The sequence below is a fragment of the Schistocerca piceifrons genome, chromosome 2 (assembly GCF_021461385.2).
Source record: "Schistocerca piceifrons isolate TAMUIC-IGC-003096 chromosome 2, iqSchPice1.1, whole genome shotgun sequence".
NCBI lineage: Eukaryota > Metazoa > Arthropoda > Insecta > Orthoptera > Acrididae > Schistocerca > Schistocerca piceifrons.
Window position 1 is genome coordinate 378,520,620 of NC_060139.1, and position 72,089 is coordinate 378,592,708.

Below are 72,089 nucleotides of genomic sequence, written 5' to 3' on the forward strand. Positions count from 1 at the left end.
GGACAAGAAGAGAATAGAAGCTTTCGAAATGTGGTGCTACAGAAGAATGCTGAAGATAAGGTGGGTAGATCACGTAACTAATAAGGAGGTATTGAATAGGATTGGGGAGAAGAGAAGTTTGTGGCACAGTTTGACTAGAAGAAGGGATCGGTTGGTAGGACATGTTTTGAGGCATCAAGGTCTCACAAATTTAGCATTGGAGGGCAGCATGGAGGGTAAAAATCGTAGAGGGAGACCAAGAGATGAATACACTAAGCAGATTCAGAAGGATGTAGGTTGCAGTAGGTACTGGGAGATGAAGAAGCTTGCACAGGATAGAGTAGCATGGAGAGCTGCATCAAACCAGTCTCAGGACTGAAGACCACAACAACAACAACAACTCACAACTGGAACGTGAAAGGAAATTGCATTTGAAACGTTCTCGGGTATTCATATTAAACAGTGGGAAAACTTTGATCGAAAAAAGTGATTGCATAGTAGTGTCAATTGTCTCCTTATTTATATCCAGGTATGTTTTCTCTGGTACGGCGAAACAAAATTTGTTACTGGGCGCTATTCGTTCCTTTCTTCATTGTTCATTGTAAATTAAAAGAAAATGCGGCCATTTCTTCTCTTGCTCCTTGTCCTTTTTTATCAGCCAGAATTTTAAAAATAAAAATATTCCAAGGAAAATATACATTACGGTGGGTTTAATATGATCACAAACAGAAATCGTTCTAGCTGCCTAGGAGTGCCAACACTAAAATAAAAAATTTAATTCCCCTATAAAGGAAAGGATTATTTGTCAAATAAGTTCTGAAAATATTACGATGAAAACACAGCACTCAGCATCTTTGATAATATTTCAAATCCCACAACTGACACAATAACACACTTAATAACGGAAAATCTTCCTTCCTCTTCTCCATACCATTCTCCCTGAGACCAACGGTGGAATGCTTGCATGTTTCATACGCTCAAAAATGTGTCATTTGTCGCAGCAGCCATCATAAATGAAATATAGGCATATAAAATTTACAACCAGAAACTAAAACTTTGCCGCTAAATTGTAAAATCGAAGTGGAAACAACCAGAAAATGGATATTATTCCGTGTCATCAACGAAATAAGAACACACTTCCATATCAATGAATATCCTCGTCACATGTAAGAAAACAATGTAGGTGAAAGAGAACACCAAGTGGGAAGAGGAACAGAAGCATACATGTTTTCATTTGATGAAAACGTCTCTACCGCAGGAAAAGATGCAGACGTCAACAGGAGAACATATTTCTGTTAAGTAAAATGTAAGAACGTGATGTGGTCGGAGAAAATATTAAGCATCATAGGCAAACAATACAAAATTTATGGGATATAAGGGATAAGTCGTTCTGAATTTGCCGTCTGTCTAAACTAGCATAATCATAAAATAAAGTAAAAGAATGATGTGGAACACTTCCCGATAGCACACAGCATTTTGTCACAGAGAACAAGCACAATCAGTTCATCAGTGGTCTAAATGACGAGGATGGCGCACTTATGAGATGTGTGTGCCACACTTATCAACTAAAGATCGTCCAAAGTCATATGTTAACAATAAATACAAGGAAATTGGATGAACACCGTATGATAGCTGGACTCCTGACAACTCTCATACCACATAGCCACAGTTTTGCTTTCCTGCCCTCCTTCCACACTACTTGCAGAAACAAGAACTTCCCACCCATAACAACTTCCGTCATTTACAACTAACACCTATTCTTACTATTCAACTACCACTGTCGATCAGTCACACCGCTTATAGGGCAAAACATGGGTTAAACGGTACCCACAAACTGAAAAGACATTTTTTAGGAACATAAGCTGTATGAAACACAGAAATATGGATATAAAATCTGCAGTGAGCACGCACACTGAATACAAATGCTCGTAACGAACAGCAACAACGCTTAGACCTACGTAACACAGAAAATACCTTTTTAAACAGTAAATTTTTGACAGTTAGTTACAGTTAACTTTTTTTTAATTTTTAGTTTTTTCTTTCTAGCAGCTACAGCAGATACTACTACCTAAGCTTAAAGAAGGTCCACCGGGCAGTTGACGTAACAAACGCGGCCTTCAACAGCATAGGTTATGTAAGTGCATCAGCACCCTTCTTGCTGTGACGGATGAGCACCAACGTGTGAGAATATGAACGATAGAGACTCATCTTACGCGACGAAATATATGTATGAAAGCATACTTGAAAAGCTCGCAGAAGGAAACGTTTTTCATTAGTGGTAGTTACTGGGAAAAACCACTGATAAATGAACATTTAAACTGTGAATGAAACTTATTAATAACGTAAAAGAAGAGTAATTAAATAACTACGAATTAGACTCAATTGAAACGAGAAGGCAGAACTGAGTCGAAAGCAGCTGGCATGTTTCTTTGTCAACACTGTTCGTAAGTTAACATTAATTATGTACTGTCCCATGACGGTATAAATTCTTTAAGCATCTAAGCCACTTCATTCAAAAGGTACATTTTCATACTTTTACATGTACTCATCAAAAACTTGGCGTTGTAAATAATATAATCTTCTATGTCAATGAATTCAAAAGGTACGGCCAGACCTGCTCCATATTCTGATACTCTCACATTCACAGTACAAAACCCTTAGACGAACTATCGATGCACATATCGTGCCCAGTGGTCAAGTGCAATGATCGTCAAACTCATTCGGTAAAAGAGCCAAATTCAAGTAGTATAACCATTAAAAAAATTTCCTAGAGCCGCACTTATTTTCTAGAACTATGCTTTTAGGAGTCGGTTAATAGTACCAACAACAAATAAATATAGAAATCAAAATGATAACCTTATTTACTGACAAATAAAATACAATAAACAATATGTGACGATACATATTTATTGCCAACTGTGGCCTTGTATTTCTTTAGGAAATTTGACTACGTTCGCTTTCTACGTCGTTGTTTTTAACTCCAGGCAGGATACCAGGTTCTCACCAATAAGGCGATTTCTCAGTTTTACTTTTTATGCAGTTCGTGCGTGAAAAAGATTGTTCACGTATATATGTGGAGCCTAAAAGTGACTGAGCAGCAAATGCTAGGTTTTTAACTCATGGAATGAATCTGGAATACTTTTTCAGGTGTTAAAAATGACCATGTCTAGTCATTCAAAGCAGACAACTTGTGCCGTAAACTAAGATCACATTTTTTTCTTTCTGATTATTTCAAATCAGCATTAAGAAGCTCAGATTTTGAGCTCCATAATTCCTTGTTTTCTAGCTCTAACAACTGTATTTCAAAAATGCTAATTTCAGTATCAAAGGGAGGCAAATTTAGTCGATTTTTAACAATGGGGAACGAGTCTTTGCTTTCTCTGAACTCTTGATACTTCTGCAGTAAAGCTTCCCTGATGTTTAAAACTGTTCTCTTGAGAAAATAAATTTCAATTGTAACCTCCCCACAGAAATTTTAAAAGATATTATTTTAATAGAAATGGAGCCAAACGTAACCTCCCTGCAATAAAAATCTACTGACAATGACAATTAAATGTTTGAATCGCAATCTGACTCTGGTGTAAGCTCCCACAAAAAAATAATAAAAGTCAATTCAATGCTAATGAGACTTCAGTGACAATGAAAATTCAATTAAACCGAAATATCGGTCTTTGGCCCTGTGCAAAAAATCATAATTAATTTCTTACCTCATTGAAACTGCATGTCAAATTTCTGCTCTTATTGTTGGCCACGGCTTGGAGGAAATGCATTGCAAATAATATTTTTTTTTTGAAATTTAACTGAAACTTTACTTTAAAGGAAATGGAAGGAAATCGCTGGTTCAATTAAATGGTTCTTTTGTAAAAAAATTGCTTTGAAATCAAAATTATTATTGGCGCGATTATTGCACAAATTAGTTACAATTAATTTACATTATTAGGTAAGGGCATTGCTGATTCATTACCTTGTTTAAAAAATAATATACCTCGTCCTGAATCTTGACCAGAATGCCATGTCGACGCCCGCCGACTCCTCACACACAACTGCACTGGGCTGCTACTACCGACATACTCCACTGCTCACAGACTGCCCACAACTGTACTGCATGACTACTACTGACCGACTGCACTGCACGACGACTACAGACAGAGTACTGCTCGCAACACTCGCGCGGTCAAGCGCAGACTAACTACGATAAATGGCTCTCTGGTCAAAGATTTTATCATGCCTCGCCATCGCTGCTACGTTACATACGTGTTTCATAACCCTCCACTGGGGGGGCAAAAATTTGGAAGCGATGGTGAGTCATTTGGACTTGCCAAGCGCGGCAAAATTTTTCTTTAATTAGTCAACTTGTACAATTTACAGAATATTTAGATACATGAATTAAATGTTGGGGACATGCACCGAGTACAAAACATTTCAGACAAAGACAAGATATGAGTACAAAACATAGTAGCAAATCAGAAAACTGTATATACAAATTATTTGACAGATAACAAAGTGCACACGCACTGAAAAAATTCTTTAGCATTTTCAGAACAAATGAACAGAATGGCAGAAAATCATGTTGACAAGTGACATGAGTGTACTCGCACTGGAGTTGAGAACATATCAGCAAATGACGAAATGTATATACAATGAGTAACAAATGACATAAGTGCATACACACTGAAGTACTGAACATACAGAATGAGTACAAATCATATTGAAAAATGAGAAAAGTGCACAGGCACTGAAGTTCAGTAGAAAACATATTAACACATAACATAAGTGCACATGCACTGTGGTTCAGAACATATCATCAAAATAAAAATGTATATACAATATAAAAGACAAGAGTGCACATATACTGTGAAAGGTGGCTACACTGAGCCACTGCGCCAGAGATTATTAAGCCGCCTCCACAGTGCTTGGAGAGAGCTCGTAGAAGTCAGTGCTTGTTGAGAGCTCGTAGAAGTCAGTGCCTGTTAAGAACTCGTAGAAGTCAGTGCGTGGGCAGAGCTCGTAGAAGACAGTTCGTGTTGAGATGTGCTAGTGGGCAAGGCTTGTCGAGATGTTGTAGTAAGGAGTGCTTGTTCCATGTTTTATCCAGTTATTTGATGGGAGAGATAGCAGATGTTATTCTAATGAAAATACTGTAACGATCAGAGTGCTTTTCGTGAATAAATATGAAGGTAAAATATTGCGTGTTTTTCATTATTTCCATGTTTTAAATAATGCGTCATTACAGGTTCAGTCAACAAAGCATCTGGCTTGTGTTCTTGTATTAGAGTGTAATTCTGGTTTTCTTGAGTAATTATGGTATTTTTATTTCCTTTAGTTACTTCAGTATAAATGGTATTTAAAATTTCTTGTCTTGTTGAAGAAGAACCGTGCCAGATGTGTACGTTGAGTCACACTCCCACACACAGAACAGTTACACTTGTGCTTTGTTGGCTTCGTAGATTTTATAGTTGCTGGGGACTTAATTAATTAATTGTGTTAATGAAAATTTTCATTTCATTCTTTGTTGTTGTTCTATGCAGTCAGATTGCGTAATAATAATAGTCAGGGCCAACCGATTACGAGACATAGCGTAATCGGACATACAGCTACGAAAAATAAAAAGTATTTTCATTTTATTTAATTAAGCCCCCATGCACGGTTAGGGCCAACCGATTACGAGACATAGCGTAATCGGACATACAGCTACGAAAAATAAAAAGTATTTTCATTTTATTTAATTAAGCCCCCATGCACGTGGCGACCGCTGCTCCGGATCGTCCCTTGAAATTCTTCTGATTGTAAAAATAGAAGACTGTAGTATTGTTGTAGTAATTTGAGTTTAGTAATTGTAGTCTGTATTGAATGTGTAGATTTGGTAATTGGCATTCTTCTCATGGTATTTTTGAAAATTTATTTTGTTGTTGTTGTTGTCTTGTCTACGGGTTTGACAATTTAGTGCAAATATTTCAATTGTTCGATTAATCGTGTTTGAGGGAAACTTTTCATGTAAATGGTATTGTTGGAGATAAAGAGTCATTGTGTGTAATTTTCGAACAGTGACGAAATTTTTATGTTTTGTAAATGATTACGCGGTCAATGAAAAAGGCAAAAATGATGAATAGTGAGAATGACGAAATTGTTAACATGGCGAACTCGCCAACAGAGGAAAACAGTGTGATGAATAATGAAGTGGAAAACAATTTAATAAGTCGGGAAAATAGTCCGGAATCATTTCAAAATTTTTCTCAATCAGAAAATTCACAGAATCTGAGATTAACGACAGAAGATTCTGGAATAGTATCGAACACAGATAGCCTTATGGCTATGCAGAAGGAAGTTAGTTTTGCGGGAAATGTTAGGGGCGAAAAGAATTCTGAACAATTTAATATGGAGCAGTGGATGAGTGCTATATTAAATTTGGGAACACGGTTAGACTCACTGGGATCACAATTACGATCTGAATTAAAAACAGATAGGGGAACAATGGAGCAGTTTCGATCTGAATTTAAAACAGAGATAGGAACAATTAAAACTGAGATGGGAACAATGGAAACACGGTTAGGATCTGAATTTAAAACAGAGATGGGAACAATGGAAACACTGTTAGGATCTGAATTTAAAACAGAGATGGGAACTTTGGAAACACGGATAGATTCACGAATAGGGACATGTTTCAAAAATATGAAAGATGAATTAAAGAAAGAAATCAGAGAAGAAGTACAACCAATTTTGAATGCTCACAATAATAGATTAATTGCAGTAGAAATCAGACAAAGGGAACAGGATAGAGAACAGGAAGAAAGAGATCGCGTGATAGTACAGAAATTTTCAGAGTTAAATTTACAACGTGCACACGATAAGAAAGAAATATTTGAGAGAATCGAGGAATCCGTACCAAATGACAGAATAAATAATCTAACACAACGATATGAACAGTTAACTACCAAATGTGTCAATACTGAAATCCGAGTTGCGACACTTACGGAAGACGTAAATAAACAGAAAGAACAATTCTGTGACTTATCGGAAAGAGTTGAGGAAATTTCAGATAAACTGACAAATGTTAGTTTAAATGGGGACAGAGATTCAGATGATACAGCACTATTACCATTTGCAGAAACCGAAGAGTACCAGAACATAAATAAGCATGTTGAAAATCAGGGAAAATTTAATGAACGCGTGAAAAGGGAATTTGAGGCATTACGAAAGCAAGTCAAACAAATTGAAGGCGAAATAGTAGGAAAAGACAGTAGAAGAAACTTAGAATCACAGATATCAGAGGGGTTTGAAGAAAATAATTTGTTTCATTTACGGGATGCGACACGAGAGCGCCAGGCGTGTGAATTTAACAATAGTCATCATTGTGACTGGGGCAGACGCGGTAGGTCTTTGTCGCCACGAGGCGAAAACTTTGACTATAAACACTTTTTGACTGTTCGGAAATTTAAGATCTTCCGCAATTCTAAGAATGACATACATCCATGTGCATGGTTAGATCAATTTATGTACGCACTTCCGCCAAATTTGCCACTAAGACACAAACTGGAAATTATGTGCGGCTATTAATGTCCTCAGGGGATTCACTACTCTAAGTGAATATGTGCCGTAGCGAGCATAGGGCCCCGAGCTGTAGTGGTGCTATTTCTCTTTCAGTTTTCTGTACCGCTGCCTACTCTTTTACTATTCTTTGCATCTGTCAAAACAACTCTTCGACTATCAATCTATCTAGTGAGTAAGTTAACAATAACCTGATATGACTATTTTACCCAAAAGTGACTTCGAAAATTACCGTTTGGACTTACTGTATCTTCAGCAGCATTCATTCGTAGTTTAAATGAAATTTTACCTGTTTATCTTCGTGACAATATTACTTCATATGTTGACGATATTCTTATTGCGAAACGTTCTTGGAGTGAGCACAACAAAATTTTGGATTCATTATTACGTATCTTTGCAAGTGTTGGCATTACAGTGAACGTAGAAAAATCTGAATTTGGTCGTTCTCAGGTGAAATTTCTCGGTCACATTGTTTCTACAGAAGGTATTCTTCCTGATCCAGAGAAATTAGACGCTATTCGTAACTATGCTATTCCTACCACAATACGTGATGTTCGTAGTTTCCTTGGTGTCTGTAATTTTCTTAGACGCTTTGTTAGATTGGACGATTTGGCCACACCTCGTTTATGTGAACTATCTGGAAAGAAATCTAATTGGTGTTGGGATGAGGAAGCCCAATCAGAATTTGAACAACTTCGTGATGCTTTAGTTGCAGCTCCACTTCTTTCACATCCGGATTTATCTAAAGAGTTTTGTTTGGCGACGGACTCATCATACAAGGGCCTAGGTGCACATTTATTTCAAGAGATAGAAGAAAACGGCGTTGTAGTACAGAAAACTATTGCATTTGAAGTCGTGTTCTTTCTAAATCAGAAAAGAATTATTCGATTACGGAACTTGAAGCTTTGGCTGTTGTTTGGGCTTTTACAAAATTTCGGACAGTTTTGTTTGGTAGACATACGAAGGTTTACACCGATCATCGAGCTCTGGAATTTCTCATGTCGACAAAATTAACTCATGGCAGATTGTCACGATGGGCGTTGTACCTACAGGAATTTGATTTTAGTATCGTCTACATACAGGGTTCTTCAAATATTGTTGCTAATGCTTTATCACGTGCACCTATGGGTTTGAAACAAAGTGCTGAAGAGGATTGCATAGAAAACAATTATTGTTTGATGTATATTCAAGGTGTTGCGTCTGAGAACTTTATTTCGTCTTCGCTCCAGGACATCGCTAAGGAGCAAAATAAGGATCCAATCTGGAAGGACATTAAGGAGAAGTGGAGGAGAAAGGAAAAGCGTGGCGATTAGACAGCATTATTTAGTTCGCAATGACATTCTTTTTAAACGAAAATCGGTCGACAACTCTGTTTGGTTAGTTTGGTTAGTTTGTATTCCTGATGAGTGGGTTAATAAGCTGCTATGGTATACGCATTTCAGTTATGCACACTTTGGTCCCAGAAAATGTTTTCATAAATTACGAGAAAATTGCTACTTCAGTAATATGGAAAAACGTATTCGATCTGTTCTGGCCAAATGCAAATTATGTCAAAAGGCTAAGCAGCCAACAGTTTCTCACAGAGCACCGTTGTTTCCTATCATTCCAGCGAAATTAAAGGAGATGGCTGCAGTCGATTTGTTCGGCCCAGTGGTTCGTTCTACTAATGGTTTTGCGTACATTTTCGTAGCAGTGGAGTTGACGTCAAAATATGTGTGTTTTACACCTTTACGCAAAGCAACAGATCGTTCAGTATCTAATGCTTTCATCAAACATTTTCTTAAACAAGTTGGTCATGTTGATAAGGTTATATCAGATAATGGATCACAGTTTCGTTCTAAAATTTGGCTTCGTACTCTACAGCGTCGTAAAATTAAATCAATTTTCATTTCACTTTTTCACCCACAATCTAACGCCTCAGAGAGATGGATGAAGGAAATCAATAAATTGTGTCGTCTTTATTGTCATCAGAATCACAGAACGTGGGATCAGTATCTTCATATTTTTCAAAACATTCTGAATGAACTCCCTAATGATTCAACTTCTTTACCGCCTATAATGATGTTAAAAAACAAAGCACCGACAAATCGCATTTCTGAAATCGTTCCTTTTCCGCCTTCACGGAAACTGCGGCATTCTGAAGTTGTCAACCTGGCTCTGCAAAATATTGCATCTGCGGCTGTTAGAAGAAAGAAATCAGCTAAGCGTCCTGGTCGTTAAAAAATCTTGTCAGTTGGTCAAAAAGTATTAATTAAGTCTCACCGTTTGTCTCACAAAGGAAAAGGCTTGTGTCGCAAATTTTTTCTGCTTTATAACGGTCCATATAGAATTCGCAAAATTATACATGATAACACTGTCGAAGTAGAAACTCTTAAATCTCGACGCTGTAAAGGAATACATCATATATCAAACGTTAAAATTTTTGTAGAATGACATACTTGTGAGAAACCAACAGCTACATGTAAACACGCAAAGAGTACAAGGATACCGCACTGTGTTTTGGCGGCGGCACATACTCAAAGCAACAGTCAAGTCTGCGCGCCGCACAAGGCAGTCGTTGACCGCGAACAATTGCTTCCTACGTCACGCGCCTACAGCTGATCGAGCGCTCAGTGCGAATGCACTGACAGCCGTAAACAAATACACAGTTTAATTTCTCCGATTAAATTCAGTATAAAGCTATAGTGACTTGATGAATTACGTTATTAACATTCAGTATTTTTCAGGATACGGTTCTATAAAATATTTAAGAACTTCAGGTAAATTCTGTGTGTCTCCGACGTTAAGAGGACTTGCTATCGAGAAATTTTCAGGAAGAATGTAATTTCCAAGAAGAAACTAATAAACTAAAAAGGTAACTATTAATTGAGTTTATTTTTTCAGGTAACATATTTCCACTTAGGTACGTACTTTAGACGTAATTTGCTGCTCGCGATTACGTCATTCATACTTTGTGCTAATTTCATGTTCTATGAATTTACGTGTGAAGCAACGTGCTTGCGTACGTTAACTGATTTTGACAATGATTATTAATGAACTGGGTTGTAACTTGTGTATATTATGCATCGCTTGGCTGCTATGCTTTTTCACTGATGTCATATTTTTTAATTATGTGCCTGCTGTGCTTATTTATTTAAATTATAATTGTCACCTGATTAATTGTGCTGATGTGGTTAGGTATGTAAGTTATACTTTGTGATTTATCTGCTTGCGCCTTCATGTTTACTTATTAAGATTACATATGAACATTTATTTGCTTATGCTGATATGATGCTAATGACCTGTTTATTGCGTAAGATATATGTTTTCTGCTTTGCGTATGGATTGCATATTTATACATTTCTGTTTGTCGTCACAACTAAACTTTAATTTGGTATATAGCAATGCTGATGTACTGTGTATGAACATAGAGTTTGGGTCGCGCTATTGTATTAATTATGGATTGTTTGCTTGGCAGAGCCTCGTTGTAAGAATTGTGCTGCATACACTTGTTGACATTCTGTTCTCTACTGGTATATTTACTCGCTATTGCATGTTTTGCTTACGCTCAGTGCCTTATATTTTTAAGATAAGAAAATGAACTGCTATAATACGACGAACGACATTGGTACAAAGAACTTCGTTGAGGTCACATGAGCTGGAGGTCTTATGGAAGCTGTATAACTTTATGGTAATAGGAAGGAAGCTAACGACATGACATACCAAAACTAGGTTTAGACCATTGACAGTCATTACACTGCATTTTTCGTGAGCAATGGAAATAGGAGGTGACACTTGACACAAGAAATACTCCACATGTTTGCTTCTGTTTGCCATAATTCTTGAAGTGATGTACACACTGTGAAATATTATGATTATTCACATTCCGTAATCGTACTTAATTACTGAGAGTTATTCGAACTAAGTTGTTAGAGGTCATGTATGCATTTCTTTTGTTTATAATTCATAATGAGTAGAAGATTTGGGTCAGACGGATGACGGATTACACAGAGGTTGTGTGTTGACAATGTGTCTTCAGATTGTATGGGATGATGAACTGAAGTTTGCACTAGGATTTTATCTGTACTTGTTCGAGGAGACTGGCTAAAGGAAAGAGTTGTGTTAGAAGTGAGATGATATTGATAATAAGGTGTATATGTATCGACGCATTGAAGAGGTATTATTGAGGTATTATTGAGATTATGTGAAGTTTATGATTATTGGAGTTTTGGTGGATAAGAGGTAAAGTAAGTGAGGAGCATATATTGGCAATAAGGTTTATATGTATCGACGTATTGAAGAGGTATTATTGAGATTATGTGATGCTGATGATTATTGGAGTTTTCGTATATAAGAGGTAAAGTAAGTGAGGAGCATATTTTTTTTTGTTGGTCTTATGGAACAAGGAGGCTGAAGATAGCAGACTAGAACACTAAAGTAGAAGGAAGATAGTCTATACACACACTTTGTTAAATCACTAAGCAGTATATACTTTTTTTTTGAAGAGAGGAAGTATTTGCATATCTTGGCTCACTGACAGTTGTTCAACAACAGTACATTTGATCTGGGTTGGCAAACATTGGTCTTGACATGATGACTATGACGTTGACTTAACTATTATTGACTGTTATACATTGGTGCCACCACTACTTGATACACATGATGAACATCAGATTTTGACAGAATTGCATTTACACAGTTAACACTATTCAGTTACACAGTAGTACTTAATGTGGATGAAAGATGAGTGAGTGTGTTTTGTGTGTTTTCCTTTCCTAATCCTACCCACTTATCTTCTGAATATTATTTTATTTGTTTGTAGTGGCTTGCACTGACACCCATAAATATTATAGGTTTACTGATATTTGTGTATTTGTAATAGTTACTACGACAATTATCTGATATCATTTGTGTGTTTATTAGAATTTGTATGTTTAGTGTAAGAGCATTGTAAAAGCATTTGTATGTTTATTCAAACTATTGTTCATGCCTGAACTGTGTGATCAGTGATAGTGAATATTATGGACTGTTACTAGTACTTTTTCTTTGGTGTCACTAGGACATGTTTAATTTCTGCTGATGAACAGTGTGATTAGTATGTGCATTCAAACTATTGTTCATGCTTGAACTGAGTGATCGGTGATAATGAATATCATGGACTGCTGTCTGCATCTGCTCAACATTGCTGGGTGCAACTGATGGACTGCTTCTACTGAAATGATGTCACTTGTTTGTGTCTGCACCTGCTCAACATTGCTGGGTGCAACTGATGGACTGCTTCTACTGAACTAATGTGACTTGTTGCTGTGTGTACCTCTTCAACTTTACTGGGTGCCACAAATGGAACTGCTTCTACTGAAATAATGTCACTTGTTGGTGTCTGCACCTGATCAACATTGCTGGGTGCAACTGATGGACTGCTTCTACTGAAATGATGTCACTTGTTGGTGTCTGCACCTGCTCAACATTGCTGGGTGCAACTGATGGACTGCTTCTACTGAACTAATGTGACTTGTTGCTGTGTGTACCTCTTCAACTTTACTGGGTGCCACAAGTGGAACTGCTTCTACTGAAATGATGTCACTTGTTGGTGTCTGCACCTGCTCAACATTGCTGGGTGCAACTGATGGACTGCTTCTACTGAAATGATGTCACTTGATGGTGTCTGCACCTGCTCAACATTGCTGGGTACAACTGATGAACTGTTTCTACTGAAATGAAGTCACTTGTTGCTGTCTGTACCTACTCAACATTGCTGGGTGCCTCTGATGGATTGCTTCTACTGAACTAATGTGACTTGTTGCTGGGTGTACCTGCTAAACTTTACTGGGTGCCACTGATGGACTGCTTCTACTGAAAAGATGTCACCTGTTGGTGACTTTTTTTTGTATAAACTAATCATTGAAAGCATTTTATGTGAACATTTGTATAAACTGATTTTTTGTGTATTGTGTGAACTCTTATGTAAAGCCACATGTATGAAAGAATTTGTATTGCCTACTGTATTTTATATATTAGGTTATTGAGAGGTCAGTGCAAAGCCAAAATTTTAACTAATTATGTGATATTTAGGTATTAATATTATCTTTTGCTTTGTCTGTATTTTTGTGGAGGAATTTGGTGGTATTTTCACCACCAATGCTGGCAAAAATACCATCAAATTCTGGCCCGTGGAGGAGGGGCATATGAAAGGTGGCTACACTGAGCCACTGCGCTAGAGATTGCGCCAAAGAGTATTATTAAGCCGCCTCCACAGTGCTTGGAGAGAGCTCGTAGAAGTCAGTGCTTGTTGAGAGCTCGTAGAAGTCAGTGCCTGTTAAGAACTCGTAGAAGTCAGTGCGTGGGCAGAGCTCGTAGAAGACAGTTCGTGTTGAGATGTGCTAGTGGGCAAGGCTTGTCGAGATGTTGTAGTAAGGAGTGCTTGTTCCATGTTTTATCCAGTTATTTGATGGGAGAGATAGCAGATGTTATTCTAATGAAAATACTGTAACGATCAGAGTGCTTTTCGTGAATATATATGAAGGTAAAATATTGCGTGTTTTTCATTATTTCCATGTTTTAAATAATGCGTCATTACAGGTTCAGTCAACAAAGCATCTGGCTTGTGTTCTTGTATTAGAGTGTAATTCTGGTTTTCTTGAGTAATTATGGTATTTTTATTTCCTTTAGTTACTTCAGTATAAATGGTATTTAAAATTTCTTGTCTTGTTGAAGAAGAACCGTGCCAGATGTGTACGTTGAGTCACACTCCCACACACAGAACAGTTACACTTGTGCTTTGTTGGCTTCGTAGATTTTATAGTTGCTGGGGACTTAATTAATTAATTGTGTTAATGAAAATTTTCATTTCATTCTTTGTTGTTGTTCTATGCAGTCAGATTGCGTAATAATAATAGTCAGGGCCAACCGATTACGAGAAATAGCGTAATCGGACATACAGCTACTAAAAATCCAAAAGTATTTTCAAATTTATTTAATTAAGCCCCCATGCAACTGTACTTCAGAACAAATCGAAAAAATGTCTTTAGCATTTTCACAACAAATAAACATAATGGCAAAAAAAATCATGTCGACAAGTGACATAAGTGTACTCGCACTGGAGTTCAGCGAATCAAAAAAAAAAAAAAAATGTATAACCCATGAACATAAATGATGTTAGCAAAACATGATTTTCACTATTAGGATAGGAAAGGGAAGGATTGCATCATGGTTGTAGCACTTTAGATTGCACACAGCTGTTCTGAAAGTCCATATCTTTCCACAGAAGTACAACACCAAGTGACACAATTTGAAGTTCTTTTCCCATCAGAATTTATCAGCGTAGCCAAGACACTGAACTGTCGTAGTAATGTTCCATGTTCTCATTTTGGCAGTACACTAGGTACACCAAACAGTGGGACCATAATAACGTCTTCATCGCTCACGGTGGTGGACAGCATGTCGTGTCAACACCACGCTCTTACAAGGCACACCAACGTAGAATTGGTGCAAAAACCAAATATAGTGCTCCATGATCATGAGGATGGACAGGACAAATGGACATTGCAGTAATTCAGGATAGTCAGCTCATAAGGTGAAGGACAGTCTCATTGAGACTTACAGTAGTAGTTTGCGGCATTCATAGCCCAGTTATTGAACATTTCTGTACCAAGTATGTAGTATTACAGAATAATGTTCATAAAATTAAATTATTGGTATCATGGGTAATCGTATTACAATAAACAGTGGCAGTCCTTGGCCAGTTACAAAGCATATTTAGTATGACAGAATAATGTTCATCAGAAGTCTTAATTGAAAAGGAGAGTCAATTATTGGCCTAGCATTAACATAATACATTGAGTGATACAAATTATTGGCACTCATTGGCCATTTACCAAAACATGAAAAGTCAACATTGAAAACAAGAGCTAATTAATGGCATAATTAATAACATAATTCATTTAGTGACTTAATTATTGGCACTCAGTGGCCAGTTATAGAACATGACAAATCACCATTGAAAACAGGAGCTAATTAATGGCATAATTAATAACATAATTCATTTAGTGACATTAATTATTGGCACTCAGTGGCCAGTTATAGAACATGAAAAATCATCATTGAAAACAGGAGATAATTAATGGCATAATTAATAACATAATTCATTTAGTGATATTAATTATTGGCACTCAGTGGCCAGTTAGCAAAATATGAAAAGTTATAATTCATTTAGTTATATTAATTATTGGCACTCAGTGGCCAGCAAGTATTGAATAGTATAAGACATTGTTCATCATTCAGTGTTATTCAGATCATTAAGAAGTCATTATTAAAAATCAGTTAATTACAGTCATAGCATTAATAATCATGGGCATTATAAGTAGTCTCATTACAATAAACAGTGGCAGTTATTAGCCAGTTACAAAGCATTATTATTTTTTTTTGTATCATTAAGAAGTCATTACTGAAGTGACATACTATTCAGAACTGATCAGTATTATTCAGAATTGTCTTAAACTGGTATCATTATTTGGGAGTGGTAATACATTTTTTTGTTAGCAATGCATTGTGTTGGGATCGATAATTAATTGCTGAGGCATAACAATATTTGCTTTTGACCTATTGTTGCAAATGAGGATAGGTAACGTCATTCGTCATGAGTCAGCTGTAGCAAGGTTATGGAACAAGGCAGTATATGTGATCACATTTATAAATGATGGACACAAATGAGTAAAAAAAATAAATAAAAATGCAAGTACTATAACAGGTATAATAAGTAACAGGTTTAGTAAGTATCATGAAAAGCTTCTCCTGGGAAAAAATACAAGATGGATTATTGAGCTGAACGAAGAAACGCATACTATGCTGAAAAGTAGTGAATTTCGAATTAACAGGTAGTGAAATGTGTATAAAAATGTGTTCCATAGCTGTCCTTTCCAAAAGCTTCAGTCATCATACCATGCAATATAACACCTGCTGTCAAAGCAAACTGCAACAAATACTTAAATAACTACATAGCATAAATACATAACTTCAACATTATCCTCATCTGTAAAGAAAAAAACTTTATTATCCATCACTTCATTATCCATATTATCATAACTTCATTATTATCATCACCTGTAAAGAAAAACTTCATTATTCATAATAGCATATCCTTCATCATTATTCATCAGCATTCATTATCATCTGCAAAAAATCACTTCATTACTCATTACACAACTATTCCTTATCTCTAGCATATTTCATCACTAAAACTAAGATGTGTAGTTCTGTCTGACAGCCTGCATCAATCACCTTGTATTCTGAAAGAAAAAATTAGTTAGGACTGCTATTCTACGATGAGTATAGTATATTCTTGTTAATGCTTGTTAATCCTGATCCATTTACTCTTCCTCATAAAGTTATTGCATCTTCTTTCGTTTATTCCGTAGGTGAAATTCCCATTTCTGTTGAATTTATTTCTTACACGCATCATTTCTTTCTGAAATTGATGAACAAAGATTAATGTCTTGCATTTAAATCATATAGCCACTAAATAATGACTGGTTTATGGTGACATAATTAACCATACTGTATAACATGACAGAAAACGTAATATGTCAAAGACATTCACAGTGTTCAGATGCAAAAATGTACACAATATAATACAATGCAGCAGCAAAAAAAAAAATGTAAAACAGTCACGATGTTGAGATATCATAGGGCAAAAAAGTGTCAAAGTCAACTGGTGTGTGTTATATCTTAACTATTTCACAGTGCATACAAACAAAACTGGAATACAATCATACACACAAAAAAAATCGAAAATGTGCACGGTCTGATGTGTAACGACAAGAAAAGCGACCTGCTAACCTTACCTTGCCGGGCACTTGCCAAGAAAAAATACGATAATCATCAGTAATTAGTCATGTGAATATAATTGCATTAGTAAATGGCATCATAGTGTGTTGAATCATACAGTGTCTTCATTCAATAAAGGGTTTAATATTTGACCAATGGTGGTTGCCTTTCGACTTTCTGGCTCTCAAAGTTTCGACGTGTACAACATTGGGGTGAGGGATGCTGCGAATCTGATATGGACCTGCGTATAGAAGTTCAAATTTACTGCACTTACCTTTTATTCTGCTGGATAAATAGTGTGTACGTACTAATATCTTCTGTCCAATGTGAAAGTCTCGGCGTCTACAAACCTGTTTTTGCTGTCTTCTCCGGCGCTCTGCGGAACGTTTGATGTTGTTCAGCGCAATGTCAATTATTTCGTGGTGTCTTAGTCGACGACAGGTAGGGAAGTTTACTAATTCTTTAATTTTGTTTGGTGGTTCAACGTTTTTCAGTATAACAGACGGAGATAGCATAGTGGATTCATTTGGAATGGAATTAATTACATCTTGGAATGAGAATATGTGTGTGCCCCAATCAATATGTCTTTTGTGGCAGTATATTCGGCACAGCTTACCAATTTCTTTCATTAATCTTTCACAGGGGTTCGAAGAACCATGGTACTTGGATATATAGATCGGAGAAATGTTTCTAGCTCGTAACATGCGTGTCCCTATAGTAGAACGAAATTGTGATCCATTGTCAGAAATTACTTTCATCACATGCCCTACATGAAATAGAAAATGTTTTACAAATGCTTTCGAAACAGTTTTAGCAGTAGCTTTGCGTAACGGAGTGAAAGTAACAAATTTTGAAGTGAGCTCAACAGCGACAAATATGTAGCAAAAACCTCTGTTAGTTCTCGGAATAGGACCAAAAATGTCTACAGCGGCCATGTGTCTTAATTTAACAGGTATAATGGGATATAAAGGAGGAATATGTGAAGTGGTGTCTGATTTAGCTTTCTGGCAAATTTTACAAGACGCTAAAACTCGTCGTATACGTTTCTCCATGTTGGTAAAATAACAGTTCTGTCTCAGTATAAGAAAACATTTTCGTGCTCCGTAATGTGCGTAGCTTAAATGAGTGTACCAGATTAATTTGTTAACCGGTTCGTCAGGAATGCATAATAACCAATTGTTGCTGTCAGGATGAGAGCGGCGAAACACAATGTCATTGCTTACAGTGAAATGGTTTCTGATCGTAACATTATTCCTATCTTGCCAAAGGTGTTTAATTTCTTTCCACACGTTGTCTTTATTTTGTTCTTGTGCTATGTCCTGTAATGACGATGAAATAAAGTTTTCAAATGCAACTTGCTGAATGTACATGACACTGAAATTTGCTTTGCAGAAGTTGGTTGCTACGTCTTGCTGATTGTTGCTCAGAGAACGCGATAGTGCGTCTGCTATAACATTTTGTGTGCCGGGAATGTGAACTATTGTAAAATTGAATTCCTGTAAATAAAGTTTCCATCTACTTAATCTGTCGTGAGTGAATTTAGCCGAAAGTAAAAATTGTATCGCTCTGTGGTCTGTGTAGATGGTGGTATGTCTGCCATAAAGAAAGTGCCTAAATCTCGTGAAAGCCCATACAACGCATAATGTTTCAAGTTCTGTAACGGAGTAATTTCGTTCAGCAGGTGACAAAATGCGACTTGCAAATGCGATGTTTTTAATTACTGTAGAGCCATCTTCTTCAATTTCCTGGAAAATGTGTACGCCTAAAGCGGTATTGGAACTGTCGGTGGCAATGGAAAAATTTCCGGTAAGGTCAGGGTGCGATAAAAGTGGAGCATTCAACAAAGCATGCTTCAGGTTCATGATTTCAGAATGTGCTTGCTTATCCCAAGACCAAATACTGTTTTTACCCGTCAATTGGCATAACCTGGGTGTGTCTAAAGCGCAGTGATGAATAAATTTACGAAAAAAAATTGATTAAACCCAAAAAACTGCGTAATTGCTTCTTCGTCGTAGGAACAGTAATGTCACGAAGAGCTTGAAGTTTTTTCGGATCAGGTGCAATGCCTGCTGCTGAAATTACGTGTCCAAGAAATTTTATAGAAGTTTTGCCAAAGTGCGATTCACTAAGGTTAACTGTAAGTCCTTGCGCATGGAAAGTTTGTAACAGACGTTCTAAAATCACATTGTGTTCAGACCAGTTAGCTTCTGCGATAAGAATGTCGTCTACATACGTCGTGATACTGTCCTTAATGCAAACGTGTGTCGGATGGCGTCAAAATTAATAACATTTTTGTGAACAAGATTCTGCGTGTCTAAATTATTGCTTACGTTACTGGAATATGAAACCTGTACTGTGTCTGGTAAAATTCTGTCGTACGTGCTATTATTTACGGGAGGATGCTGTGGCATTTCGACTATTTGAAGTGCTCTGTTATTTCTTACTGACGTGTTACGCTATAGATGACACCTATTGCCTGGTTCATTCATGAGAATATGCTGTTGCTGATCATTTTGTTGCTGGTAGGACCGACTGTTATTAAACGTATGCTGATAATTGTGCTCATCGTTTTTACGTCTGTCGTGATAGTCATTTCTATACGGTGCAGTGCGATAGGAATTGAAATATTGTGTTGTCTGTACGTAGTTATTTCTTTGCTGCCATGCGTTACTATTTGTTGGAGCTGGGACTATACGTGCACGCGGCGGAACATTAAAGCCTGGTTGACCTTGTAGACTGCATTGTTGGTTAGGTATGCTAAGCGGTTGACTTTCATGCTATTGTGGTGAAAAACATCTATTGTTACAAAAATGTGGTTCCTGTTACTAATAATTTTACACATACTGATGATTACGATTTTATCTGTAATTAAAATTACGGCGGTAGTTGTCATTACGGGAGTGCCTACTGAAAATTGTCACATTCGGTAAAAATTTGTCACATCGGGTTTTCGTTATAAAGTTTCTTAATTCTACATAGAGCAATAGTTAAAGAGCAGTTTTGATAGATATAAAGGATAGTAGAAGAGAAGGCAGCAGTGCAGAAAACTAAAGATGAAACAGCACTACTAGAGCTCGGGGCCCTATGCTCGCTACGGCACATATTCATTAAAGTGTAATGAATCCCCTGAGGTCTATTACGCACTGCAAATAAATTTTAGCTTTTGCGTTGCACGCAATAGCGGTAAAATCCCAAAACCAAATTGTTGTAACCATATTAATTCAAGTTTCCTCATTACACGCAATGCTGATGAAAATGCAATAGCAAATTGTCGCATCAGGTTCAAAGCCAGCTTCCGCATTACAGGCAATAGCGGTGAAAGTACAAAAATAAATTGTCGTATACAATGCAAAGCGTGTACCTGTACGCTGTCATTATTAAATTCCTTAGATTTTCTTACAAATGCAAATTGCTCGAAATATACGTTCTCGTCACTCAGTTTGAGAACACGTTCAGGTTTGTGTGTGAATCTGTTCGTCTGTGTCATTTCGGATTTTCAGATTTTAAGTCGCGTGGCTTTTCGGATTTTAAGTCGCGTAGTTGCTGTAAATTGCTCACATTATACACGCTGCGTGACTCTGACAAATGCTCGCAACGTGGCGGGTTCTGTGACGTATTGGTGACTGAAATAATTGTTAATTCTGTTACTTTAATACTTTCGTCAGTTTGGTTGTTGTTTCGTTCACTTTTATTAACAACTTCCGTATTCACAGTGTGTGAAACTTCCAGTGACTTTAAATTAAACTCGTCGCGTATCTGTACTGCGTTTTTAGGGCATTGTTCAGTGACTGCATTAATCTCGTCTTTATGTGATTCTGTTGTGCCTACACGTGTGCTACTTAATTCTTGTGCAACAGTGCCAATTTCTTCATTACTGTTATTAGCACAAGCCTTAGTATCCTCACGTAGTTGTTCTTTACTGTCCTGACATTGCACGGTAACAGCTGTAATCTGCTCACTAACTTGTTTGTTCTGTTCTTTAAGGTCGTCTTGTTTTTCGTTTGTGAGTTTGAAACTTTTATCAATTGTTTCGCTAAGTTGTTTGAAATGGTTGTACAATTTTTCATTTAACTGTCTGGAATTGTCGTCTAATTTTTCATTTAAGTGTTGTTTGAGTTTTTCGTTATCTTGTTTGACCTGTTCACTAAGTTGTTTGAGATTTTCGTCATTTTTGTCAAGTTTTTCATTTAAGTGTTTGGTCTGTTCACTAAGTTTGTCTTGTTTTTCGTTCTGTTGTTTGAAATCGTTATCCTGTTTTTCAGCCATTTGTCGTAAAAATGCCATAACGTGATCCCACCCAAAAGTAGCTGTTGCATTCTCAGTACTGTGTGGTGGTATATGTGCAATTGTCACGTCTTGTGCGACCATTTGGTCATTTTGCATTTTATAAAAAGGTTTGCCAGTCAAATGTACACTATCAGTCATTGTTTCGGAATTAAATAGATCCGTCCTACTTTGAGTATCCTGATCACTTTCATTAGAAAAATTTGTCTGTACATCACTTGAATTTTCCGAACCGGGTGCGTTAAGCTGGGCAGCGCTCATTACAATAGGGCGCTCCGCGTCATCAATTGTCGTCAAATTCACAGAGGAGACAATTGAGTTGGCTTGTTCATCATTAAGATAAAAGTCATCATTAGTGATTGGAATGCACTGATTGTTAGTGAACGCAGGATTGTCATCATTACACTGCGTGTCACAATTACTATCGGTTACATTATTTAAGTCGATAGTTTCGTTCATAATACCTCGCGATACACTATTCACAGTTTTTCGCGGCATTTTTACAATAGTCAGAATTATTCACAAAACAAATAAGCACAAATGCAAAAAGCAACAATCACTAATACAACAGAGCAAACGAATTGCCGTTGATCTGTGGAAAGAAAGTCACAAAATTAGTAAAAGCGTTGCGCCAAATCCTAATTATACTTAAGCAGATAAGAGCAGATATCTGACTGTTTTTCAAAAGATTCTCAACGAAATACGATCCTGGACTGGGTGTCGCCAAGTGTAACCTTCCCACAGAAATTTAAAAATATTATTTTAATTGCTAATGGACATTGTGCTAAGTGTAAGCTCCCCAGAGAAATTTTAAATGACAGAAATATTTTAATAGAAATGGGACCAAACGTAACCTCCCTGCAATAAAAATCTACTGACAATGACAATTAAATGTTTGAATCGCAATCTGACTCTGGTGTAAGCTCCCACAAAAAAATAATAAAAGTCAATTCAATGCTAATGAGACTTCAGTGACAATGAAAATTCAATTAAACCGAAATATCGGTCTTTGGCCCTGTGCAAAAAATCATAATTAATTTCTTACCTCATTGAAACTGCATGTCAAATTTCTGCTCTTATTGTTGGCCACGGCTTGGAGGAAATGCATTGCAAATAATATTTTTTTTTTGAAATTTAACTGAAACTTTACTTTAAAGGAAATGGAAGGAAATCGCTGGTTCAATTAAATGGTTCTTTTGTAAAAAAGTTGCTTTGAAATCAAAATTATTATTGGCGCGATTATTGCACAAATTAGTTACAATTAATTTACATTATTAGGTAAGGGCATTGCTGATTCATTACCTTGTTTAAAAAATAATATACCTCGTCCAGAATCTTGACCAGAATGCCATGTCGACGCCCGCCGACTCCTCACACACAACTGCACTGGGCTGCTACTACCGACATACTCCACTGCTCACAGACTGCCCACAACTGTACTGCATGACTACTACTGACCGACTGCACTGCACGACGACTACAGACAGAGTACTGCTCGCAACACTCGCGCGGTCAAGCGCAGACTAACTACGATAAATGGCTCTCTGGTCAAAGATTTTATCATGTCTCGCCATCGCTGCTACGTTACATACGTGTTTCACAATTACCAAGTCGTTTTCTTTCCGATATTTCAGCAGACTTGGGAAATGAATTAACGTTCCTCTCTCCAAATCTTGCACCAAGACAGACAATTTATTTTCGAAATAAGTTATATCTTCAGACATCGGAAAGACTATGTTCCCATTCCCTTGTAGTTTACTAATCAGCTCGTTTAGATGAGCTGTAACGTCTACCACAAAATAGAATTTTTGGATCCAAAGCTATTGCTTTAATTCATGGTAGTCAGTTCTCTTTTCTAGGAGAAATACTTTAATTTCTAGTAATAAGGAAGCGAAACATTGTAGAACACATCCTCTTGTAAGCCAAGGTACCTTATTATAAAGAAGAACATCTGCATATTCACTCTCTATTTCAATCAAAAATTCCTTAAACTGCCGATGATAAAGAGCTTTGGCCATTATTGTGTTGACCATCTTGATGAATAGTCCATAACGCTGCCAGATTCTTCTGGGAATGTCTTTGCACAAAGCGCAAGTACCTCATGGCAGATTTTTTCCTTGTGGAGACAAGCAAATCCCTTTCCCACTCCAGTCATACTTCTTGCCCTGTTTGTCGCAACTGAAACAATTTTATCACGTGAAATATGGCATTTGTTCAAGATTTCAGTGACACTTTTTGCAATATCCTCACCACGTGTTTGACCTTCGAGCGTCAGTAATCCAAAAAGTTTTTCTTTACGGTTCGTAGGTAAAATAAACTGCAAAATTGTTCAAATGGCTCTGAGCACTATGGGACTTAACATCTGAGGTAATCAGTCTCCTAGAACTTAGGAGCTACTAAAACCTAGCTAACCTAAGGACATCACACACACCCATGCCCGAGGCAAGATTCGAACCTGCGGTCCGCAGCTCGTGATCTCGCGGTCGCGTCCTCGGTTCCCGAGCGCGGGATCCCGGGTTCGATTCCCAGCGAGGTCAGGTATTTTCATCTGCCTCGAGATGACTGGGTGTTTGTGCTGTCATCATTTCATCATCATTCATGAAAGGGGCCACATTGGACTGAGCAAAGGTTGGGAATTTGCGCGGGCGCTGATAACCGCGCAGTTGAGCGCCCCACAAACCAAACATCATCATCATCGAACCTGCGACAGTAGCAGTCGCGCGGCTCCGGACTGAAGCGCCTAGAACCCCTCGGCCACCGCGGCCGTCAAATAAACTGCACAAAAAAGGAAACTTGTGCTGTGTCATTTGTCACAAGATTCGTCAACAGCTGTAGATAAGGATGAAACCAATTTCAGGTCTTCAATAAGTTGATCAGTAATATTCGATAATATTATGGCTTTTCTTTCTTTCACTGCTTTAGCAGACAATGGAAGCTCCTTAGTATTTTAAGTATCTCTTCCTTGTTCTTAAAATCACGGAATTACTCTTCGGCTGCACTTAGAAAACAACTTTTTATGTATTCACTGTATGTGTATAGTTTTCCTCTCGTACCAGTGTCTTTACTTACAACGAAGCTTGCAACGGTAGTGTTGTTGGAAGATCGCGGCCAGTGATTCTTTATTCATTTAAAGTTTCTGAACAGCTTTTTTTCTTGCATCACCGGCGAGATGTTTATTTCCAAATGATGCATGTTTGGCTCCAAAGCGCCTCTCCAAATCTGATTTTTTGTTATGCGCCAGTTTTTCTTGACCAACCAGAATGGTTGAAAGACCTTTGAGTTCTGTATGACGGCAAATTTCTCAGTCTATTCAGTTTTAAATTCACGATTTTCGTCTTCCGTTATTCTTTGCTTCTTCTTTGTAGCCATGCTTCAGAGGTGGCACCTAAAATGAAGTTCACCGTTTTAACAAAGCCAGAAACACTAGGTTGTAGCAATTTCTTAAATTTTTGCGGGAAATAGCTGAGAGATTTGTGATATATACTCAGGCACGTCAGTTATTAGATCTTAGAACAACGTTTTGTTTCTCTATACGCTCCTGTGGAAACTTACATTAAAAAATGGTTCAAATGGCTCTGTGCACTATGGGACTTAACTTCTGAGGTCATCAGTCCCCTAGTACTTAGTACTACTTAAGCCTAACCAACCTAAGGACATCACACACATCCGTGCCCGAGGCAGGATTCGAACCTGCGACCGTAGCGGTCCCGCGGTTCCAGACTGCAGCACCTAGAACCACTCGGTCACTGCGGCCGGCTTACATTAATAGCTTGTATGGTTTAATGTCTTATTTGTCGCGCGTCGACTCGTATAGAGTAGGGATCCACTTTTACTATGCGTGAGTGTATTGTTCATGATTACTTATCAACAAGCAACAGGACCATCAGCAATCAATACTGTCCTCAGACGAAACAGCGACTCCTCAATAGTATAGGCATAAAACTTGTCTCCACGACAACTGCCGATTCAGGTGGGCCATTGTGAATTTTTGACTTACTTTGCAATTGTTTCGAAAGACCAGCGAGCAATACACACGTGCTTCTGAAAAATGGAGCACTACGTAGCAAATGGGCGTGTTTGTTAACGGATGGACTCCGTCATTAAATACGGCCTCACCCGTTCGTTAAATTGAAGATGAACTCGGAAATTTTTGTAATATCTCTGTGATAGAAAATGCGAGAATGAAGAAAAATTATATTCTTTTTCTTTCTCTTTTCTTGTGTGTCATCTCTTGTGTTTATTACAGTATGAGAGGTTTTTATTTTAAAAAAGTGGTCGTTGCACTTAGAAAAATTTTAATGCCGTAAAAGAAAGTTAGCTTTGCGGAACATCTCAGAAGTCTTACCTCAATTAAGAACATTAAATAATTTTAATGCGTACAAAAGAGCCAAGAAATGATCCCATATCGGTCGATGCCAAGAGATAAGAAGTAAATTTTATGTACTACACGTGAGGAGTTGAAAAAAGAACATGGTCCTTGGGTAATTCACATCCAAAAGAATGTGAGCATTTACCTACATGTAGCACCTAAAATATGAGTTACGTTCTAAAAATAAAACCTCTGACAAAGTTAAATAGATTACTAAATGAATGGCAGAAATACCTGTAAGATTCGCAGCTAGTTGAAGGATACAAGTGGTTTAATATAAACACCGTATAGATATTTTCGTCGATCACGCACTTTTCTCCAATCCGCCTGGCTCCGACCACTAAACACACTGACAACTGGCTCTCTTGACTAGCGTGTGCCGTGGCTACCTTCCTGTGCCCAGCCTGTGGTGCAACAACAACATTATCCATTCACCCGTAATGAACAATCGCCGTCAAACTTCGAGGAACTGTCTGAATGCAGAAACTTCAAGCGCGTTTAGATGACGCGGTTTGTAAACTGAGAATAAATTTAAAATGAGAATACATTTAAAATGACTGCAATGCAAAAAAACACAACGCTATGCTTTCTTGCCTCTAAAACATCAGTTTTCAACCTGATTGTGGACGGAAAGTTTCGCAAGAGCTGTAGTCGAAGTCGATTCATTAAGGAGCCGCCATGGAGTGGCCGATGACCTGCATGCGGCTCGTGAGCCGCGGTTTGCCGACCAATAGTCTAGCGGAGAGGTAGACAGAAAATTAAAAATAAAATAATATGATATAAAATAAAATTTTAAAAAATGGTATAGCCAGTGCCTGGTTCGAATCGTAGTCAGACCATGGATTCTTCACTCTTCTTTTCAATATGGACATCATACCTCAACGATGTGAGGAGCAGGCAGGAGCATCACGTGGTTCGGATTCCCCGTTAAACCGTAAGTCCCCATTTTCCACTTGAATAAGTGAAGTAGGTTAGGGACACTCAAATTGCCAAATTGTTGTCTAAGAGAAGGTCATACAGTAGGACACTGAGCCACATATAACTATTATTATTGTTATTACCTCTACAGGTGCCGGCCTCGGTGGTCTAGCGGTTCTAGGCGCTCAGTCCGGAACCGCGCGACTGCTACGGTCGCAGCTTCGAATCCTGCCTCGGGCATGGATGTGTGTGATGTGCTTAGGTTAGTTAGGTTTAAGTAGTTCTAAGTTCTAGGGGACTGATGACCACAGATGTTGAGTCCCATAGTGCTCAGAGCCATTTGAACCATTTGAACCTCTACAGGTAATTAAGTTGGTACCTACCCTCAGTACCTACTCGCAGTTGTCGTTTTTTCCTCATTTTCATTACACTGCAAGATCGATATAACATTTGTAAGGGTGCCATAACAAGCATCCAAAAACATCAGGAAGTCTGCAAACACTTCTTTTACCGTAGTCGTTATCTGAAATAGTAGAGCCGTATTTCCCCTCAACTCGAATAAACGAGAAATCTGAGTTCAGTGAAAGATAATTACGCTACGTGCTTTGGGTTGTTTACCAGCAGACCTCACAATGTTTTCCAACGAAGGTACAGGTCGGTTTTTAGTGGTTACGAGCTGAGGTCGCTCACATGACGTTCTCCTAAAACACTTCGCTTGTACGCCCGCCTCGCTTCTGGAAAAAAAAAACGCTTTGAGAGAGCCTTCAGAAGCTGCGGGTTATCGAATATCGGGCATGCGGCACGCTGTGCGTTCCCGCCTACGTTATTTGTCCAGCGCTGGCTTCCTTTCCACTCCAGCACTCTCCAGGACCGCCGCACAGCATTCTGGAACGTGAGCGTCCGGAAGGAATTCCTGCCTCGGTGGGATACACGGAAATTATTATTTTCTTTCGCTTATCTGGCGCTTCCTGCAGCGCGGTATTTACGACTGCCGAGATCAGAGGTCACGTTATTTATGAGGCGCAGATACTCCAGCCCCGGGCGAGAAAAATGGCGGTGATTCTGAGCCCTCTGCAAGCCTTCGAGCGCATTCTCGGCTCACATTCGTCACTCGCTGAGGGACGTGTGTACCTCGCCGCGGGTCTCTGTATCGCCACAAAGATACGAGGACGGTGTTCCTGCGTCTCGTAATTGCGTTCGTTAACAGCCTTGCTCGCGCAATGCGCACCAATCACTTGTATTTTCAGTACAGCAGCACGCATTGATACAGGTGTAGTAACTTCACGGAAAGTTATGCCTCGGCAAATGTGGCTTTTCAGGTGTTCTCCACCTTCCAAATTTTGTTTCCTATCTGACTCGATATGATACTGTTTGCAAATTAAGAAGTTCTCTTAGATTTTAGCCAGTCTATGGACTATTGTTCACAGTTCACTAAGTAGAAAGGAATTTGGTACTGTAGATTCTGAAAGACTTACTTCGAAAGTAATTTAGTATTTTCTTTCAGATTGTCCACAAAATAAGACGAGAAATAGAGTAACACGTGGGCTACTTCTAGTGATTGTACTGACCTGTGAGTGACATCCTTCCCACTGCGGGCAGGATTAACCTCCTGAATGGTCAAGACCCTTGGCACAACAACAGTATGAGGTCCAACGATGACAGCAAGTATAATGGGTTTGTGGAGCTACGAAGTTCTTTTTTCAATATTTTTTTGTGCCGGCATTGACTTTTGAAGTGCTGCCTGGGCACTACCGCAGATCTTTGTTGCATTTATGGGTCTTGGACCTATTAATTTTTTCCTACAGAATACACCTGAAATAAGTGATGGGATAAAGGTGTCAGAAGGTTGAGTGCGGCAGCCACGATGGAAGCACGATGCAACACTCAGGGAAAATGGCGCCAACAGAAACCACTTGCATTATGTTCAGCTGCTGTGCTGTGTGAAAGCGATAGGGCACAATCCTCTTGTCCACCGGTTATTTTCATTTATTAATAGTAACTTAATTAATATACGAATATACTTTAAAGTTCTGACACAACTCATAAACAAAATCTATGAAACTGGAGAATGGCCTGAAGACTTTTTGGACATCACAATGGTTACTCTTGAACGGAAAAAGCAAGCCAAGAAATGTAGTGATTATAGAACCATTAGTTCGATATCGCATGTGGCAAATATCATTGCAAGAATACTAAATAGACGGTTGGAAAACAAAATTGAAGAAATGATGGGAGAAGACCACTTTGGCTTCAGGAAAGGAAAAGGGACCAGAGACGCCATTGACATGATGAGGATATTGTCAGAGAGAGTTTTGGCCATTAACGAAGAAGTTTCCGCTTGTTTTATAGACTGGCAGAAGGCCTTCGACAGAGCCAATTGGAATATATTGATGAACATCCTTAAGGAAACAGGAATCGACTGGAGAGATCGGAGACTTATAAAGGAACTTTTACCTAGGACAAAGGATGAAGGAACGACTGAACTATGGAGAAACGAACAATGTGGAAATAGGAAGGGAGTGAGACAAGGGTGTTGTCTGTCGCCAAGTCTCTTCAACCTGTATGGAGTAACGCTGGCGAGAGAAGCGCTGAAAGGATGCGGAAACTTCAGAGTAGGAGGACGTCTCATCAACAACATCAAGTATGCAGACGACCTGGTAGTGCTCGCCAAAAATCAGATACAGCTGCAACACATGTTGGACAATTTGGTGGAAACGGGAAGAAAATACGGCATGGAAATCAACATCGAAAAATCAAAAGTGATGCGCATATCAAAACGTGAGAAACAGTTGAAGATAACTGTTGACAATCGAGAACTGGAAAATGTGAATCAATTCAAGTACCTGGGAAGTTTTATGACAAAGGATGGCCACTGCACCAACGAAATCCGAGCAAGAATCGCCATGGCCAAAGCTGCTTTCAACAACAAGAGGACTATGCTGACCAGCAACTTGAGTTTAGCATTGAGGAAAAAACTGGTAGTGGTACATTTGGAGCATTGCACTGTATGGAGCAGAGACATGGACCATGAGAAAGAATGAGAAAAATGCTTGGAGAGCTTTGAAATGTGGTGCTGGAGGAGAATGGAAAAGATCAAGTGGACAGATCGCATAAAAAATGTTGATGTACTGCGAAGAGCAGGAGGACAGAGAAGTATTCTGCATACAATTCTTCAGAGAAAGGTCAACTGGATTGGACATGTACTTAGACACGAGGGACTCATACATGATGTCATCGAAGGGAAACTCAGAGGAAACGCAGGACGAGGAAGAAGAAGAATTCAACATCTGGACGACATGAAAGATGGAAAGAGATACAACAGACTGAAGGAAGAAGCTGAAGACAGGGAACAGTGGAATCAGAAATTCTCCGTACGAAGACATGGACCTGCCACTACGCAGAATACTAAATAATAATAACACTTGTACTATAAAACAACGTGGGAAATGGTGTCAGTACCACACATAAGGGGCGACCATAAAACTACCGTTTGAGGGCGTTACAGCAATTTATTAACAACGTTACGCCAGTTTGATGTGGGATGTATAAGCACCGACAAGTAGGCAAGGGATTAATGGGGCATTCGCGTCTTTCCGACGTGCGAGCGGTAAACGCGACAACGTGAACTATGGCGGCGCTATTACCAAATGCGCCCAAACAGGACCAGTGTGCCACTATTCTTTTCTTGGCTGCCCAAGGACAAACCCCGGTAGACAATCCATCGGAAACAGAAGAATTTATATGGTACATCATGTCTTTCGAAACCATCGTTGTGAAGCTGTGCGCCAAGGTGCGTGATTCTACACAAGACGCTTGTCGTCCCGGGAGCCCGGCTTCATCCATTACCGGAAACAATACTCAAGCACCCGCCCGAATACTCCTGATCTCACTCTTTACTAATATCACGCCTTAGTTCTTTAAATAAGACCTTGTAGAATCGAAGATTCCTGTCAGAGGGAGATGTGCAGCAAGCAGTTACGGACTTCTTCACGTAGCAGGACACGGTGTATTTCCAAATGGGTATCTTCTATCTGGTGCGACGGAAGGGTAATTGCCTCAATCCTCACGGCGATTTTGTCCGATTGGAAAACCAATTCAGGACTGTACGGATTTCGAACGGATCGTTGTGATCGCCCCTAATACTATGATGAATTTAAACCCTCACTTTACAGTTGATTTTAGATTAAAAATAGACGTGAATCAGTTAACGCGTCATCACCTAGGTAACGAATGACCACGCAGCTAAATGGGTGGTGCCATGTACGGAGTGAAAAGTATTATGACATTGCGTCGGGACGTGGAAGGAGTTTAGGAATGATTCATCTGTTTTATGACGTGTAAATACTATGTATTGTTCATTTCAAAGTTGTTCCGGCGCAACATCAAGCGCCGGCACGTCGGCATGGAACGTAACCGCAGAGACGGCTGTGAGACGACGTCAGCCAATAGTACAATGACTAGGACCGCACCACGACAAGAACGGCCTCTAGTCGAAGAGAGTATAAGTGCCGTTCCAGCGAGTGTCGGCCGCACTAGAAGACGAGCCGTCATCCTAACTGTTTAGCTGAGACTTGTGCCTTGTATTAAGTGCTTGCTTCGAAATTGTATATGGCGAAGGACATTGATCATTTGCACGTCGCCAATTTCTTGCGACGCTTCATTGTAGAAACGAAAGATAAGTATTGTCAATTCAAATACTGTAATAAACTCAATTGATATGATTTGCTTCTATGTTGTCTATGTTGTCTTCCTCATTATTTTGAGCTTTAGCCACTCTGCAACACGACTCTGCTCTGATGTGCACAATAAAGGACGAGACCAACTTTCACATGACCTGTAGCTGTCATGTAACGTAGCACGATGAAATTTAGACCATACAACCGAAAAACTGACAACTGCTACAGTATAGTAAATAAGATAACTAAAAAATATACCCAGTGAGACGAACAGAAATGACGCTCTTTTTCAAAGATAATAACTGTATTGAAGTCACCGCGATACATGACGGTTCCCTGTACATCACAGAAGGTAGGACGTTGTTCCTAATAGTCTGTGTTATCACCACGATGGTAATGCATTCCCTATAAGTTGCTAAGTTGCTCCCACATTGGCCAGAAGGTCGGTAAGGAGTTCTTATGGTAGTGCGTTCCATCCCTTCATGAGCGCCCTTGGCAACTACTGGGTGCTAATAGGTGAGTGTGGACGGACTGCAGTACGTCTCTCCAATGTACCCCATACACGCTCGATGGTATTTAAGACGGAGGAATGGCCAGCGCAGTCCATTCCCCGAACATCCTCTCTTCTCTACAGCTGCTCCATCTGCGGCGTTCGATACAATTGAGCATTGCCATCCATAAAAATGAAACCAGTGGTGTAGGAACCCCAGGAAACACGCAATGGGCAAGACGTACAGTGTCACTAAAACGTCGACTGGCAGGTGTACATGTTTCAAGATTTGGATGCTGCAACATTATGTCTCCTCACACCCCAACGACGATGCTTGTCAAAGTTTCTGGCTGCATTACGTGATCCCAGCTCTCGCCATACGAGCTTTGTAATGTACCCAGCAAGACTGGCCGAACACATTTTGTAAGTTGGTCATGTCATTTTGGGTTTTATATGTTATCGATGTGGACGTCAGAGAGAGAGAGAGAGCTAGTTACTGTACTGTTAAACAGTCTTTGGTCTTGTCGTGGCACACTCTGTGTGCGTACTGGAAGGAGTCATTTCAGAGGTGGAAAAGGTGCTTGTGAATGCCATGAAGAACATAGGGTGCAGCGAACTGCAGGTGGTAGCACAAGTCAATACCAACGACTTGTGTTGCTTTGGATTAGAAGAGATCATCTCCGGTTTTGGGCTGCTAGCTAAGTAGTAACGACCGCCAGTCTTGGTTGTGAGATGAGGGCGGAGCTCACCATCTGTACCATCTGTAGCATCGTCGGCGGAACCGACTGTGGTCTTTTGATGCAGAGCAGAGTGGAGGATCAGATTAAGAGGTTCAGACGGTTCTGCGAGCATGTAGGCTGTAGATTCATCGATTTACGCCATATGGTTGTGGGCTTCTGGGTTCACTTTAATAGACGAGGGTTCACTACACACAGGAAGCGCCTACACGGGTAATGGGGGTTGTGTGGAGGGGACTGGCAGGCTTTTTACGTTGGATGGGAAACGACAGAAAGTGCGTCAGTCTAAAAAGGTGCGGGGCAAACACAGGAAGGTAGACCTAGAAACAATTGGTATTGTAACAGTGTTTGGAAACAACCACACTTCCGAAGGCTTATAGAAAGAATTGATGCGGATCAAATCGTTATAAGCGCTGATAACTGGCTAAAGCCGGAAATATGCCCGCATCTCGTGGTCGTGCGGTAGCGTTCTCGCTTCCCACGCCCGGGTTCCCGGGTTCGATTCCCGGCGGGGTCAGGGATTTTCTCTGCCTCGTGATGGCTGGGTGTTGTGTGGTGTCCTTAGGTTAGTTAGGTTTAAGTAGTTCTAAGTTCTAGGGGACTGATGACCTCAGATGTTAAGTCCCATAGTGCTCAGAGCCATTTGAACCAAAGCCGGAAATAGGCTGAGCCGTAATTTTTACTAAGGATCCAACTGTGTTCAGAAAGGATAGGTTAAATACTTTTGACGATGGGGTGTTTGTTGCTGTTAGTAGTTTATTTTGTAGCGAAATGGAAATAGACCGTTCCTGTAAGATTGTATGGATAGAGGTCGCTCTTGTTAACAAGAATAAAATAATAGGGTCCTTTTACCGACCTCCCAACTCAGGTAATATAGTCAGTGAAAGGTTTCAAACACATACGAGACTCTTACAACTATAGTTGCTGGTGACTTCGATACACACTCGATATGATACTGAAAATAAATATTAAAGTCGGCGGTAGACATGAAATGTCACCCAAAATTGTACTCAATAATTTCTCAGAGAAGTGTTTTGAACAACTGAATCATGAGTCCACTCGAAGTGTAAACGGATCCAAAAACATGCTTGACGTCTGAGATATATATATATATATATATATATATATATATATATATATATATATACTGACTAAACAGGGAGCATCATGAGACACAGGGATTAGTGATCACAAGGCTATTGTAGGGAGACTGAATACCATAACGTTCAAACCCACCAAAATAAACGCAAAGTACATCTACGAGTATTTTAAAAAAGCAGATAAAAATTCGCTTGACAGCTTTCTAAGAGACAGTCTCCATTCCTTCCAAACTAACTCTAAGCGTAGACCATTTCCGAGAAATATTATCTGTGGTAGCTCAGAGATATATACCAGTTAAATTAGTAACAGATCGTACTGAACCCAGAACGGGTAAGAGCACAGTAGCAGAAGCAACGAAAAAAGCGTGCCGAATTTAAAATATCGCAAAATTCCCAAGATTAGCAAAGTTTTACAGAAGCTCGAAATTCAGCGCGAACTTAAAATCGAGGTGCCTTTAATAGTTTACTCAACGAAATTCTGTCTCGAACTCTGACACAAAACCCAAAGAGATTCTGATTATATGTGAAGTTAACCAGCGTCTTGACGAATTCAGTACCTTCACTGCGTGATAACAATAGTGTTGTCACGAATGACGGCGCCACTAAACCACAATTACTAAACACGGCATTCAAAAACTCATCCACCACAGTAGACGAAGTAAATACTAGCATTCAACAATTCGAATCTGGAACAATTGCCAACATGAGTAAAATAGAATCACCTACCCTCGGTGTAGAAAAGCAGCTTAAACCACTTAATAATGGCAAGGCCTCTAGCCCAGATTGATTGCAAGTCAGATTCCTTAAAGAGTATGCTGATAGAACAGCATGTACTATGGCTTGCTCGTAGAAAGATCCATACCTAAAAACGAACGGGCGAGGTAGCGCAATAGATAGCACACTGGCCTTGGATTCGGGAGGACGGCGGTTCAAATACACATCCGGTCATCCGGATTTAGGTTTTCCGGACCAAAGACTGTGATTTATTGGTGGAACGCTTATAAAGTGCAACAGGTCTACTAAAGAGACTGATTACATCACCTTTGTCCACCCTCTTCTGGAGTACTACTGTGCAGTATTGGGTCCGCATCTCATGGGTCTGATGTGGGACATCGAGAAGTTCAAAGAAGGGCAGCACGTTTTGTCTTATCGCGAAATAGGGGAGAGAGTACCATGGGTATGATAGGCGAATTGCGGTGGCAGTCATGGGCGTCACTGTCCGAGGGCATGGTGGGAGTGGGGAGGGGAAGGTGGGGACTTGTCACCTCAAATATTTGTTGAAAAGCAGTTTCCATTTTATGAGTTTTTGGTCCCGGAAAAGACCGTGTTGAATGGATGTATCCAAGCCTAAGTAATTACACATACTAAAAGCTCCTGCGCAGTAAGAAATATTTGTTTGCAGAATTTGCTAACACGCCAGTAAATCAAAACCACTTATATTATTCGCTAAAAAGACATTATCGAAGTTTTAATGAATTGTGTTGGTACTAATATGAGTATTGAAGAAGGGGGTTGATAAGAACGAATCTATTTGGTTTTGCTGTAAGTTTCTAGAAGGGGAGTTCAGGAGGAAAACGGCGAACAATCGTATGCCATGGGACAATCACTTACAGTCCGATGTTGAAATAATAATAAAGCTATAGTGAATGCAGGTGTCAAGAGAAACTGCTATGAAGAGAGCTCAAGGCAATTAAAAAATACTCCTTTTGTTAAAAAGGCAAAGTAATGATGATAAGTAAATTTTGATTACAAAATGTACTCCAATTCACTCAACGTCACCACTGCTACTTAGTTGAACATCAACTTTATAAGACTTTAGCAACTGAATTTTGGGAAACTGATTTTTATTTATTTTTTAAAGTAATAGATTTCCAGCGTTCTCCTTGTTTTAAAGCATTGTCATGTAGTTTGAGCTACGAAATACTTTGTATTTTCTGGCGAATTATTTTCACTACCTTAAAATGGTTTTAATAATCAAATTAATATTGAATTTGAAAATGTAGAGGTCTTCGGCTGTTCAAGCTGCGAAGGAAGAAAGCAGGCTTAACTGCTCTACACCGACTCACGAACTATCAGCGTTCCACCATGATACAGCAGAGGCTCAGTTACGTACCAGTGTGCAAAAGCTACCTTTGAATGAAACAGACTTGAGAAATGTTACTAGAATAGCTATCTTCAATTTTGACAACAGGATAAATGTATCTGAATCGCTATAGGCTGAACTTCGAGAGATTATTTTACTTTAAGATCTTGACATGGTATTTAATTATCGTTTCTGACTTTTTAACTACTTACATTTTATTCCTAGCATTTATAATCTTCTGTTTTTTGTTTTAAAATCTATTTTCGATGCTTGAAAATAAATAAAGTAGAATCGTGTATGTAACAGGATATTTATTTGCATTTTCAATAAAAATCAAGCAAAATTCAGTTTCAAAAACTATAGTTTGAAATAGATTCCACAGCTGTTTAGGGAATAATGCATAATAGTCATACACACACTGTCGATAAATTTAAATGTTAATATTATACAGCTATGTCATACTTCGTTACAGTAAAACACGTTTTAATCCGCGCTTAAATTGGCACGCTTCAGGAGTTTTAAGTGCCATAGAAATGTATGGTCTGAGGCATCCAGAATGCTCCAAAAAGTGGTTTTATGTCTTGATTTTTCAAGTTTTTTGAAGGGGTTGTCCTGTTTAGAGCGCCTTGTGATGAAAGCCCTATCTATTAAGTCGTCGCCCCTCCAATAATTTAGTGTTGATGACGCCCGTGGTGACGATAATTATAACTAAGGACTTTAATGTGGCGCCAGGATCTTCTCGTGAATTTTCGGTCACCAACTCTCTCCTCCGACTGCGAAAATAATTTGTTGGCGCCGATCTATACGGGGAGAAATGATCCTTATAATATAATTAAAGAAATCAGAGCTCGCACAGAAACATGTAAATGCTCTTTTTCCCGTTCGCCGCTCGAGAGTGTAAGTTTAGAGAAACGGGTTGATCGTGCGTCGATGAACCTTCTGCATGACTCTTAACTGTATATTGCAGAGTGATCATGTAGATGCAAAAAAGAGAAATAGCTGTGTGAGTGACAAACGCTCAGATGGCAATCCAGCGCTACGCAAAGAAGGGAAGACAGAAATGTAGGAGGAATATATAGAGTGTCTGTATAAGGGAAGCAAGACTGAGTACAGTATTATAAAAAGGGAAGAGGAACTAGTTGAAGATGAGATAGAAGATATGATATTACGGGAAGAATTTGGCAGACCAATGAAAGACGTAAGTGGAAACAACGGTCCTGGAGAAGACCCACCACCTCCGATTTAATGAGATTATTGAGAGAGAGCCAACTCTGACAAAATTATTCCACCAGGTGTGCAAGATATGTGAGACAGGCGAAATACACGCGGACATCTACATCTACGAGATTACTTTGCTATTCACAATAAACTGGCTGGCAGAGTGTTCAGTGAACCGCCTTCAAGCTGTCTCTCTACCGTTCCACTCTCGAATAACGCGCGAGAAAAACGAGCACTTAAATAGTTTTGTGCAAGCCCTGATTTCTCTTATTTTATCGTGATGATCATTTCTCCTTGTGTAGGTGGGTGCCAACAGAACGTTTTCGCAATCTGAGGAGAAAACTAGTGACTGAAATTTCATGAAAAATTCCCGTCGCAATAAATAACGCCTTTGTTTTAATAATTGCCACTCCAATCCATGTATCATATCTGTGGCACTATCTCCCCTATTTCGCGATAATACAAAACGAGAAACTCTTCTTCGTACTTTTCCGATGCCACCTGTCAGTCCCACCTGATGCGGATCCCACACCGAACAGCAATATTCCAGAATATAGGGCGGACAAGCGTGGTGTAAGCAGTCTCGTTAGCAGACCTGTTGCACCTTCTGAGTGTTCTGCCAATGAATCGTAGTCTTCGGTTTGCTCTACCCGCAAAATTATCTGTGTGATCATTCCAGTTTAGGTTATTTGTAGTTGTAATCCCTAAGTATTTAGTTGAATTTACAGCCTTCAGACCTATTTGATTCATCGCGTAATCGAAATTTAGCCTATTTCTTTTAGTACTCATGTGAATAGCTCCAAACTTTTCTTTATTCAGTTTCAAATACCACTTTTCGCACTATACGGGTATCTTATCTAACGCCGGCCGAAGTGGCCGTGCGGTTACAGGCGCTGCAGTCTGGAACCGCAAGACCGCTACGGTCGCAGGTTCGAATCCTGCCTCGGGCATGGATGTATGTGATGTCCTTAGGTTAGTTAGGTTTAACTAGTTCTAAGTTCTAGGGGACTAATGACCTCAGCAGTTGAGTCCCATAGTGCTCAGAGCCAGCCATCTTATCTAAATCATTTTCCAATTCTTTTTGGTCATCTGATGACCTTACAAGACGGTAAATGACACAATCATCTGCAAACAATGTAAGACGGCTACTCATATTGTCTCCCATGTCATTGTTATAGATCAGAAACAATAGAGGGCCTATAACACTTTCTTGGGGAACGCCGGATATTACTTCTGTTTTCCTCGATGACTTTCCATTTATTAAAACGAACTGTAATCTTTCTGACAGGAAATCACGAATCCAGTCGTACAACTAGGCGATATTCCATAGGTACTCAGTTTGGTTAGAAGACGCTTGTGAGGAACGGTATCGAAAGCCTTCTGGAAATCTAAAAATATGTAATCAATTTGAGATCCCCGGTCGATAGCATTCATTACTTCAGCAGTATAAAGAGCTAGTTGTGTTTCGCAAGAACGATATTTTCTGAATCCGTGCTATGTTTCAATAAATCGTTTTCCTCAAGGTACTTTATAATGTTCCAATACAGTATATGTTCCAAAACCCTACTGCAAATCGACGTTGGTGTTATGGGCCTGTAATTCAGCGGATTACTCCTATTTCCCGTTTTGGGTATTGGTGTGACTTGAGCAATTTATCAGTCTTTAGGTACGGATCTTTCTGTGAGCGAGCGACTGTATATAATTGCTACATCTGGAGCTATTGTATCAGCATACTCTGAGAGTAACCTGGCTGGCATACAATCTGGACCGGAGGCCTTGGCTTTATTAAGTGAATTAAGCTGCTTTGTTACACCGTGAATATCTATTTCTGTGTATCTCATCTTGGCAGTTGTTCTTGATTGGAATTCAGGAATATTTACTTCGTCTTCTTTGGTGAAGGAGTGTCGGAAAACCACGTTCAATAGCTCTGCTTACTGTCACCGTTGACTTCACCGTTATTATTGCGCTATGAAGGTATTGATTGCGTCTTGCCACTGGTGTGCTTTATGTATGACCAAATCTCTTTGGCTTTCTGTCAGGTTTCGAGATAGAATTTCGTTGTAGAAATTATTAAAAGCATCTCGTAATGAAGTACGCACTATATTTCCAACTTCTGCAAGACTTTGCCAGTCTTGGGGATTTTGCGTTCTTCTGCAACAGCGATCTGACCCGTTTTGTGTACCATGTGGGTGGGATCAGTATCATCACTTATTAATTTATGTGGTATATATTTCTCAATTGCTATCGATACTATCTCTGTGAAATCATTCCACAACTTTTCTACGCTTACATGATCAGATCGGAAGGAGTGAAGACTGTCACTTAAAATGGCGTTAAGGGCATTTTTATCAGCTTTCTTAAATAGATATGCTTTGCGTTTCTTTTTGATGGTTGTAGGTGTTACGGTATTCAGCCTAGCAGCTACTGCCTTGTGGTCGCTAATCCCTGTATTCGTCACGATACTCACCATTTGTCCAGGATTATATGTTGCTAAGATGACAAGTATGCTTTCGCAACCATTTACGTTTTGAGTGGGCTCATGAACTAATTCTTCAAAATAATTTTTTGAGAAAGCATTCAGTACAATTTCGGGTGAAGTTTTATGCCTGCCGCCGGTTTTAAACATATAATTTTTCAGCATATTGAGGGTTGTTCGAAGTCACCACATACTGTAATTGTATGAGTGGGGTACCTATTTGAAATGAGATTCAAGTTTTCTTTGAACTGTTCAGCAATTATATCTTCTGAGTGGGCGGTGGAGGGGGAGGGGGGCGGTAAAACGATCCAATTAATATTGGAGCCCTACTATTTCGCAGGAACTATCTACTTCAATCAGAAATAATGTAATAATTTCAATTACAAAGGAGGCAGGTGTCGATAGGTGTGAATGTTGTCGAAGCATCAGTTTAGTATGTTATGGTTGCAAAATATTGACACGAATTATTAACATAAAAATGGAAAAAAATGGTAGAAATGGGAGAAGATCAGTCTGGGTACCGGAAAAAGGTAAGAACACGAATGGCATTACTGACCTACAACCTATCCTACAGGATTGGGGGAAGACAGGCAAACAAACGTTTATAGCATTTGTAGATTTAAAAAAAGCTTTTGAAAATGTTGACTGGCCTGTACTCTTCAAAATTTTGCCGTCAGCGAGGATAAAATACAGGGAGCGAACCATTACTTACAACTTGTATGGAAACCAGACTACAGTTATAATAGATGAAGGACACAGAAAGAAAGATGAAGTTGAGAAGGGTGTGAGGAATCGTTGTACCTAATCCTCGATGTTATTCAGTCTGTATATAGTGCCAGTTGTAAAGGAACACAAGTATAAATTTGGTAAGGGCAGTAAAATTATGAGAGAAGACAGAAAAACTGTCAAAGTTCCCCATGACATTGTAATTCTGTCAGAGTTGGCAGTCTACTTGGAAGAGCAGTTGAAGAGAATGCGTAATGTCTTGAAACAGGATTATAAGATGAACATCACCAACCGTAAAACAAGGATAATGGAATTTAGTTGAATTAAATCAGGCAGTGCTGGGGGAATTAGATCACGAAATGAGATACTAAAAGTAGTAAATGAATTTTGATGTCTGGACAGAAAAATTCCCGACAATGGCCAACACAGAGAGAATGTAAAACACAGACTGGAATTTCCAACAAAAGAATTGATGAAGAAGAGTAATTTATTTACATCAAATACAATTTTAAGTGTTAGGAAATCTCCTCTGGATGTATTTGTCTGGAGTGTAGCCTTGTACGGAAATGAATCGTGGACGATTAACAGTTTAGGAAGAAGTAAATAGAAACTTTTGAAATTTCGCGGTATAGCAGAATGCAGAAATCTATATAGATAGACTGAATAACAAATAAGTGGGTTCCGAACTGAATCGAAGTGGGAAAGTTTATGGTACAACTCGAGAAAACTAAGGGGTCTGTAGACAGTACACATCGTGAGGTATCAAGAAATTTTGAGTTTGGTAGCAGAAAATAGTGTGGAGAGAGACCCATACTCAAATACAGTAAGCAGGTGCAAATGGGTGTAGGTTGCAGCATATACTCAGAGATGAAGAGGTTTGCACGGAATAGACTAACATAGAGAGCTGCAGCAAACCTGTCTTCGGCTAAGATGCAATTTGTATATTTTAAACGGCAGACATCTTTCATTTGGTTTAGTCTGCCAGAATAATGAAACCAGTGAATCAATAATATGAAAACAGAATCTTTGGCTTTCATGTGCAGTTATCAGGCTTCTGACAGATGCCGTCACACAAGGAAAACATTTAGGACTACAAGTCTTTTGAGATAATAATCTGCTACGCCAGTGAATATATTACAGTGAGCTGTCACTACCTAACCCATGTCTGTAATAGTCTAAATCATGTTCTGAACCGTTGGTACTACAACATACTGTATTTCAGTGCCCGAGGTACCAAGTATTCAGAGCTGAAAGTGTTATAGGCTGTTATATAGATGGGTTAGTCAGTGACACGACTCATAAGTAGGCAATGGCATGGCACAGGAAATTCCAAATGATTTGCGTTCAATAACATTTATGTCTGTGACTTGGTGTACGATAGTGCTAAATACGATAACTACACATGAAAATTGAAAGTTTTGTTTTGATGTTAACCGATTTACTAGCTGTAATATCCTGGCATGGTAAGATAAATGATAGTTATTTGTGCCATTAAACGTACACATTGAAACTGAGAATATCAGTAATTTGATTTTAAACTTCGATCTTGAAGGATTGTTGGTGAAGAATACATGAGTCACTGATAGTTTCAAAAAGCCTTATTTGAGTGTCACTTTCGGTTTTCGGCTATGATAACTAAAATCCCTCTGCACAGGCCTTGGAAGGCCCAACGGTACCGACCGGCCGCCGTGTGATCCTCAACCCACACGCGTCACTGGATGCGGATATGGAGGGGCATGTGGTCAGCACACCGCTCTCCCGGCCGTATATCAGTTTACGAGACCCAAGCCGCTACTTCTCAGTCAAGCAGCTCCTCAGTTTGCATCACTAGGGCTGAGTGCACCCATACAAGTGCTAGCCCAGCCCGACAGCGCTTGACTTCGGTGATCTGACGGTAACCGGTGTTACCACTGCGACAAGGCCGTTGGCTTTCGGCTATGATGCCCATCTCCTAATAGTAACATTTCCAGATACGGTATTTATTAGTCAGTAACATGTCTCTTGGTCCTGCATTGCGCCAGATTGAGAATTTAATGATATCTTATATACAGTCCAGTCACAATGTGACAATCTGTCAACATCCTGACTTGCAGTTCGGATATGCAAGAAGAGTTTCTGAAAGGTACCCACAGGGATGTGGAGCCATACTGACTCCAGTGCTGAGGCCAGCTGCTGTAGGTTTCTCAGTTGAGGGTCCGCAGCATACTCTGGTGGTTCCACAGATTGTGGATTGGGTTTAAATTCAGGAAGTATGGTGGTCGTGAGAGAACGATAATCTCATCTTGCTGCTCTTTCAACGACAGACATACATTATGAGCTGTGTGACATGTTGCATTGTGTTGTGACTGAAAATTTCCAATTTTTCACAAACACAACTTTTAATTGTGTAAGTTTACAAGGTTGATGACTGAAAAACAAAAAGAGAGGTAACATTAACGTTGCTAGTAGAAGTCTCTTAATTGAGGCAAACAAAAGTTCATTTCTAATTTTCCACAGAAGTTCGCAGTAGCACACACACACACACACACACACACACACACACACGCACACGCGAGCGCGTCCGAAGTCCACGAGGTCTGTTTGCGGAGTGAACTGAAGTTTGGGGCTGGTTCTTTGCCCTTATTAGCTGTCTCCAGCCAATCAGGTTTTGGCGTAGTGATACTTCCTGAAGGCCATGGTTCTAGCTCCCGCTGCAGGAAGTAGTGCTCGGAATGTCTGTTTCTACTATCTTGTATGTAAATAGCCCGTGTTTACCATGGTGATTTTGGTACGCCTTGGATAAAGACAACCATTTCCTCTGTGGTGTACTATGGGTTGCCGGCCCTCGGGGGCTACCTTGGCTCCAGCGTAGCACATTGTACTGCTGGTAGATGCCACTGTGCCAAGGAAAAGTCAGACTGCGTGTAGGGCTGGAAATGGTTCCAAAGTATAAATGCATACTTGTGTTAATCAACTCTGCCACCCAGAACGCCGAGATTACCCAGGAAATGCCACTAAAACGCTCCATACTCCGCCTTGGACCCTTTTGACAATTCTCATAGGGCGGTACAGGCCAATGACCATGTGTACGTGATTCATTTGAAAAGGCCATCTATCACCATTCAGTGGACGTTCAGTTGCGGTACTGGTGTATAAATTCCAGCATTCAGTACCGGTGAACAGCACTCAGTATGGGTGCTTGAGGCCGGCCGGAGTGGCCGAGCGGTTCTAGGCGCTTCAGTCTGGAGCCGCGCGACCGCTGCGGTCGCAGGTTCGAATCCTGCCTCGGGCATGGATGTGTGTGATGTCCTTAGGTTAGGTAGGTTTAAGTAGTTCTAAGTTCTAGGGGACTGATGACCTCAGCAGTTAAGTCCCATAGTGCTCAGAACCATTTGAACCGTTTGGTGCTTGAACTAGGCACCAGATCGGCTGCCGCGGAGGCCCGTACGCAGCAATGTTCGCTAAATCGTCGTTGTGTGGAGACACTGTTGGTAGCCCCTTGGTTCATCTGAGTGGCTAGTCGTTCAACACTTGCATGTCCATTTGGCCATACACATCTCTGCAGGCACCCTTCACCCCTGTCATCTATGGCCTGTGTTGCACCAAAGTTACTTCAGCACCAGTTTTGAATAGTTCCTCTGTATGGTGTAACTGTAACCATGGAGGCATGTGAACTGTTTACAAACTTAGCCATTTCGTAAATGACTCGAAAGCCATTGATTATGCCATTTTTGAGGTCAGATAAATCACTAACAACGACTGCACTTTTTTCTGTGTCCCCCAACACGTTTTATATTTTCTCCACTGCTAATGCTATCACCTGCCATGTGAGTGGATTGCATATGTTGTGTAGGTATCGAAAAGATGCTAATGCATTGGTGATTGCCAAAGTGATTTATTCAGATTATTTGTGTTGCTTGCACTGCAATGCTTCATGAATCATCCTATAAAAACCTATAGAACAAAGGAAAGCGAAACACCACCCGCTGGAAGATGTGTAACTGAATATGTATCACTTTATATCTTATCAACTGCAGGCATATTAGAAACTTTTTTCTTTCCGCATGACACATCAACTGCTGCTAAATATTCGAATATTCTTGTACAGTGCACAAGTGGACGACATGCTGGCGAACTCATTAATTTAACTGAAAGAGTTAACCATTAGAAGTTGCGCACATTAGTCTGAAAGCAGTAGTGGTACTAAAATAGAGATTTCAATTTTCAACTGGTCTTGAGCATTTACATTTTATGCCTCTCTCATATTCTGATGCAGGTTGAATAATACGCTTGCAGGTGCACAGTTTCGCACTGTGTGCGTCCTGGTTTCGCAACAAATACCGACTTCGCTGCAGGGCGGAGAATTTCACCCACCTCCTCTCGGCTGGGTGGCAGCGAGTGCGGCGGCGCGACCTGAGGGCCGTAGCTCAGCCTACACCGAACTGGGGGGCTGCCAGGGATGCTGGGTGACGCTGCGTGGCGTGGTACGGCGCGGCGTGCATTAGCGGCCGCCGTTGTTTATGGTTTTAATTTCGGTCCGCTCCTCCAGGTTGACACATGCTCGCCTCGCCTCGCCTCGCCTCGCAAGACGAATTTGCTCCCTGCCGCGACTCTTATTAAAGGCCGGGCGCTCCACAGGGTCCTCACGCTTTTTCGCCGATAGCCGAACGTCTGCACTCAGGCCGTTCTTCAGCCAGGACGACCCGGCTGGCAGATTCACTGCAACCTGAGAGGCTGTCGACTGAACAACCAACAAATAATCTGTCTTCCGAGGTAATTGCTGTGATGATGTTGATAACAACGATTTTATTATTATTTTGGTGTAATCTTCCCCTTACAAATGTTACCACAGTGACCACAGTACTAACTTCATTTGTACTGAATCTACAGTCCATGGAGGGCCACAATTCGATTTTAACACATCGGAGAAGATTGTAAATTTGTGTTAAACTATAATAACGCGGTGTCTTAACTCCAAGTGATTGTCCCAGTGCAGTAAAAGGCAGGATGTCGGACATTGGCCAGGTACTCTTGGCTAAAGGTGAATTGCTACTATGCATAACTCGGATATACAGGCTCACGCAAACTATTAAGTCACATGGCCAACAGACCAAAAACTCTACACTATCAAGCATTGGCACTACGTTGTATGAAAAAAGTAACTGGTGACTGTGATGAACGGGCGAAAAACAGGAGGGGCTGAGTAGAGGAAAGGATCAAGTGAATATGTCTGAATAAGAGATGCGCTATTTACAAAAGGCCTGTACATTGTGTAGTCACCTGGGGCTGGGGTCACATTATGACCAGGAGGTCGAGTGATGAGTGAAGATAAGTGGTCCGGTATATCCCCACACGCGCCAGTGATACTCACTAATCGGTAATTATATTTATTGGTCGAGCATAGTTTACAAAGGTGTATCTGTCTTCAGGGCTGCAGGTAGTGGCTGCGCTGATGTGCACATGTTGTGAAGCAATGCTGACACCCCATCAGTGAGCCATAATGTCACCACCGCCAGTCTGTGGCACAGCTGCATGTTGGCATGCTGTGCTGGCGACTGTTTTTTTTTTTTTTTTTTTTTTTTTTTTCTTTGGGGGTTTGATTGGGGGGGGGGGGGAGAGGAAGAAGGTGAGGCCCCTGCAGACATACTGTGATGTGTTGACACATTGTAGCTACCACCTCAGTGCTCTTTAAGACAGTTCACAGTGCACTCAGGTGGATACTAGTGATTCCAGGGATCGACCAGCTGACGCTCATGAGTTGGCCAGGAGGCAGCATGGACACACCTCGGCTGGTCGGTTCGAAGGTGGCAGCTTGCTTGTCACCCACGATGACTCAGTAGCAGAGGGGGGCTGACTGCTCGCCTGTATTATCTGCAAATGACCCAGCCGGCAGCAGTGGCCGACCACAGCTGTGGTATGCATCAGGTTGGTTGAATCTTGATGTTGAAATCAGCAAGCAAGTAGCAGGCTGGCCATCATAAGTCAGGCTGTAGAGGTTTCACTGAAAATCAACAGACTGTCATTCTCTCTGGCTTAATGACACAGAGAAAATGGCAGCATGACAGAATGCACTCTTGAATTCTAAAAAAGCTCTGGTTTATGAGCGTGTATGACATTTATAGCACATATCAGCACTTCTTGTCTGATTCTGCGTCACTGAGCTCAGTTCCTTCGGTCTAAGTTTGTAGTGGCAATCGGTCGTTGAAGCTACATGATGGTGAGGAGAAGGAGGAGAAGGAGGAGGAGGAGAGGGAGATCAGTGTCTAACAACCTGTCCACAACGAGGCCATTAGAGACGGAGCACAAGCTGTGATTAGGGGAGGATGGGAAAGGAAATCATACGTGCCCACTCAAAGGAACCAGTCACGCATTTGCCGGAAGCGGTGTAGAGCAATCACGGAAAACCTAAATCAGGATGGCCAGACACAGGTTTGAACCATCGACCTTCCGAATGCGGAGTCCAACGTGCTAAGCACTGCGCCACCTCCATCGGTGTTAGTTGGGTTGTTTGGGGGAAAGAGACCAAACTGCGAGGTCATCCATCTCATCGGATTAGCTGTGATTAGGGGAGGATGGGAAAGGAAATCATACGTGCCCACTCAAAGGAACCAGTCACACATTTGCCTGAAGCGGTGTAGAGCAATCACGGAAAACCTAAATCAGGATGGCCAGACATAGGTTTGAACCATCGTCCTTCCGAATGCGGAGTCCAACGTGCTAAGCACTGCGCCACCTCCATCGGTGTTAGTTGGGTTGTTTGGGGGAAAGAGACCAAACTGCGAGGTCATCCATCTCATCGGATTAGGGAAGGACAGGGAAGGAAGCCGGCCGTGCCCTTTCAAAGGAACCATCCCGGCATTTGCCTGGAGCGATTTAGGGAAATCACGGAAACCTAAATCAGGATTGCCGGACGAGGGATCGGTGTTAGTGTTGCCACACCATGCCCTGTTAAGTAGCGCAGCTGTACTTGCGTTTCTGTCTGTCTTGTAGTGAGGTCTGTTTCATTGGTGGTGTACTGCGTTCACAGCACGATTGGCTAACTTACTCTGTTATGAGCTCGCCTGTTACAACTTAAACAAAATTTTAACCCTTTTCATAAAGTTATTGTAGTGTGCAACAATTTCTACATTTTTAATCTTTGAGCATTAAGTTGAAATACCTTATGAAGCGGGACACTGGGACTGGAATGATCTGAGACACCTTAAAACCGTAACACTTTATCTAGAAAAGACAAATTTGTCAAAAAAAATTCTCCATGCTGTTGTCGGAAATTTCTCTAAACATGTGAAATTAAGAAGCTCAGATAAATGGAAGGATTGACCAATATATACCTCTTATAATGAATGTAGACTAAACTTGGGAATGATTATGTAGTGTAAAATCAACAAAAACAAGTATAACTTCAGTTACAACTAAAACAGACGTGTTTCCGAGAATATATATCAAACATAGAGAAAACATTTATCTAACGGTTCAGTAAAAAATTATAAACACAACAAATCAAAACAGGCGAGGCACGACTGTAATACTACGTGAAATATTCACCAGATAAATAACCATTAATGAAGACTCAACTGAAACGCAAATCTCAGCCAAGGTACAGGCACCGAAGTACAGAGCTTGAGTTTAAATTGAGATTACTCCGTCTAGCATCATAAAAGAATGTATAAATAAAATTCAAACTAGAACGCTTTCATTACTTGCCTTAAACCATCAATCAATAAAACTAATATTGAGTACTAAAATCAACTAAATAAAATAATATTCATAAATTGCAAACCAGGCTTAAACTTGATAGGTAGAAATGACAGTAACATAACGAATTCACCAATACAATTTGGAACAACCGGTAAGCTTCTTTAAAAAACCATTAGGGTCAACTCAACCGTAAAACATACAGTTTAAAGAACCCTACAGTCTGCGCATGACTCCAAAGAGCAGCTCGTACAATCGTCACATTATGACACTCACCAAAAAAGTCCACACGGCTCAGAAAACCCACTTTGCCTTTGACTTCTGTAGATATTAAACAGTAGACAAAATCTCTTGGCCGTCAGAAATTGGAATGACTTGTTACTCAGGGACATACATTGACAGATTAGCGACACACTCTCGCTCAAACTGGTATTCAGTTTCCACAGTTGCTTATTGCAGCCATGCTATACAACTGACGTAAATGCCAGCTGCAGTTGGATGGCCATCTGCACTTGGATGGCCATCCTCCAATTATCGGTGGTCAACGACTGAGAAATAGACGACGCGGGCTGCCGGTAAGTCGGCGTGGCAGAGCGCACAAATACCCTCGGGCGAGGTGCGTAGTCGGCTGTTGTTTACCCATCAGACAAAGCGGTTATGTCGGGCTTTCGATTATACTGTACATCGAAACAGCTCACGCCACCAAGGGAGTATCAGATTTATTCGCTCATATCTTCTTCGTGAATTTCATTTTGCTTGTGACTTTGCATAAATAAATAGGTCAGGAGTCCATTATACGCAGGAGACGGCTACAGGGGTAGCAGGGGCAGTGTGGCGTGGACTGGGCGGTTTTATTGAATTAAAGGGTCCCGGGAAACATAAAAGACCTTGAGTCTCAAAAGGGTGCAAATCGAACACAGGAAGAACGTAGATCGAGGAACCATCAGTATAACAGTTGTACATTGTCGTAGCCTGTTGGGAAAGTACCAGAGCGCCATGCGCTAATACTCGTAGAAACCACCGATGCTCAAATCGTCATAGGCACTGAAAGCTGGCAAAAGCAGGAGGAAACTTCAACCAACATTTTTGTGAAAGCTCAACGGTGTTGAGAGAGGATATGCTAAACACAGCTGGCGGTGGTGTGTTTGTTGCTGTTAGAAGTAATTTATGTTGTAACGACATTGAAATAGATAGACCCTGTGAGTTAGTATAAGTAAATAATAATATAATGAATAAATATAATAATAAAGATATAATGAATAAAATAATAACTGGAACCTTTTACCGACGTCCCAACTCAGATGATACAATTGCTGAAAGGTTCAAAGAAACCTTGAGTCTAATTTCAAACACGTACCCGACTCATACAATTATAGATGGTGATGGTTTCAATTTATGCTCTATATGTTGGCGAAAATTTATGTTTAAATCCGGAGGTAGGTATAAAACATCATCCGAAATTGTGCTAAACACATTCTCTGCAAATTATTTCTTACAGTTACTTCATGAGTCCATTGAAATAATAAACGACTGAGAAAACGCACTTGACTTCTTGGTAACAAATGATCCTGAGCTAATAACGAGCACCAAAACGAATACAGAGATTAGTGAACACAGGGTTGTCGTAGCGAGACTGAATACCATAGCTCCGAAATCCTCCAAAAATAAACCAAAAGTATACCTATTAAAAAAAAAGTAAAAATTCGCTTCAAGCCTTCCTGATAGACAGTATGTATGCCTTCCAAATTAACAATGTAAACGTAGGCCAGATGTGATTTGAATTCAGAGTAACAGTATCGACAGCAATTGAGAGATTAATACCAAATAATTTAACAAACGAAGGAGCTAATTCCCCATTGTGGACAAAACAGAACACACTTACAGAAACAACTAAAAAAGCATGCCAAATTTAAACGAACGCAAAATAAACAAGATGGGCGATCATTTACAGAAGCTCGTAATTTAGAGCGGACTCCAAATCGAGATGGTTACGATAGTTTCCACAAAGAAGATTTGTCTCGAAACCTTGCAGAAAATCCAAAGCGATACAGGTCATATGGAAAGTATACTGCCCACAAGACACCATCAATGCCTTCTCTGCGCGTAAATATGGAAATACTATCAATGACAATGCTGCTAAAGCTGAGTTACCCTTTCCGAAATACCTTCACCAAAGAAGACGAAGTAAATATTCCAGAATTCGAATCAAGAACAGCTGCCAACATGAGTAATTTAGAAGTAGATATCCTCGGAGTAGTGAAACTAATTAAATCACTTAATAAATTCAAGTCTTCCGGTCCAGACTGAATACCGGTTAGGTTCCTTTCAGCGTATTCTGATGCCATAGTTCCATGCTTAGTCACATACAACCCTCGTTTGACTAAAAATGCTAATCGAAAGATTGGAAAGTTGCACAGATCACACCAATATTCGAGAAAGGCAATGGGAGGAACCCACTAAATTATAGGCTCGTATAATTAACGTCGATATGCATCAGCATTTGGAAAGTATATTGCATTCGAACATTGTGAGTTACCTCGACGAGTGCGCTCTACTGACGCACCGTCAATACGTATTTAGGAACCATCGTTGTTTATAAACACAACTAGCTCTTCACTCACACAAAGTGTTAACTGCTATTGACGTGGGATTTCGCATTGATTCCGTATTTCTTGATTTCCAGAATGCTTTTGATACAGTACCTCACAAGTGGCTTGTAATCAGATTGTGTGCTTGTGGTATATCTTCTCAGTTACGGGGCTGGGTTATTCTTGATTTCCTGTCAGAGATGTCATAGTGCGTAGCACCTGACGGAAAGTCACCGAATAAAACTGAAGTGATTTCTGCTGTTCCCAAGGTAGTGTTATAGGCCATCTGATATTCCTTATCTATACGAACGACTTAGGAGATAATCTGAACAGCCGTCTTAGGATGTTTGTAGTTCACGCAGCCGTTTAGCCAATTGCAAAACTATGTAGATAAGATATCTATATGTTACGAAAATTGGAAACTGACTCTATATAATTAAAAGCGTGTGGTTATCCACATGAGTGCTTTAAGGAATCCGTTAAACTTCGGTACCACAGTAAATGAATTAAATCTAAAGGCCAGAAATACAACTAAATGTCAAGGAATTACAATTAGGAACAACTTAAATTGGAAGGAACACTTAGAAAATGTTGTGGGGAAAGCGAACCGAAGACTGTGTTTTGTTGGCAGAACACTTAGAAGATGCAACAATCTATTAAAGAAGCCGCCTACATTAGGCTTGTCCGTCCTTTTTGGAGTACTGCTGCGCGATGTTACATAATAACGGAGTACATCGAGAAAGTTGAAAGAAGAGCAGCATTTGTTGATCATCTAGAAATAATGGAGAGATTGTCACGAACATGATATAGGATTTGAGGTGGACGTAATTAAAACGAAGACCTTTGTCGTTCCGGCGGGATCTTCTCACGAAATTTCATTCACCAACTCTCTCCTCCGGATGCGAAAATATTTTGTTGTTGCCGACCTGCATAGACAGAAAGAATAATCAGAATAAAGTAAAGGAAATCAGAGCTCACACAGAAAGGCATACTTGTTCATTTTATCCAAGGCCTATTCGAGAGTGGAATAATAGAGAATTATTGTGAATGTGTTTTGATGAACCGTCTCCCAGTCACTTAAATGTGATTTTCAGAGTAGCTACGTACATGTAAATGTATATATAGCCATGAAAGGTCACATGTCTTTGGAAGAAACCGTATATTTAGAGGTACAAATTCTCACCGATGTTGTGTGGACTTTCTTTTTAGTCTCAAGTTCTTAGAGGTTGGACAATATATCCGAAAGCCGGTTCACAACAAACTATGAAATCAATATTCTTGTGGAACATCAATAGTGTGAATGTCAATTGGTGCACTTGTGACAGAATATGCCATCACTGTGTTTCGAAACTACACGCATAAAAACAAGATTTTTTCGGAGATAATACTTCGGATTATATTAGTGATAGGTAGGGTCAAGTGTTTTGGATAGGTCTTGGGCTGAGGACGAGTTCTAGAGGGCAACCGTAGAGGTTCAAACATTGCACATTACACACTTCCTCCTGCTTAGGCAAATGGAGCAAATAGTTTTGTTCTTTTTGCATTCGATGAGGACAACGGTACGCCTTAAACGGCTTATGAAAGTATGGAGGTACCATTTAGTTCATGGAGGGTTCCTGACAAAACCTGAAGAAATCGTTTTTCACCATTTTTTGCACCGTCATCAGTGGATATCCAAATAACTAACTGCAGCAAAAGCGCTCAAAATATAACTTTATATTCTCTACGAATGTATCTAGGAGTCGCATCTTCCCGTTGTCAAAAATCGTTATCCATTATCGAGAAACACCCGAAAAACATGGCTTTTGGCATCATAACTGAAGCATGGATTCCAAGAAGACTGTGCACAACAAATGCTGAAATTCTTACGATATAGTCCTAAGACCCACGACCTTCAACAACCACGAAAATTTTCTGAGATATTAATCCGCTTCGGAGATAAAGAGGTTCGAAGCTACGCAACTCGTATACGTAAAAATCGGTGTGAGACGAACATGTAAGCTATGAAGTGACGTAGCACGGAGAAACGTCGCCATTATCACCACAAGTGTTCTTGAATCCCACACTGTAGCACTGAAGCTCATGAAAAATTCTTGTACACGCAGAATCTGGTGTGAGGTGTACGATTTTCTTTGCGTTATTTCAGTTGCACGTAAGTAAACTATCTATACTTTACTGAACCGTAAAAGATTTTTCATAGGAGTCATTTGTGCTCAGGGGATTAATGTGGAAAGGTTTCCAACGTGATTATGGTAGCAAGACGGCAATTAACAGACTTTGGACGCCGAATGGTGGTTGTAAGTAGACGCATAGGACATTCAATTTGGGAAATCGTTAGGGAATTCAATATTCCGAGATCCATAGTGTCAACAGTGTGACGAGAATACCAAATCTCTTTCATTACCTCCCACCACGGGCAACACAGTGGCCGACGGTCTTCACTTAACTACCGAGAACAATGGCGTTTGCTTAGAGTTGTCACTGCCAATAGACAAGGAGCAGTGCGTGAAGTAACGTGCGACAGACATATTCGTCAGAACAGTGTGGCAAAATTTGGCCATTAATTGGATATGGAAGCAGACGACCGAGCCGAGTGCCTTTGCTAACAACACGAGAACGCCTGCAACGCCTCTTCTGTTCTCGTGACCATATCTGTTGGACCCTAGGCTACTGGAAAATCGTGGCCTGGTCAGATGAGTCCCGATTTCTGTTAGTAAGAGCTGAGGGTAGAGTTCGAGTGTGGCACAGACCGCACGAAGCCGTGCTTCCAAGTAGGTAATAAGCATTGTGTAGACTGGTGTTGGCTCCAAACTGATGTGGGCTGTGTTTACATGGAATGGACTGGATCCACTGGTCCAACTGACACGATCACTGGCTGGAAGTGTTTATACTCGGCTACTTGTTCCAACACAACGATGGAATTTTGGTGGATGACACTGCACCATGTCATCAGATCGCAGTTTTTCCCGATTGGTTTGAAGAGCATTCTGGATAATTAGAAGGGATGAATTTAATGAATTTGCTGCCCAGATCGTCGGACAGGAATCCCATCGAACATTTATGGGACATAATTCGTAGTTGCGGACGGCCTTAGAGGTACCATGGCAGGGGGCTTCCAACGACTTGTTGAGTTAACGCCATGTCGTGCTGCTGCACGACTCCGGCCGAAAGAAGGTCCGACACGATATAAGGAGATATCCCATGATTTCTGTCACCTCATTGTACGATGACGTGGGCAAAACGACATGTGTGGTGTAACTTGGCCGCATACACCCATAAATACTTTCTAATGACATCTGGCTGCTATATTTCGTAGGATGCTTTGACTGACGATAAAGTAATCGTGACTCAAAGAGCCACAAATATTACTTGATACATGAACACTATGTGCAAGAGTGGAAGTGATTTACTTCGTCAGAATGCTGACCTCCTTGGACGTAGGAAACAGAAAATTAAGTTTAACTTCATGTCGTTTCAACACAATCACATTCAAGGTGTGTGCCCCTGGTTTCCTTCTTAGAGCCATGCTGCTGCCCATCTTCTGACTTCAGACCTGTTGTAATCATTCATTAGAATGATTTCTTATGGTTGAAAACACTTGCTACAAAGTTCTGATTTGAGAATGAAAAAAAGTACACTAATCTTGTCCGCTATACATATTTAAGAACACGTGACTTGTATTAACTGAATATAAATACCAATTGCAACTGGTCATTTATGGAATCCTTTTTTGATTCCATAAACTAGTTTTCGGAACTTTTCAGCCTGAACTTCAGGTTAGCCATGCAGGAGTTGCATACTGTATTTGTTTATGTACCGTGATGTAATACCGATTTGCGACAGTGTTGACATTATTGTTGTTAATATCCATTTTATAGCTCCATATTCATTGCTTATTGTCCACAGAATTAATCGTTATGCAATATAAGTTCTGTCACCACAATAACACGTAATGTCTGCATAAAGTATTTCATATGTGACTATTCGAAGTCCGACTAGGTGCCTGAGTGGTCAGCTCGGCGGAATGCCGTGCAAAGGGGCCCGAGTTCGATTTCCGGCGGGATTGGAGATTTTCACAGCTCAGGGATTAGGTGTTGTCTTCATCATCATCTCATCCAATGAGGTGGTGACAAGAAGGGCATATGGCCACCCCTTAAATTAACCATGTCATTCCGCCCCTAGCCATGCCGACCCACCGAAAATCCTGGACAAAGGCACAAGAAAATGAAGAAGATATGTGACTATTCGGAGTCACCTATATTTATATTAGAAATAAGAAGTAATCGGACCACCTATGAGGTGCGTTGTAAGAAGAGGTTAGCACGCAAGCAGTATTAATTTTTGTACATTATTAGACCACAGAGAATATACACTCATGTTCAGAAAGGACAGAACACCTTGAACGACTATTGACAGAACGTTCATATTCACAGGACTTGTACTTTAGTATGTTCTGCACAAACGACTGTCAACATCGATAAGGCGGCGCAACACCATTTACGGCTAAAATATGTCTATGGCTCTCATTGGCGCTATATACCGCACTTAATGAATCAGTGTGACTTAGGCAGACGTGCTGGGCACCTCGTAGAGGAATACGCAGATCGTACCGTCAGATCAGTGAGTTTGGATGGGGGCGCATTATTGGCATAAGAGAATATGATGTATCCATGTTTTTGCTCGTATGGGACAAAGTGTTTCGACAGTGCATCTGATATGTGTGGCAAATGGTTCACGGAAGGCCGTAATACACAACGAGATTCGTCAGGTCGCACCACCCAGACCACCATCCGAGAAGATCGACACTTCATCCGAATGGCATTGCGGGGCAGTTCTGTGTCCTCATGGGCACTGGCCCAACAGTGGAACAGTGTAACTCATAGTATACTGTCAGGGGTGAGAGTCCGTCGCTGTTCATTACGGCATGGGTTACGTGCGCGTCGTCCGCATCTGAGCTACCTTTGACGAATGTGCAGAAATATGCTATATGACAACGGTGTGTGAAACTACGTCACTGATGACATAAATGGCATCAGTATTTTCGGACGAATCCTGGTTCTGTTTGTTTGAAAATGATGATGACATTTTGGTTCGCTGCTGACAGGGGCAGCGGAATCTCAGTTGACGCATTTGCACAAGCTATACAGCGCTAACTCAAGGCCTTATGCTTTGGGAGCTGTTGGGTGTAGCCACAGATCACAACTAGTGCGTGTCCAGGGCACTGTGACCACCATGACTTTCATGAATGACGTCCTGCGACCGGTGGCCATACACTTTCTGCATAAGACCCCAGACGCCATTTTTCAACATGACAATGCACAACCGCATTTTGCTGCACGAACACGTGTCTCCTTGGTGTCATAGAATGTCAACCTTTCCTCCGGGCTCGTCATATCACCAGACTTTTCGCCAATCAAAAATTTGTGGTATATGGTGAAACGACTAGTGCAACGCTGTGACACACCACCAACCACAACAGATGAACTTTGGAAGCAGGTGAATGTATCACGCATGGCTATACCACAGAACGCCATTCGCGCCTTTTACCCGTCAATGCCATCACATATGGAACGAGCTATCAGGGCCCATGGCGTATCTTGTGCCAACTAGGTAGCAAGACACAACTGAACCGAGGTGACTGAAATGCTAATAATTTCTGCAGAACGTCCTACCTTTAGTCGTTCAAGATGCCACTGCTTTTTCCTGAACATGATTGTACGAAGGCAGTCTAGCTGAGGTCAGAAGAATCTGTTGACATTTATACCTGCATGTGGATTTAATTTCTTAACAAATCATAATTAATACTAATATCAGCGTTTTCTTTTTGATTATCATACTGCGATACTTCCTATCATCTGAACGGCCACTCACCAACAACTCACGTTAACCACCCACTCCATATTCTAACAATATGGGGCAATGAAGTGAAAACGAGGCCGGTTATACACTACTGGCCATTAAAATTGCTACACCAAGAAGAAATGCAGGTGATAAACGGGTGTTCATTCGAAAAATATATGTGATTACATTTTCACGCAATTTGGGTCATTGAGTCAAACAGAGCTTGGATGGCCTCTACAGGTATAGCTGCCCATGCAGCTTCAACACGATACCACAGTTCATCAAGAGTAATGACTGGCGTATTGTGACGAGCCAGTTGGTCGGCCACCATTGACCAGACGTTTTCAATTGGTGAGAGATCTGGACAATTTGCTGTCCAGGGCAGCAGTCGAACTTTTTCTGTATCCAGAAAGGCCCGTACAGGACCTGAAACATGCGGTCGTGCATTATCCTGCTGAAATGTGTGGTTTCGCAGGGATCGAATGAAGGGTAGAGCCATGGGTCGTAACACATCTGAAATCTAACGTCCACTGTACAAAGTGCCGTCAATGCGAACAAGAGGTGACCGAAACGTGTAACCAATGACACCCCATACCATCACGCCGGCTCATACGCCAGTATGGCTAAGACGAATACACGCATCCAATGTGCGTTCACCGCGATGTCACCAAACACGGATGCGACCATCCTGACGCTGTATACAGAACCTGGATTCATCCGAAAAAAATGACGTTTTGCCATTCGTGCACCCAGGTTCGCCGTTGAGTACACCATCGCAGGCGCTCCTGTCTGTGGTGCAGCGCCAAGGGCAACTGCAGCCATGGTCTTCGAGCTGATAGTCCATGCTGCTGCAAACGTCGTCGAACTGTTTGTACAGATAGTTGTTGTCTTGCAAACGTCCTCATCTGTTGACTCAGGGATCGAGACGTGGCTGCACGATCCGTTACAGCCATGCGGATAAGATGCCTGACATCTCGACTACCAGTGATACGAGGCCGTTGGGATCGAGCACGGCGTTCCGTATTATCCTCCTGAACCCACCGATTCCGTATTCTGCTAACCGTCATTGGATCTCGACCAACGCGAGCAGCAATGTCGTGATACGATAAACCGCAGTCTTTGACAACTCTGTCACGGATGACTCGCACTTGGAAATGTTGGAAATGACAGCTCTTGGTCTTAGCGTTATGTCTGGAAATGAAGATTACTACTTTCAACAGGATGGGGGCGCCACCTCACTTTCACCTGGATGTGAGAGCATTTCTCAATCGTACATTCTCTGCCAGATGGATAGGACGGAGTGTGGAGTAACCCGCTTGATCTCCAGATTGAATTCGTCTAGACGTCTTTCTGTGGGGTACTCTCAAGAACTCAGTTTCTGCTGCGAGATCACACACACTGTATGATCTCAGAGAGCAAATTGAGCAAGCTTGTGATGCTATTCCGTTGGAATCAGTAGAGTTGGCATGTCGCTCAGTCGTAAGTCGTTGTCGACAGTGTATTGCGATGGGTGGACACCAGTTTGAACATTTACCACCTTAAGTCGGACCATGAGGCACCTAACACCTAACAATATCAGGTGTTCCGCAGGGAAGCGTCCTGGGACCTCTGCTGTTCCTCATCTATATAAATGACCTGGGTGACAATCTGAGCAGTTCTCTTAGGTTGTTCGCAGATGATGCTGTAATTTACCGTCTAGTAAGGTCATCCAAAGACCAGTATCAGTTGCAAAGCGTTATGGTACGCATTTCTCCTCCTTACATGAAGCATCACAACAACGTTTCACCAGGCAACGCCGGTCAACTGCTGTTTGTGTATGAGAAATCGGTTGGAAACTTTCCTCATGTCAGCAGGTTGTAGGTGTCGCCACAGGCGCCAACCTTGTGTGAATGCTCTGAAAAGCTAATCATTTGCATAGCAGAGCATCTTCTTCCTGTCGGTTAAATTTCGCGTCTATAGGACGTCATCTTCGTGGTGTAGCAATTTTAATGGCCAGTAGTGTATAATGAGCATGGCGTGGTCCTTGGTAATGCAGGGAGGTGAATGTGTATAGAAGTGCCCTCTATTGGGGTTCAGGAAGGAACAGCGCGAACATTCGCTGCTGTTCCGTTTGTCTGTTAGACGAGCTCGGCGAGATGTCAGCGGGCCTGGCGTGCATCCGACTCAACTACTGAGGACGGGGAAGAGAAGTAGTGGCGTGTGCTGCGGTTGCTAACTTTGGAAGGGGGTGTCAGGAAATGAAATGAACGCCCGAATCTCCGCTGTGTATGGCGAACACAGTATATGTAGAGCGCGTGTGTTTTCGTGTATTAACCGATTTCGAAAAGGTCGAGTGCCATTGAAAGACAGCAACAATCGGCCCGGACAGGCTCATCGCGTCATTATCCCTGTCATTCTTGCGGTGGATGCTGCATGCAAAGTGACCGACGGCAAGCGATGTAAGACATTCAGCTCATGTCGGGCATCAGTCACGGTACCGCTCACGCCATCGTTACAGAGCGTAAAAAGTTCCGGAAAATCTGTGTGCAGAGGTTTCCCCAAAGCCTGACGGAGAAGCTGAAGAACAGAATCCCGATTTTACTGCAGCGCCTAGAGCGGAATCACGACGAAGAATATTGTTTTCTTTTTGGTACTGTCTAGGAGATGTATCGCGCTGTCATTATTTTTGAGTCGGAAAACAAGCGTCATAGCCAACAATGAAAGCACATGGATTCACCCCCACCGAAAATGTCCGAAGTTGTGCACGCCAGCTTCGTGAAAGCCATGCTGACATTTGTATTTGACTGCAAAAGACAGCTTCTCATTGACTTTCTGGAACACGGCACATCACAACCACCATGAACTGGCCATCACTGATCGGTGATACTGGTCGCACAAATAATATCTGGACAACTACTGTTGATAGGAACATGACCAGTGGTGTCAACACTGACACGAATGAACAAGTGGGGATAAAAAAAGTTCCCGTTAGGATGCCGTACAGTATAGAATCAGTGTGCCGATCAGGTAAAATCGTCGGGTGCATTGAGGCAATAATCCTATGGGGCACCGGAATGAAGATACCCCTTTGGTAGAACACCGTGTCCTGCTGCGTGAAGAAGTCTGCAACTGCCTGCTGGTCATCCTCTTTCGATAGGAGTCTTCGAACCTTCAAGGCCTTTTTTAAGGGACTGAAAACGTGATAATAGCAGATAAAGACTAAAGGGCCGGTGTCAAGTGATTCTCACTCGAGTTGGTTTAACTGCTGCGTTACGATATTTGCGATATCGGGACATGCGTCTTCATGAAGCAGCAGCACCCCTTGTCGCACCATTCCACAACGGTGATTTTCGAAAGACGTGCTTCCCCAGACAAATCCTACTTTCTCCGATGGATGTCTACCGACGTTTGTCCTTAGGCAGTCAAGAAAACAATAACAGCACTTTGGCCCTGTTTGGACTAATTTGGTAATCCCGTCACCATAATTCACTTTTCCGGATTTACCGCATGCACGTCGGAAATGCACGAATGCCAGACTAGTTCCTTGCCTTCATGTCGGTGCTTATATTCCCACTTCGGGGTCGCGCTACTTTGTATAGACGCAGCAGCAACGCCTTCAAACGAAAACTTTTTCGTATCCCCATATACGTAACCATCTCACTAAAATCAATCACTATTTCAGCTTTGGTGTGCTTTATACAATATCTACTCAAAAAATAATGTACTCTTGTAGTTGAATCACTGCCTTCGAAACTGGCTGTTGTCGTGCAAAGTATGCATTTTAGAAGAAGCTAAAGGCATCTTTAATTGACAAAGATTTAATCACACTGTTCTAAATTGTAACTTTTCAAAGAAGTCTGAGGTGAAAATAAACAGAATCCAGATTGAATAGTTTACTCTGCTTCGGAGCCATCTGAACCATTTTTTAGAGTATAGCTATGTACCTAATATGGACTCGAACCCAGGCCTTTGCGTTAATTAGGTAACCCACTTACCATCCAAGCCAACAGTTTACTTTCACTAGCAGGGGTACGGCTCTACGGGCAGGCTGTGTGCTGTGCCTGGACAGCTGTGGTGGTAAGTGTCTTGTTCGTGAAAGAGAACGGTCCCGTTTAGTGTTCACATCAATTACGTTAATTTGAATCTGTGTAGAATTTTCTATGTAAGAAGTTTCACTGTAAATTATCCACGGCGTGTAATCAGAACATCAGTATAAAAGTGTTGCGACTGGCAGCATCTAGAACCTGATTGGTCGGTCCTCTACCGTTATTTTTGCAGAATGATTTTGCTTGATTTATGTATTATTCGTGTATTTTTAATGCATCAAAGGTTGTCTTATATGCTCATCTTAAGAATGAAACATGCAGCTAAATTCACACTAGTTATAAGCAGTGAATTAATGGTTTGCTTAAGTCATTTGCTCCTTTCCTAGTTTTCTTTGGTCACTATCAAATAATGGCATGATATTGATTGTGCTCTTTAGGAAGCTATTGTGGAATTTACTTCATATCTGCACACTGCGTCCTGTTAACAACGCCTTTATACTAGAGTATCTACAATATTCTGTTCTGCTTTACAACATTTCCACTCTGATAGATTTGAAATTCTGCTATGGTTCATATCTCATAGGCAGATAAATTATATTCTGATATCTACAAATGACCTTGACAGTGACCTTCAAGTTGCCCTACATTTAGCATAATAACTCTGTTGTGTTTTATCGCTCTGTGCTGTGGGCACTATACCTAGATTTATCGCTGGATTAACACTTTTATTACTGTTTTACAAAGAGTTATGCAGAAAATTTTAAGCGAGACGTAAAACAGGTATCATTTATTGTGAATAATGTTGTTGTTGTTGTTGTTGTTGTTGTTGTTGTCGTCGTCGTCTTCAGTCCAGAGACTGGTTTGATGCAGCTCTCCATGCTACTCTATCCTGTGCAAGCTTCTTCATCTACCAGTACCTACTGCTATCTATATTCTTCTGAATCTGCTTAGTGTATTCATCTCTTGGTCTCCCTCTACGATTTTTACCCTCCGCGCTGCCGTCCAGTACTGAATTGGTGATCCCTTGATGCCTCAGAACATGTCCTACCAACTGATCCCTTCTTCTAGTCAAGTTGTGCGACAAATTTCTCTTCTCCCCAGTTTTAGTCAATACCTCCTCATTAGTTATGTCATCTACCCATCTAATCTTCAGCACTCTTCTGTAGCACCACATTTCGAAAGTTTCTATTCTCTTTCTGTCGAAACTATTTATCGTCCACGTTTCACTTCCATACATGGCTACACTCCATACAAATACTTTCAAAAACGACTTCCTGACACTTAAACCTATACTCGATGTTAACAAATTTCTCTTCTTCAGAAACGCTTTCCTTTCCATTGCCAATCTACATTTTATATCCTCTCTACTTCGACGATCATCAGTTACTTTGCTCCCCAAATAGCAAAACTCATTTACTACTCTAACCGTCTCATTTTCTAATCTAATACCCTCAGCATCACCGGATTTAATTCGACTACATTCCATTATCCTCGTTTTGCTTTTGTTGATGTTCATCTTATATCCTCCTTTCAAGACACTGTCCATTCCGTTCAGCTGCTCTTCCAGGCCGTTTGCTGTCTGACAGAATTACAATGTCATCCGCAAACCTCAAAGTTTTTATTTCTTCCCCATGGATTTTAATTCCTACTTCGAATTTTTGTGAATAATGTTATCCAATCATTTTTGCAAATCTGTCCTACAACGAATATAAAATCAGAATATAAATACCCATTAGATAATAAAAATTAATCAATTCTGAGAAATGCAATTCATACGAGTACCAGTGACTGTCAGTAGTTGATTAACGTAATTTACGTTTTTATTAGAAAAGACATGCTATATATAAGAGGACTTTTGAATGGGATAGAATTGGGATGATGTGAGAGTTCCCGGGAGAGCAGCAGAATCACGTGGGTGGACAGAGGAACAACACTTGAGGGACTTTTCAGAAGTATACCCCTGAAGGGGTGCGCCTCAATGCCATGCAGTCCACTGGATTTCCGTTTGTAATGTCAAGAATGTGTGCTGGACACACCGCAGACTACACAGATACGACCTACTGTTGCTTGTTTCTGCGGCAGCGACAGTTCTACAGCCCAGAAGTGGAAAGAGAAGGAACTCTGTTTTTAGTAAGGTCAAATAAGGCACTATTGTGTACAAAACGTAGAAAGCTGTGGTTATTTGGAATGTGCCGGAAAATAAAGATAACATATAAGAAACTGAGTGAGAACGCACACTTTCGGGCGCCTTTAAAGCTTGAGACGCAGTGGAACGATGACTTCATGGAAACTAAATGTTTATGCAACATAAGTGTTGCCAGGATAGGCTAATATAAATGAATTGGAGATTAGGGAAACTCGACTGTACCGCTGAGGACCCATTTCATTCGCGACACTGAGACAGACAGAAATATGGTGGGATGCGTTTTTTCAGCACCAGCTCTTAGGACGCGGGGTACTGGTGTAAGACGTGTATATTTCTATTGTCTATTGTCAAACCACAATTTATGAAAGATGCTTATATGTTTTAATAGGATTAAGTAGGAATAATTAATATTTGTCATGTTGGAAATAATTGTGGTATCAGGGAATGTCTGCACCAAAGTATTGTCGGCAGAAGAGACCGTACATTGATATAATTTTAAAAAGGGCTGGAGAGACCGCGTATAGATACATTTTAAGAAAAGAGCGGGAAATACCGCGCATTGATACATTTTGTAATGGTAGCAGGGACTGTCTGCACCAGAAAGCATTGTTGGCGTAGTTTAGCGTTCGTAGGATGTGAGTAGTAGGAAGCGAGATGTGAAGCGAGTCGGGAGCAGGTCTGAAGCGGGAGGTTGAGAGGAGCGGTGTGCCTGCCAGCCACCAGCTACGATTTACAAGAGATTATTAATGGATTTACAGAGACATCAGCTAACTATTATCATAAGAGGAACTAATATTACTGAATTATCTTTTTGAGGAACTCCAGATTAAGACTGGCTCTGAGCACTATGGGACTTAACATCTGAGGTCATCAGTCCTCTAGAACTTAGAACTACTTAAACCTAACTAACCTAAGGACATCACGCACGGTTCCAGACTGAAGCGCCCAGAACCGCTCGGCCACACTGGCACGCGAACTCAAGACCACTGAAGGTATGTTTGCGCAATGCTAGTTGTAAGATTATTGTAAAAAGTAGGTCCCATTTGAACGTTTGTAAAATCATTTCGTTCAGAATATAATTAATTTTTGCCAGCAATGTTGCATTACTGATTATAATCCATCCCAAAAACCTTCAACGTAAAACTTTGCAAAATTTTAATTAATTAAAGAATAATGTTAGCTTTGCTATTAAAGAATAATGTCAACTTTGGTAATAAATACAGCCACCTATTATGACAGCCCACCAGCAGCTAATAGAGTATAGTAAAACAGAGTAAGTATATTAATGTCGCAGTTCGATGTAGCAGTCAGATGGCGATCCAGTAACAATAAAAAAGGCAGGAACAGTTTTGGGTTATTGCAGGTAACGACTGAGGGCCACGACGACGACACATTGTATGTTTCGTCGAAATAATCAGAAAATCACTTTTAATAAGTAGCATTTAAATTTGTATGCGAAGATTGACAAAGATAATTAATTTCAAACGGAAGATTTCATTTGTTATTGTTAGGCAAGAGATAGAAATCCTAAGGGAAGGTTTAATATGTTATTATAGAAGGGAAGGTTGCATAACAAAAGATATATAGAGGAGACGGGAAGGTTTCATTGGTTAACAACATAAAGAAAACCCCATGGAAGGGGACCAGCATTTCCTATGGAATATTTTTACGTGTCATCCGTGGCCCAGCCAATCCAAACAAAAACGCAGAAACCGCAGTTTACCGTTTCCAAGCAGATGAGCTAAGGGACTTCGAAAGATTTTGGGCTGATTTGACTCAGCCATTCGCGAGAGGCGTTGGTGTGCTGACAGCGAATGAATCTTCAGCCGCTTTAGCCTCCACCTATAGAGATCGAGCAGTTATCATGACATGATGCATATGAACAGTAATGTCATTTTTATATAGTTCCAACAGTCTAAAGGTTAACTCTAAAATCTTTCTTTCAAATTCAAATGAGTTATTTGCTACCAATTCCTGCCATAGATGCAACGCATTCACTTCTCTAGTACTATCTGCCTTTTATACTAACATCGCAACAATCATGGTACAACTCCACAACTGCAGTTGTTTCCTTTTTATCATATGTGCCAATGTTGTACTTGATTGTTTTTACTGCTTGCGAAATGACTTACGAGTCATTTCAATCGTAATAAACAGTATCAAATGGTTGAAATGGCTCTGAGGACTATGGGACTTAACATCTGTGGTCATCAGTCCCCTAGGGCTGAGAACTACTTAAACCTAACTAACCTAAGGACATCACACACACCCCTGCCCGAGGCAGGATTCGAACCTGCGACCGTAGCGGTCGCGCGGTTCCAGACTGAAGCGCCTAGAACCGCTCGGCCACAACGGCCGGTAAACGGTATCAGTTGTGATTCTTGTTTCATCTAGTAGTCAAGGAATTACTAATTAATTAATTGGTTTGGAAGATGTCCATATTCGTGTCAGATCAAAGGTCCAATTAGTGTACGTCCGGATTTGACAGATCGTTAGCTTACAATAACTTACCAAACAGTTAATTAGACAATTGGAAAAGAACGTCCATTGCTCTCAGTGGCTCTTGAACTAGGTTGGAAGAAATTGAGTGCGTTACGTAGCTTGGGATGCTGGAGGAATGCTGCTGAGTGGTTCCTCTGTCCGACACATTGCGTCAGCTGGCAGCCAGTAAACAAACATTGCACCTGCAGTGGGTTGCTGGCCGCTGGCGTGCGTCCGATGGCTGTGTGTGATGGCTGCCTTCCCGACTCGGCTCCAACTCGTTTCTCTCTGCCTCAAACGAAAGCATCCTCCAGACTCTACGAGTTACCTTAGTACCTGCATATTTTCTACATCCGTGTAAAAAATTCATTTCTCCTTTTATTCCTCACACTGGACCAGAACTTTGGCCAGCATCGTCACGTTTGACTGAGTGCATGGTCTTTGCCTGCCAGTCACCGTTACTCTAGCAACAGCGTCTCTCCCTTTCCTTTCACTTCTGCTTTAAGGATTGTCCTGTTGGCTTTCGTGGCGTTTTAGACTCCGCGTACTTCAAAAAATCTCTTCCTAAGATCTCCGATTGCGGCGCAACCTACCTGGTGTTCCGCCATGCTTAGCAGGACGACACTTGCTATTGTTAATGCCCGTCCGCTGCCGAACGCCGATTTCCGGTGCATACATTACAGTGTGAGAAACCAAACATGGAAATACGCTGATACTTTTAGCAGGAGTAGCTGACAATACTGTAATTCCTATTGTACCTAGGGCGCTTATAAGAAACAAATAGAAATGCATAACATTGTAACCTCCCCACAAAAATTTGAAAGAATGAAACACGACAATATTTAATTATGAATGCTATTGGACATTGCACTAATTGTAACCTCGCCCACAATGAGAGGTATTGAAAATGGCAACAAAAATGTGAAATTCGCAATCTGACTCAAATATAAGTTTTTCATAAAAAAATTAAAGTCCATTCAGTGATAAGAAAATTCAATTAAACCGAAATATCGGTCTTTGGCCCTGTGTAAAACAATCAGAGTTAAAGTGTTACCTCAGAATAAATGGATGTCACATTTCTGCTCTTGTTGTTGCGCACCGCTTGGAGGAACTGCATTGCAAATAATAATATTCTCTTTTTTTGTGATTTTACTAAAAATTTTCTTTTAAAGAAGTGGAGTGAAATGGGAAGTGCAACGAAATCTTTAGTTCAATAAAAATTAAATTTTTGAAAAAAATGCTTTTGAAATAAAATTATTATTGGGGCACTTGTTAGAGAATAATTACAACAAATAAATTTTTACATTATCTAATGATTATATTAATTAACAGTATACCTTATTCAGCATCTTGACCAGTGTTGCCGACCACTCTCCATGACGACTATTGGCGTACTGCACTGCACGACTACTACTAGAGTACTGCTCTCAACTAGACAGAGCTGCAGACTCGCAACGATAGACTGACTGACTCGCAACGACTGACTGACAGACTGAGAACCGCTCGCAACACTCGCGCGGTCAAGCGCAAACTCTCTGGTCACAGATGCTATAATGCCTCGCCATCGCTGCTGCGTTACATACGTGTTTCATAACCCTCCACTGGGGGGGCAAAAATTTGGCAGCGATGGTGAGTCATTTGAACTTGCCAATCGCGGCAAAATTTTTAATTAACTAATAAACTTCTACAATTTACAGAATATTTAGATGTAGTACATAAAGTAAATGTTGTGCACACGCATTAAGTACAAGATATATCAGACAAAGACAAAATGTGAGTACAAAACATAGTAACAAATCAGAAAAATGTATATACAAATTATTTGACAGATAACAAAGTGCACAGGCACTGAAAAAATTCTTTAGCATATTCAGAACAAATAAACAGACTGGAAAAAAATATTATGTTGACAAGTGACATGAGTGCACATGCACTGCAGTTGAGAACATATCAGTAATTGATGAAATGTATGTACAATTAGTAACAAATGGCATAAGTGCATTCGCATTAAAGTATTGAATATACAGAATAGTAGAAAACATATTGAAAAATGAGATAAGTGTACAGGCACTGAAGTTCAGTAGAAAACATATTAACACCTAACATAAGTGCACATGCACTGTAGTTCAGAACATATCTTTAAAAATAAAAAATGTATACACAATATAAAAGACAAGAGTGTACATATACTGTACTTCAGAACAAATCAAAAAAAAATGTCTTTAGTATTTTCGCAATGGCAAAAAAAATCATGTCCAAAGTGCACACGCACTGGAGAAATGTCTTTAGCATTTTCACAACAAATAAACATAATGGCAAAAAATCATGTCGACCAGTGCCACAAGTGTACTCGCACTGGAATTCAACAAGTCGAAAAATGTATAACCTATGAACATAAATGATGTCACCAAAAAAATTTTTTTTTTTTTATGTGACAAGAATCAGGATAGGAAAGGGAAGGATTACATCATGGTTGTAGCACTTTAGATTGCACACAGCTGCTCTGAAAGTCCAAATCTTTCCACAGAAGTACAACACCAAGTGACACAACTTGAAGTTCTTTTCCCATCAGAATTTATCAGTGTAGCCAAGACACTGTACTGTCGTAGTAATGTTCCATGTTTTCATTTTGGCAGTACATTAGGTATACCAAACAGTGGGACCATAATAACGTCTTCATCGCTCACGGTGGTGGACAGCATGTCGTGTCAACACCACGCTCTTACAAGGCACACCAACGTAGAATTAGTGCAAAACCAAATATAGTGCTCCATGATCACTAGGATAAACAGGACAAATGGACATTGCAATAATTCAGGGTAGTCAGCTTATGAGGTGAAGGACATCAAGTCACATAATATTGACAATTAGAGACTTAATTAGTTTGTGGCATTCATAGCCCAGTTATTGAACATTTCTGTACCAAGTATGTAGTATTACAGAAAAATGTTCATTAATTGTTTTACATGGAATCAGTAGCCTTCTTTTCCTGGTTACAAAGCATTATTAAATAATCGCATTCTTTTCAGTTACAGAGTGTAATTAAGAATCATTAACCTTCTCCTAATTACAGTTAATTAATCATTTGTCATTCCAATAATAATCATTAGCCTTTTCCTAAATACAGTTAATTAATCATTTGTCGTTAATTAATCATTTGTCTAATTACAGTTAATTAATTATTTGTCGTTAATTAATCATTTGTCATTCCAATAGTAAGAATTATTAGTCTTCTCCTAATTACAAAGCATTATTAAACAGTACCATAGTTAATTAATTATGTGTCATTCCAATCTATTAAGAATCACTAGCTGGCATCATGGGTAATCATATTACAATAAACAGTGGCGGTCCTTGGCCAGTTACAAAGTATATTTAGTATGACAGAATAATGTTCATCAGAAGTCTTAGTTGAAAAGGAGAGTCAATTATTGGCCTAGCATTAACATAATACATTGAGTGATACAAATTATTGACACTCATTGGCCATTAACCAAAACACGAAAACTCAACATGGGAAAAAAAAGGGCTAATTAATGGCATAATTAATAACAATTCTTCAAGTGACATTAATTATTGGCACTCATTGGCCAGCAAGTATTGAATAGAATCATCATTCAGTATTATTCAGATTATTACGAAGTCATTATTAAAAATCAGTTAATTACAGTCATAGCATTAATAATCACAGGCATTATAATTAGTCTCATTACAATAAACAGTGTTTCTCCTTCGGTAGTATTCAGATCATTACAAAGTCATTATTAAAATCAGTTAATTAGTCATAGCATTAGTAATCATAGGCATTATAAGTAGTCTCATTACAATAAACAGTGGCAGTTATTAACTAGTGACAAAGCATTATTTTATATATATATACCTTCTCCTTTTTTTTTTTTGTCTCATTAAGAAGTCATTACTGAAGTGACATACTATTCAGAGCTAATCAGTATTATTCAGAACTATCATAAACTGGTATCACTACTTGGGACTGGTACTACATTTTTTTTTTTTTTTTTTTTTTGTTAGCAATGCATTGCGTTGGGATCGATAATTAATTGCTCAGACATAACACTATTTGCTTTTGACCTACTGCTGCAAATGAGGATAGGTAACGTCATTCGTCATGAGTCAGCTGTAGCAAGGTTATGCAACAAGGCAGTATATGTGATCACATTTATAAATGATAAACACAAATGGGTAAAAAAAAAAAATGCAAGTACAAGAACAGGTATAATAAGTAACAGGTTTAGTAAGTATTATGAAAAGCTTCTCCTGGAAAAAATACAAAATGGATTATTGACCTGAAAGAAGAAACGCACACTATGCTGAAAAGTAGTGAACTTCGAATTAACAGGTAGTGAAATGTGTATAAAATGTGTTCCATAGCTGTCCTTTCCAAAACTTTCTGTCATCCTACTATGCAATGTAACACCTGCTGTCAAAGCAAACTGCAACAAATACTTAAATAACTACATAGCGTAAATACATAACTTCAACCTTATCCTCATCTGTAAAGAAAACTTCATTATCCGTATCATCATAACCTCATTATTATCACCTGTAAAGAAAAACTTCATTATTCATAATACCATATCCTTCATCATTATTCATCAGTATTCATTATCATCTGCAAAAAATCACTTCATTACTCATTATACAACTATTCCTTATCTCTAGCATATTTCATCACTAAAACTAAGATGTGTAGTTCAGTCTGACAGCCTGCATCAATTACCTTGTATTCTGAAAGAAAAAATTAGTTAAGACTGCTATTCTGTGATGAGTATTGTATATTCTTGTTAATGCCTGCCAATCCTGATCCATTTACTCTTCCTCATAAAGTTATTGCATCTTCTTTTGTTTATTCCCTAGGTGAAATTCCCATTTATGGTAAATTTATTTCTTAGAATCATCATTCCTTTCTGAAATTCATGAACAAAGATTAATGTCTTGCATTTAAATCATATACCCACTAAATAATAACTGGTTTATGGTGGCATAATTAACCATACAGCATAACATGACAGAAAACGTAATATGTCAAGGACATTGACAGTGTTCAGATGCAAAAATGTACACAGAATATCACAATGCAGCAGCAAAAAAAAGAAAATGTAAAACAGTCACGATGTGGAGATGTCATAAGGCAAAAAAAATGTCAAAGTCGACTGGTGTGTGTTATATCTTAACTATTTCACAGTGCATATAAACAAAACTGGAATACAATCATATACACAAAAAAGTGGAAAATGTGCACGGTCTGATGTGTAACAACAAGAAAAGCGACCTGCTAACCTTACCTTGCCGGGCACTTGCCAAGAAAAAATACGATAATCATCAGTAATTAGTCAGGTGAATTAATTGCATTAGTAAATGACATCATAGTGTGTTGAATCATACAGTGGTTTCACTCAATAAACGGTTTAATGTTTGAGATATGGTGATTGCCTTTCGATTTTCTAGTTCTCAAAGTTTCGACGTGTACAACATTGGGGTGAGGGATGCTGCGAATCCGATATGGACCTGCGTACAGAAGTTCAAATTTACTGCACTTACCTTTTAATTTACTGGATAAATAGTGTGTACGTATCAATATCTTCTGTCCAACGTGAAAGTCGCGGCGTGTACAAACCTGTTTTTGCTGTCTTCTCCGGCGCTCTGCGGCACGTTTGATGTTGTTCAGCGCAATGTCAATTATTTCGTGGTGTCGTAGACGACGATTTTTGGGGAATTTTACTAATTCTTTAATTTTGTTCGGTGGTTCAACGTTTTTCAGTATAACAGTCGGAGATAGCATAGTGGATTCATTTGGAATGGAATTAATTACATCTTGGAATGAGAGTATGTGTGTATCCCAATCAATATGTCTTTTGTGGCAGTATATTCGGCACAGCTTACCAATTTCTTTCATTAATCTTTCACAGGGGTTCGAAGAAGCGTGGTACTTGGATATATAAATCGGAGAAATGTTTCTAGTTCGTAACATGCGTGTCCATACGCTACTACGAAATTGTGATCCATTATCAGAAATTACTTTCATCACATGCCCTACATGAGATAGAAAATGTTTTACAAATGCCTTCGAAACAGTTTTAGCAGTAGCTTTGCGTAATGGAGTGAAAGTAACAAATTTTGAAGTGAGCTCAACAGCGACAAAGATGTAGCAAAAACCTCTGTTAGTTCTCGGAATCGGACCAAAAATGTCTACAGCGGCCATGTGTCTTAATTTAACAGGTATAATGGGATATAAAGGAGGAATATGTGAAGTGGTGTCTGATTTAGCTTTCTGGCAAATTTTACAAGACGCTAAAACTCGTCGTATACGTTTCTCCATGTTGGTAAAGTAACAGTTCTGTCTCAGTATAAGAAAACATTTTCGTGCTCCGTAATGTGCGTAACTTAAATGAGTGTACCAAATTAATTTGTTGACCAGTTCGTCAGAAATGCATAATAACCAATTGTTGCTGTCAGGATGAGGGCGGCGAAACAGAATGTCATTGCGCACTGTGTAGTGGTTCCTAATCGTAACATTATTCTTATCTTGCCAAAGCTGTTTAATTTCTTTCCACACATTGTCTTTATTTTGCTCTTATGCTATGTCCTGTAATGACGATGAAATAAAGTTTTCAAATGCAACTTGCTGAATGTACATGACACTGAAATTTGCTTTGCAGAAGTTGGTTGCTACGTCTTGCTGATTGTTGCCGAGAGAACGCGATAGTGTGTCTGCTATAACATTTTGTGTGCCGGGAATGTGAACTATTGTAAAATTAAATTCCTGTAAATATAGTTTCCACCTGCTTAATCTGTCGTGAGTAAATTTAGCTGAAAGCAAAAACTGTATCGCTCTGTGGTCTGTGTAAACGGTGGTATGTCTTCCATAAAGAAAATGCCTAAATCTCATAAAAGCCCATACAACGCATAATGTT